At 40.7% G+C, this 72,089-nt stretch overlaps 1 protein-coding gene and 1 long non-coding RNA gene across 2 annotated transcripts; one reads left to right on the top strand and one right to left on the bottom strand.

The window, feature by feature from the left end:
• Positions 1-27,337: 27,337 nt before the first annotated feature.
• Positions 27,338-68,663, bottom strand: LOC134731521 (uncharacterized). The gene is made up of 2 exons (XR_010113845.1): positions 68,542-68,663; positions 27,338-31,291 (listed from the first exon to the last, which is right to left on the bottom strand). It is a non-coding gene; the product is annotated as an uncharacterized lncRNA (long non-coding RNA).
• Positions 57,924-60,049, top strand: LOC129492181 (bridging integrator 2-like). Its single transcript, XM_055297171.2, is given in 2 exon segments — positions 57,924-58,095; positions 58,098-60,049. Coding segments are annotated over 2 exon segments (1,707 nt in total). The 3' UTR covers positions 59,633-60,049.
• Positions 68,664-72,089: the final 3,426 nt, after the last annotated feature.

Below are 72,089 nucleotides of genomic sequence, written 5' to 3'. Positions count from 1 at the left end.
AGGAAGTAGAGCATAAAAGTTTGAAAAAATTTGCAGCCTGACAACGTGATAGAAAAGAAAAACGTCTCAGGTATTTCTTTATAGCAGTGTGAGAACAGATTAATACGCTGCTGCTCCAACTAACACACCCCTGGGGACAGGGTGGTAAGAAAAAAGTAGCAACATCTATATCAGGAAAGCAAAGACTTCCTCCAAAACCCTCAGCAGACCTCTGTTCACTTTTTATTGGCAAAATAGTGTCAGAAGGACACACCTCTGTAAAGTTAATTGGGAAAATTAGCATTCCAAGCTCCATAGCAAAGGAAGCAGATGTTGAAAGATTGCTGAATGTACCAATCTAGATAATATCCTTCAAATACATATTCCTGACCAATGAATTCCTGTGGTCAGCCAGACTTGGGTCTTAATTTTTCATCTCAGTGTCAGGGGACAGCAGTGTTCTGTGATCAACTCAAGGACCACATGAAATAGAACTGCCACTCCCAAAAAGACTAATCTTACCAAAGAAAGGGTATAGAAAAGCACTCTGGAGAGAAATCATTAGCATTACCACAATGATTACAAAGATCAATAAAATACACACACATATGCACACAAACACAGACACACACACACACCCAAGGTGCAAAAAGTTGACAATTCTTTAAAAATCACACCATTAATTGTGTTTCTCTTGTAGGGTAGAGGTACAGAGAACAGGATCATTTTCATTTCTTTATGCAGCTCCCAAAAATGGTTGAAAAGTTGCAGGTGATTTTTTTTCTTTTCTTTGGCTTTTTTTTTTCAGTATCTTTTAACTAACAAAGAAAATTTAAAATTATTGGTAGTAATGTGATAACAAACCAAATTTTGTTAAAGGAAGAGATAGGATTAATCCAGATCTTTCAAAAAATGATGATTCTACAAATTATCATCATGAGGCAATATTTATTAGGAAGGGTATCAAAGAGAACAAAAACTGGATAAAGAAAGAATCATGAATAATGAAAACTAATCTCTCCCATTTAATTTTCCCTACATCTGCCTGGATGAAATTACACCTACTAAATATTGACTTTGCTTCTAAGGCATGTGACATATTTTATTTGACATAGATCATTACATTTAACCTTCGGGTAAAGATGGAGCCAGCACATCTCACTCAGTGACACAGAAGAAAGTGATGCATAAAGAGGTGAAGTGAAGAATCTGGGCTCAATTTTCACATAGTAATTGCCTTATAGATCCCTCTGCCACCTACTGGGAGGCCTGGGCAACTGAGTTTGCTGTGGCTGCTTTGCAACCAGTTTATATTCCTACCAAAAGAGAAAGGGTTCTTCACCTAGGGCACTGTGAACCTGGATGAGGAAAAGATTCTCTTTTTTTCACAAACCCCTAATTTAAGTTTCTTTCCATCATAATGCAGGGCACAAGCCACAGTGCTTTTAGCAGCGCCTATGAATTTGTTACCAATTAAAAGCCCAAATATTTCCATATCACATCACATTGTTGTTGGTTCCTCACCATATCATTTACAAACATCTCTACTTCAAAATCACAGCAGCTATTAGACCTACTGTAATATCACCAGATTTCAATAAAATTGGTTTTCTTTGTAATCCTATATATTTCATTTGATGCATTCAAAAACATTCTTCTGACTTCCAAAGGAATCCACGGAACCAAAAAAGGAAACAAATATTAAAATCCTCTACATAGAGGTATCTCAAGCACTCGGGCATCTGTAGAAGCTTCTGAAGACCTTCCTAACACCTTCCTTAGGTCTTAGGGGGAAAAAAACACTTTTGTTTCAGGCCTGCCCTGGTGTATGACCACAAAACATCAGACCTATGGCTTGGGGTACAGGTTTGTCCTGTGTTATAAACATGATGAATCAAGTCTCAAATCTTCATTTGGTGCTTTTCTTCTTCCAGGGGGTCTCTCAAGAGAATGCTCTACTCTCACTGCTATCAGGGAGCATCACACATTGACTGGATCACACACAAAGCAACTGCCATTTCTCCAATGTAATCACAGACACTGCAGCAGTACAATAGCTCACAGTCAACATTCCAAGACACAATCAATAAAACTAGAAGCCATACGAAAAAGTTAAAACCTATCAGTATTTCCTCTTTACCTGTTGAAATACGCCCTTCCTAGAGAGAAAATCACAGGTATTTCCTTTTTTTCCCTGGAGATAAGGGCCCTGTCACCCAGGCTGGAGTGCAGTAGCACCATCATAGCTCACTGCAGCCTCGACCTCCTGGGCTCAGGCCATCCTCCCACCTCAGCCTTTCAAGTAGCTGAGACCACAGGCATGCACAATATGCCCAATTAATTTTTTTAAGTTTTTGTAGATGCAGGGTCTGGCTGTGTTACACAGGCTGATCTTGCATTCCTGGCCTCAAGCAATCCTCCCACCTTGGCCTCCCAAGGGTATTTCTTCTACTACACATATTAGCTGTCACTTTTGGTGTTTTCCTATGGGTTTTGAAGTCAAACAGAACTGGTTTTGAATACCAGCTCTTGTACTATCTAGTATGAATGACCTCAAGTAGATAACCTTCCTGAGCTTTGGATTTTTTCATCTGAACATACTTCAACGGTTTACACATTCATTCATTCATGCACGCATTAGCTGGTAAACACTTTTTCACCATGTGCTATAAGCTGTCTCTATGAAGGTCCTTAATAGATAATACAGAACAGAAGGAACTCAAATAAACCAATATCACACTGTGTGAACCTATGCGAACTCGCAAAACCTGAACCTTGAACTCTCAAGACAAAAATCCACAAATCATTCAGAAATAGCGGGCTCATTTCATTTTGTCTCAGAACTTGGTATATGACAAAACAGCACAGAGCAGATAGGGAGGAAGAGGATTAAAGATTCAGCAGATAGGCCAGGCACAGTGGCTCACGACTGTAATCCCAGCACTTTGGGAGGCTGAGGCGGGTGGATCACTTGAGGTCAGGAGTTCGAGACCAGCCTGACCAATATGATGAAACCCCATCTCTACTAAAAATACAAAAATAAGCCAGGCATGGTGGCTGGTGCCTGTAACCCCAGCTACTCGGGAGGCTGAGGCAGGAGAATCGCTTGAACCCACAAGGCGGAAGTTGCAGTGAGCCGAGATCACACGACTGCACTCCAGCCTGGGTGACAGAGAGAGACTCTGTCTAAAAAAAAAAAAAAAAAAATCAGCATATAGGCCTCAGAAGCAGGTTACCACAGCCACTGGAAGAGAGACCCAGCCAACACAGGGACATGGGCTGGGTACAATAAAAACAATGTCAATTGTTGAAACAAAGGACCACCAAGGAAGTCTAAGAGAAGAGTGGAGGAGGGCTCTCAGCACGTGGGTAAAAATAGCAGCTATAAATGTAAGGGAAAGAAAAGAGTGACATTACAACATTTGTCCAGGATAAAAGCAGAGCCTTCGTGACCTAGCTCAGAAGCTAAGGCAGGGTCCTGGCTCTTGGGAAAAGGCTTGGCAAGAACAAGGCAAGTTAAGAGGTACCAGAGCTGACAACCAGAGCAGGTAGGTGATGCACACAGGAGTAGACAGGATGAGGCACAGGGAGTGGAACTGGAGCCCAGTAGTTACTGGAGCATGAAACCTGGGCTTAGAGTCAGCCAGTATAACAGAAGCCCAGAGGTATATCCAAATCTCAGGTTTAGGAAAACGACTCCTGATAAGCAGAGAGTAAGGAACCCAAGACTACAATGTCCTGGCTCCATGACAACTGGCTTTGAACCTGGGCCAGGATGAGCTTGGTAGGTAAGAGGCTTCTGTGGTACCAGCTGTGAAGCACCAGAAATGGCAAAGCAGAGGAAGTGATGATGGGAAGGGGTTGAGCCAACCAGTGGTCCAACTTTAAAATGTGGTCAAGAAAAGATGCACATGAGGCTCCCTTATCATTTTCCTAGTCCACTTACTCCCGATCAAGGTCCTTCCTATCTTGGAAATATCTAAGCACCCAAAGGTCTACTGTGTCAGGATTTGCCAAGAAAACACATTAGCCTGATTACAGTGTGAAAGCTTTTAGAGAAGCTCTGTGCTAGCGACTAATAGATGTTGCCAAAGAATACCCTGTGAAAAATATTAACATATCAGAGATGAATCCATTTCAAAAAGCAGTTTCTCCTCAAAATTAGCACACAAAAATAATGAGAAGTAAAATAATTTATGTCTAGTGATATGGTTTGGCTGTGTGCCCACCCAAATCTCATCTTGAATTGTAGCACCCATAGTTCCCACATGTTGTGGGAGGGAACAGGTGAGAGATAATTGAATCATGGGGGCAGTTTCCCCCATATTGTTCTTGGGTAATGAATAAGTCTCATGAGATATGATGGTTTCATAAGGGGCTTCCTCTTTCATGTGGCTCTTTCTCTCTTCACCTTCCACCATGACTGTAAGGCCTCCCCACCCACGTGGAACTGTGAGTCCATTAAACCTCTTTCCTTTATAGTTACCCAGTCTTGGATATGTCTTTATTAGCAGCGTGAGAACAGGCTAATACATCTAGACTTAAACAATTTGGGTAAAACGTTTGCAAATCTGAATCACGAGTTTGTACTTTAAAAACTCAGCCTACCAGCTGGGTGCAGTGGCTCATGCCTGTAATCTCAGCACTTTGAGAGGCTGAGGCGGGCCAATCACCTGAGATCAGGAGTTCGAGACCAGCCTGGCCAACACGGTGAAATCCTGTCTCTACCAAAAATACAAAAAAGTTAGCCAAGTGTGGTGGTGCAATTAGCTAAGTGTGGTGGTGGGTGCCTGTAATCCCTGCTACTTGGGAGGCTGAGGCAGGAGAATCGCTTGAACCCAGGAGGTGGAAGTTGCAGTGAGCCAAGATCATGCCATTGCACTCCACCTGGGCAACAAGAGTGAAATTCCGTTTAAAAAAAAAAAAAAAAAAAAAAACTCAGCCTATAATCCTTCTCAAGGCCAACCAACATCCTCTGTTATGACAACCCAACTTTTACATCATGCCAAGCAATTTCTTACTATTTTTATTGTGATTTTTCTATATGACAGGCCAAAGTTGAAGATGTCTTTTAAAGTTGAAGTTGGGTGGCCTTCATTTCAAAGAAGGAAACATGTTGAAGTTACAAAAATATGCATTACTTTATCACAAGGAAATTACCAACTTTAAAATGGTATGTCACTGTACTACAAAAAGAGTGGAAGGTAGTATGCAGAAATGAACATATTTGTATAAGGTTTCTGAGATTATGGTAATTTAAAATTTTTTCAAAAAATTTTTTTCTAATTTTTCTTTAATGCTGTTATATCATCTTTCCAAGAATATATATATTCAAACACCCTCCTTTCCCTGACTTAGTGTGAATTAGAAAATTGACCTGATCTAGCCTATGATGAACTATACCACGTGATACCAACACCATAACTTAATTTCAAGTTACTTGGCCACCTTTGCTCTTCATTTTAGGCTCTTGTTACTTATTCACCACTAAGGAGTTTCTCAGACTTTGTTGTCTAAATGCTCCCCTAAAGTACTTTAAAATAAAAATTTAAAGTAAAAGTTCCTGGAAATTGTGTAACATCCCCCCCCCCCCCACACACACACACACACACTTGTTATGACACTAATAGTAGAAATCACTGCTATGAGGGATCCCTCTGGGACTGCTGAGGGTGCCTTCACCTGACCATCACATCTGAGAGTCTAACAGCAATACTATTATTTTCCTTTAAAGGAACAATTTACCTTATGTTCAGAGAAATATAAACTTCTGTTTGATTAATACAGCAATCCCCAGAGCTTTCTCGTTCTAGCATGAAGTTTAGACTGCTGGCCATAGGAATCTTGGTGATGTGAAACCTCCCTGACTGCACGTCCATTCATAGGCTCTCTGCAGGGGGAATCACATCACGCGCTGTTGGCTCATTCTGGCAGTCCAACCTGGCATTGTCTTTACACAATCCTGCATGCAATTTTGTATTTACAATAATCAGGAGCATTTCATCTTTCATTCCGTAGCAATAGTTTCAGGGGGTCTCCCTACACTGGCCAAACATGTAAGCTTAAATTCTAGAATCCCACATAAAAATGTCTATTTGTTCTTTCAAAAATGAAAATCTTTCAATGGAAAACTGATTTGGGGAGTATTTGTACTTGTAATTGGCAAATAGTAAAAATGACTACAGTAAAAGTTGCTTTCTAATTTGTAATATATAATCAAGGATATTAAGCAAGCATGTCTGTTATACGTTAAATTGTCTCTCCCAAAAAGATATGTTGAAGTCCTTACCCCTGGTACCTGTGAATTTGACCTTATTTGGAAACAGGTGTATTCAAGTTAAAAATGAGGTCATTAGTGTGAGCCCTAACCCAATAGTCCCTAACCCACTGCTGTCCTTATAAAAAGAGGAAATGCCATACGAAGAGAGACACACAGAAAGCTTGCCATGTGAGGACAGAAGCAGAGATTAAAGTGCTGTAGCTGCAAATCAATGAAGAGGAAGGATTATTTGCAAGCCACCAGAAGCCAGGAAGATGCAAGTAAGGCTTCACCTCCACGTTTCTGAGGGAGCAGGACACTGCTGGCATCTTGATTTCAGACTTCTACCTTCCAGAACTATGACACAATAAATTTCTGTTATTTTTGAGCCGCCCAGTTTGTGCTACTTTGTTTCAGCAGCCTTTGGAAACTAATATAATATTTCTACTTCTTCATGCCATTTTTCTCATCTGTGTGAGATTCTTGGTCCACTTTTCCTTGAAAGTATCTTGTTCATTCAACTATACTACAGTTGGAGTGCTAAAGAAAGAACCTCATATAATACATGCAATGAATGGGTTTAGTATTTAATATGTATAACAAATGGTCCCTGTTGCTAGGATTGCCAGATTAAAAACAGGATGCTTCATTAAATTTTAATTTCACATAAAGAATGAACAATTTTATAGTACAAGTATGCCCCAAATCATGCATAGGGCAGATTTATATTAAAAATTATTCATTGTTTATCTGAAATTCAAATTTAACTGGGTGTCCCACATTTTATTTGTTAAATCTGACAGCCCTACATACTACTTCATGGATGGAAAGCCTGCTTCTGGAACATTCACTTACTTGCCATTTGTTTCCAGTCCTTGAGCCAACAAGACAAGCTACCACATTTTCAATGCTACACAGCCTATTTTTCCTCTTCAGGTTCAAGTTCCTCCAGTTTAATTTGTGGACACTGTTAACAATTATAGATGGATGATGATTGCTACAGCGAGTTTGCTTTGGGTAAGCACCATGACATCCATATAGCTTTTATAAAATGCTACACAATCAATAAAAAGAAATTAGAACCAACAATTCTAAGTGTAAAGATGTAATCAGCTTGCAGGGGCATTTTTAATTCCTTATTTCAATATTGTGACCAGCATTAGAATATAAAATGAGCACGAAAGGAATTTTTAAGCTTTTAACCATCACTAAATTAATTATTTTTTATAAAAATATAATATATCCCTCCATGGATAATGCTGTTATTATGAGACTTTGTAATCTGCTACTTCAATCTGATCTCTTATTCTCTCCCCAGACCACTGCTCCTTCATCTGTAAAATGAGGGAGAGAGAAGACACAATTCAGGGCCCCTGTCAGGATTCTGGAGTTTGCCGCAGGCTTAGTCTGCCTTCTTCTCTGTCTATTCCCTTTTGTCTTCCCTCAGAGGTGACCCCACCTCCCAGCAAAGTTCCTCTTCCCTAGGGTGGGAGAAGGCCTTTTCAAGCATAACAGAAACCACAGAAGAAACTTATTAAATTTGACTGTGCACATCAAAAGACTCCATGAATAAAATTAGAAGGCAAATGACAAACTGGAAAAAAATATCTGCATTGTAAAATATAGAAAATTTTTAACATGCCAAAACAACTTGGACAAAGGACATAATTTACATATGTACACACACACACACACACACGCACACACACACACACGCGCACACACACACAGAAACAATAAACATGAAAATATGTTTCATCTATTGGTAATTAAAAAACATGAATTGAAGAAAGGACCATTTGCCTATCAAACTGACAAAATTCTTTTAAGAAAACATCTCAATGTTAGAAAAGTGTACTCTTATATACTGCTGCTGTGTAAGGTGATACAATCATTTTAGAAACCAATTTAGCAATTCATATCAAAGGTCTTAAAATATACAAATGTTTTGATTCATCAATTACACTTCCAGGAATTATGTTCGAAGATTTGGCTAAGACCTCATTCGCTATATCATTGGCAACAGAAATAATTTGGAAACAACCTGAATTCATGTTTGATTCAATGAAGTATAATACAACCATATGGTGGAATACTATGCAGCTATTAAAAACTATGTGACACAATGAGATATCATCTAACACCAGTCAGAATGGCTATTATTAAAAAGAAAACCTAACAGATGCTGATGAAGTTGTGGAGAAAAAGGAATGCTTATACACTGTTGGTGGCAGTGTAAATTAGTTCAGCCATTATGGAAGATAGTGTGGCAATTCCTCACAGAACCTAAAGACAGAAATACCATTCCACCCAGCAATCCCATTACTGGGTATATGCCCAAAGGAATATAAATCATTCTATTATAAAGATACATGCATGCATAGGTTCACTGCAGCACTATTACAATAGCAAAGACATGGAATCAACCTAAATGTCCACCAGTGACAGACTGGATAAAGAAAATGTGGTATATATACACCATGAAATACTATGCAGCCATAAAAAGTAATGAGATCATGTCTTTTGCAGGGACACAGATGGAGCTGGAGGCCATTATCCTTAGAAAACTAACACAGGAGCGGAAAACCAAATATTGCATATTCTCACTTATAAGTGAGAGCTAAATGATGAGAACACATGGACACACAGGGGGAACAACACACGGGGGGCCTTTCAGAGGGTGGAGGGTGAGAGAAGGGAAAGGATCAGGCAAAATAACTAATGGGTCCTAGGCTTAATACCTGCGTGATGACATAATCTGTACAAGAAACCCCCGTGACACAACTTTAACAGAAACCACAAACATGCACTTGTACCCTTTAACTTAAAAAAGTTTTTTAAAAAGCATGTGATAAAAGAGTACTTTATGACATGAAATATTTTCATAGTATATTAGAACATTTCAAAGCAGCTCACCAGCAGTATGATCCCATTGTTCTAAAAGAAAATATGTATTCATAACACATAATTCTAGATAAAAGAATAGAGGAATATACAAAATAATCATGATAAAAGTTAAGTATTGCTAGGCAGTGGAATTATGAGCTTTTTCCCCCTACTTTCCAAGTTTTCCACAAGAAGCTGTACTACTTTTTATGTTAAGAAAAATAAATAACAAATACTGTATTTCCTAATTCATTTATCTTGTCCTAAAACCTGCCCTCTGTTGGGCTGCGGTTGGTTAATCTAATAAACCATGCCTGTTAACATACTGGTTTTTAAAATAATGCTTTAACCTAGTGAACTACTTTCTAATGCTTCTTTGCAAAAAGCAGAAATCTCAGTTCGAACTAGATTAAGCCAAAAGAGGAATTATAAAAAGTAAGGTCACATAAGAATATTGAAGATCTTACAATAAATAATGTGACTGGGGTCACAGGGAATGAAAGTTTCCAAAAGAAGAGCAAGTTCCAGAAAAAGAGAAGCTTGTTAGGAAAAATATAATAGATACTCACCGCACCAGTTAAAGCACAGGTTTCATTAGCAGGGCACTGAATAGTTTGTCTGGTGAACTTCTAGTCTTAGACTGGTTCCCAAATAGACTCTGAGGTGGAAAGTTCAGTGTTTTCAGGAGCACTGTACTCTCCACCTCACCCGCAAGGAGGTGAATAAGCTGCTTCAGCTGCAAGGAGGTAAATAAGCTGCTTCAGCTGTAAGGAGGTAAATAAGCTGCTTCACCTGTAAGGAGGTAAATAAGCTGCTTCACCTGTAAGGAGTTCAATAAGGCAGGAGGGGGCAGAAGGAGAAGCTGATTGCAAAGCAGTTGCAGCTGAGACGCCAGCCCATCTACAGGAGGCTCTGGGTTGGGATGGCCCTGCAGAAGTTGCTCCAAATTGAAGCAAGCAGGTAGGTGTTTGTACAGCCACATTAGCCAAGAGGAGGCATAAGCTTGGGTGAGGCAGTTACCTGCAGCCGAGGTAAATCACAGTGAAGGACACAGCTGTGAGCCTGGGTATCCCATCCTTTTAGCAGTCACGGAAGTGCCAGCCCTGAAGAAGGAACTGGGTTGGGGCACCGCAGTGTGTCAATATAGTAGAGCAGAAGTGATCTCACTCCCACCTCCTTTCCAAAAGCATAGTAATGAGAAACTTAAAATATTTCAAAGGTATAGCAGTGCTCAAAAATAAAATAAGTTTATCTGTGACCCAGAAAAGAAAATCTAGAGGCAAGCAACAGCGGAAAACAAAGACCTACCTACTGGGCTTGGGGATCAAAAACAGGCAATGCGGCCGGGCGCGGTGGCTCACGCCTGTAATCCGTAATCCCAGCACTTTGGGAGGCCGAGGCGGGCGGATCACGAGGTCAGGAGATTGATGGCTGACACAGTGAAACCCCGTCTTTACTAAAATATAAAAAATTAGCCAGGCGTGGTGGCGGGCACCTGTGGTCCCAGCTACTCCGGAGGCTGAGGCAGGAGAATGGCGTGAACTCAGGAGGTGGAGGTTGCTGTGAGCCGAGATCGTGCCACTGCACTCCAGCCTGGGCGACAGAGCGAGACTCTGTCTAAAAAAAAAAAACCAGCAATGCTGGCTACAGCCATGGGGCTAGGGAGAAGTATACGTGGAGCCAGGAGATGGTGGCTCCTAGTACCGCCATGCCCATTGGTAAAATATCAATAGAAGACTTAGCCACTTGATGCGTTCAGGACAACTAAAGGCTCACATGTAATAGAAATGGGAGTTTGGGTCACCCACCAGGTAAAAAAATCACAACTTGCTGGCTGAGAGCAAAGGGAACATAGCATAAATGGTAGAAAAAAGGGGTAATGAATACCAACTATTCTTCCAGCCAGTTGCATAAATGAGGACTGTAGCAGCTATATGTTATATATTTTCTTCCTTACTTCTTAATCCATACATTTTTCCATCCACTTTTTCCCCATTTTATATAAGGTATGTTGATGTGATTAACTTTATAATATAGTCCTTGAGATATAGGATATCTAGCTGGGATTCTAACCAAATTAAAATAGATAGATCATCACTCAGAACCAATGATGAGAGTGCATCCTGAAGAAGGAGGATGATGAATGCAGCTCTGCAAGCTGGATCTAAAGCGGTTGGGGGAAAAGCCAACATCCCGCAGAGGTAGAGGCATTGACTGCTAGGATGCTAAGTTTGCCTGTGCTGGGGAGAAAATGTGTTTCCATTGGACCAAGTCAACTGTGAAACCTTAGGCAGGGACATGTTATTGTTGTGGAAAATATAAATATGGGTAGAAGTATGTAAATAAATGCTAACCACTTAACATTCCATCTGCCAGATAAATCACAATTTACAATGTGAAACTGTACAATATGGTCGCCACCATTTTAGGTTGGCATTTAAGTTCTTTCCAGTTCTTGCCATTACAAATTATGTAGTGACAACACTTTCCATGTTTTGTCATTTTTTAACAGATTTATAGAATTGAGATCCGAGGACTAGTTTCTAATCTTCTCAGCCTTCCTCTCTGCAGATGAGTTCCTTTTTTCTTTCTGGCAGAGCAGCCAATGAAAATCCCCAGGGTCAGGAAACCATCTGATAATGGAACTTCAGTGCCTCAGTCTCAACACTTGTTCATTGGAGACTTCCCCGACTCTCCATGCTAAAATCTTCATACTCAAAAGAGGGAAGGAGAGAAGGAAGGAGCTTCTGCCCACAGGGGCTATTACTCTTAATCACTCATTCAACAAACTTTTATGGGAAACTATTGAACATTGTGCTAACAGTGTCTCTTCTACCACAAAATAAAATATTAGCTTTCTCCTAGAAAGTATACAAGATTTCATGACATACCTTTTGTGTATTAACATCAGTCCTCACTCCATATTCCTTTCTTTTTTTTTTTTTTTGCCTCTTTTTTCACCTATTTCAAATTTCTTTAACCATACTGCACTGTGGCATACCTTAAAATCTTTCTAAGACAAAGAGGCGAAAAAGTAAATTAAGATTATACCTGTACACTGGGTGCAGTGGCTCATGCCTATAATCCCGGCTACCCAGCCTAGGCAACAGAGTGAGACCCTGTCTCTTTAAAAATAAAATAAGAGAGAATATTTGTAAACCTATGACTGTGTTAAAGTAATACCAAACTTAGAGTGATTTAAGCAACAAAGACATCTAATTATTTCAAGTCCAACGAAATCTGAAGGCAGGTAGCTCAAGAATTGGTCCAGCAACTTATGATGTCATCCAGGACCTAGGCTCTTTCCATCTTTTTGCTCTGATATGCTCAGCACATTGGGTTTTCATCCTTTGGCTGATTGTCATAGGAAGTAAGATCACTGCAACAACTCCAAATGCCATGTCCTCACACTAACAGGGCACAGAACAGGAAGAGAAAAAAATGTCTTCCTCATATAAATCTAACAGGGAGAAAGGTCTTCCCAAAAACACCCTGGAAGAATTCTTTTTACATCTCATTGGTCAAAACTGAGTCATATAAATACGATTCACTGTTGAGAAAAGAAGAATCTGTCATTTTCAGCTTCACTTAAGAGGTGTGTTTTCCAGAAGGGAAGAGGTAGTAGAAAATGTTTACTGAGTAGACAACCAAACATCTGTTATGGATACAGGATAGATGGACGGGGTTGGGGTGGGTAGATGGGTGAATACATACATACATACATACCTACATATAGATAAAGTCTTTTTCTAAAACTCTAAGACCCAAATTTCTACCTTCGAGATTTCTATCAACTATGTATCTCACGGCTCATAACATTCACAGGCATTCTGCCTCACCCACTCCCTTCTCTCTCACACACAGGAAGCTTCAAACTTCCTGCAATATATTTCCTAATATTTTTACTTCAACATTGTCATTGATGCAATACATAATTGTTCTTTGTTGGGTATGGTTGACACTCCCCAGACATATTTACAATATCTCATTCCTCGGTAATACACCCTTTGTTAAATAACTACCAAATTGTCTGGAAGTCTAATGAGTCACCATGAATAAGTTGCTATATGTAATTCAGTAAGAAAAAAAATCCAATGAGCACCTTCATATTTAAACAGAATTATAAAATACCTATTTATTAATATATAATACTCTACCATCTGCTAACCACTTTCATATTCATTCTCCTATTTAATCTCCACAATGACCCTGTTCAGTTAGCACCATTATTAGCATTTTACAGATGAAGAAATAACTACTTATTAAAATTAAGTGACCTTGGCCAGTCACAAATAACAAAGGACAGATCAAGACTTTAACCCATTTGTCCAGAGACATTATACCAATTACTTTTTGGTTCTACATTAAGTAGGAAAGAATCCAGTGATTTCTCATATTTTGCTATATGCCTGCATTTTTAAGAATTACAAGACTTTAGGCAGATCACTTAAAGTCTCTGTGGTCTTTAGTATTTTGTTCTGTAAAACTAGGGATGTAAACAGGTTAAAGGTACCTAGCCACTAGGATAGCAACCAGAAGACAAGGATCTTCAACAAATCTCTGAGCCTTACCCGAACAATGTTGGAACAATTAATACTGCCACGATTCCTTTTCTTCCAAACCCTACCCCCAACATGGTTTTACTCATTCATACACTCATTCAGAACATATTTATGAAGCACCTGCCATGGGCCAAGAATTTTCAGGGGAAAAGGTAAAGAAACAGGAATGGAGTTCTTCCCTTATGTCTAAGACTTCACTGCCAATAACTTCACCCCTGCCCAATTTCATGGAAAGATTAAAAGTAGTAGATTTCTGAGGATTCTTTGTGTCCTAAAAGGCCAGGAATCTATCTATGACTTCAGACATGATAAATCAAATTAAGAGAGTGATCGTAGGAAAGACAGACCTATAGAGAGAGAAATAATCAGGGAAAGGGAGAGACCAAAACCAAAAGTAACAGCTCACTCTGTTTTCCATTAACACTTCCTCAGATAACACAGAGCATTTTGAACAGGGTCCAGGTAGAGCCAGCACTTTCACAGACCCAAAAGTGGCCCCATCCTGTCAGCCACAAGTCCCCACTGGCCCATTGTGCCTTGCTCACTACATTAATTCCAGAATCTTATGATCGGGTCACAGCTTGGATTACGGGACCTGCCTAGGACCTTGGGGGCAGCCCTGCACCAAGGCTTTGAAATCCCAGATTTCCCAGTGGCAAAGATGGGTGGTGATGAATGTTTATGACTCCAAAGGACCACTGTGAAGATTAATGACTTGTGTTTTGCAAAGTGTTTTTAAATCCCCAGATGAGAGCTGCTCATACAGCTGGCTTCTGCATGATTAGCATTTGCTTGCTTTAAATTGGTTACTACAGCCATATTTCAAGACCCAAAAAAAGACCCAGATTAAAAGCAATGCCCAGGAGCCCACTGATGGCTTTTAGATTGTACTTCCCCAGAGGCTGATGAGCTGACAGAGATAGAACACTCCTATTCAGCACCACCTTTTGAGAGATACATTGCATCTTTACTTTCAGATGTGGGATCAAGAGCATAAAAGTCACATTTGAACTAACATCTGATGTCTCCCTTGATACCATGCTGCAGACTGCCACCACACTGTTAGGTTTTTGGAACATTTCCAGACTAATAGCAAAATGATTTCTTATGGGACCATCAGAGGTCCCATCAGAGGGGGAAAGACGGAGTAGAGATTTATCTTCCTATTTAGAAAAATAATTAGTAAATAAGTTTGAGTGATAATCACAGAAAATCCAAACTGGTTTAAAATATGTGGCTTCTAACGATCTATAAATTGATTAGAAACTGTATTTAGAATCGGATTATCCTTAAAAAAAAGAAAAAGAAAAAAACTGGAGCAAAGCCTAGTTTGGGAATTCTATATTGTTGTCTACTTCAAGACTGATTTTTTTGACTGGTTGGCAATTGGAGTGACTTACACTTTAAACGGCTAAAATAAATTACAGGTGGGATGCAGTGGTTCACACCTGTAAACCCAAAATTTGGGAGGCTGAGGCGAGAGGATCCCTTGAGTCTGGGAGTTTGAGACCAGCCTGGGCAACATAGTGAAACTCAACCTCTACAAAAAAATTTAAAAATTAGCCAGTCATGGTTGTGCATACCTGTAGTCCCAGCTACTCAGGAGATTGAGGAGCGGGGGATTAACTGAGCCCAGGAGGTCAAGGCTGCAGTGAGCAATGATCATGCCACTGCACTCCAGTCTGGCCAACAGAGCATGACCATGTCTCAAAAAAAAAAAAAAAAAAAGACTTTTTTTAATGTTTAAATAAAGCAAATAAAGAATAATTAAAATAAATTGACATTGATTCAATGAAAAGAAAATTACTATATTACTATATCGTTTTTCCCCGTGAAGCATTTTCCCTGCCCTTTCAAGTTTTTTTTAAGAATACCAAAAGTATCAAAATGAGCAAGAGGTTATAATTTAGAATTATATGACCCATGCACAACCCTAAAAGGTTTCCACAGTACCACTAGGACAGATTTGGAAGCCATCCTTGAAGTAGTTACAAGTGCACTGAAAATCTGTAATTGAAAAGTTCTAATGGTTCTAGAATCAGAGTTTTCACAAGTAAACCCTTGCCCTATAGATAAATTAGATTTTAAATGAATAGTAATAATACATGAAGTAGTCACATGAATATTATCAAACACTATTGACTATACACATCAAATGTAGAAGTAAATGAGGAAAAATGGTGACTTCATCAAAGCTTATTTTGAATTTCAATTTTCTTCATATTTGGTTAAGGTGTAAGTGGCCTGAGGAACAATAAGTTCTACAGCCTTAGGCTTCCAGGCCATTCTCAGGACTTCTCCTTGAGTCTGTATTGAGAAAGAAAAAGACAAACTCATGAAGGTCACCCTCTGGCAATGTCTCCCTATCTTCTTAAATCAATTTCACCTGACTAGAAGTAATATTGAATGGCTTGGTCTTAATAAGAAATTCAAAGAATATTATTCTTTTGATTAACTAAAAAGGAACAAGGGATTTTCTGCCATAGTAATATTCACTATGCAACATCTAGAAGCAGCCACATTCACCAAGACACAGAAGCCTGGAGGATGAGGGTCAAGGCTGCACCTGTTGCAATGTCTACTTGACTTCCTACTCCCATTTAGGGTGCTGGCCCATAAAATGGGTAGTTGCTATGGGACTGACAGATAGGAGCAGAGTAATCCAGGAAGTACACAGATAGTCTTAACTAAGAATGTGACTATTAGGAGCCTAGTGGTAGGGCTTGGATACCTAAAAATCAAGTTGCTACTAGGCTAGATGCCCTCGGAAATGGTCAAGTCAACTATAATAACAATTGGAGTGTCTACCATCTGACAGACTCTTTGCAAACACTATTAATACAACAACTCCACAAGATCAGAATGATTGTTCCCATCTTGCAAATTAGAAAACTGAAGGCCAAGAAATTAAGTCATTTACCAAGTACATGTAGTTAGTACAGTGCAGAAAAAGCATAATCCAAATAGGCCAGTCTGACATCCAAGTCCATGTACCAGACTTCCTCACAAACCCACTTACCTGAAGCGTAGAACTGCAAACATATCTTTATGCATCCATGCGAACTTTTTACACACTTGGATCTGTTTTATGTGTACAGTCTTTAGAAACAAAAACACAGAAATCATCTAAGATGGTGGTCATATTTTACATAGTACATATCAAGACATTATCTGAGAAATTATTTTGTGTCACTTTCTGGATGTAATATCCAATCTGTATGATATAATGTAGATTACACCACAATGGAATTTTTGATGGTGTTCATAGAACAACAAAAAGAAAATTTCAAATCATTCCAGAAAATAAAGGATAGATAAATAAATAACTATGAGACAGAGTCCCTACTTATAAGATACTTTGACACAGAGGGAGCGAGGCATAAAAAAATTAAATTAAAAAAATACTAAATAGCATATAAGTCAGCTAGCTTTCAACTGCACTTAACATAAGAGCCAATTAAATGTAGCAATTAACATAAGAGCCAATTAAACTAAGGTGTTGCATTTCCAATTCTAGCAACATGGATGACTAAGTACTATGGCTAACACTACCATTGTAAACAATAGACAATACTGAATAAAATATTATTAGTCTTCTAAATGACAAGCTGAGTATTCCAGTTAGTAATAAATATTTAGAGCGAAAACACTGGGTGGAAATGGTGCCCAGACAGGAAGAACACAGAAGCTGCCTTTCACCTTGAAGGATTCACTGAACTGTATGAAGCTGAGCCATGAGAGTTTCAAGGCCTCACAGGCTGATTTGGCTTGGCTTTGTGTCCCCAGGCAAATCTCAGTCGAATTGGAGGAGGGGTCTGGTGGGAAGTGATTGAATCATGGGGGTGGATTTCCCCTTTGCTGTTCTTGTGATAGTGAGTTCGTTCTCACAAGATCTGATGGTTTAAAAGTGTGTGACACTTTCCCCTTGTTCTCTGTCTCTCTCCTGCCACCATGTGAAGAAAGTCCTTGCTTCCCCTTCGCCTTCCACCATGATTGTAAGTTTTCTGAGGCCTGCCAGTCATGCTTTCTGTAAACCTGTGGAACTGCGAGTCAATTAAACCTCTTGTCTTCATAAATTACCCAGTCTCCAGTAATTCTTCATAGCAGTGTGAGAATGGACTAACACACAGGTCATAGGGTATAGAAGTCAAAACCATCCCAAGAGGTGAGGCACATAGAAGACGGTCCCACACAGAGCAGGAACTGCCTATCCCCAAAGAAACTACACCCTCAAAATTCATGTGGAGTAGAAAAACAAAACCAGATCTCCAAAAGGGAAATGTCAATTCTGGTGTTAAATATCAACCCTAAGAATTTTTGTATCTACCAGTTGGCCCTCATAGTAGCCCAAATTCCTACCTAAAAAATTCAACTTCACTCAGAATTTAAAATAGTCCCAGGCTGGTGATACCTGCAGTTACCTGATACAAGGGCAAATCCTCCGTGATGTAAGCTACCTTCAGCCTAAACTAAAAGGAATGATCACAGATAAGTTCAAAAAAATATGAGTTCATAATACAAACAAAAGAGACACAGAACACATGGGAACAACATATGCTAGAGGCAGAAATAGCAGTTGGCAGAATCAGATCTGTAAGACTTCAGCTATTAGAATACTCTGATACATCTTGCTATAAGTATAATACAACATAGTATAATATAACATAACGAATAAATGAAGGCATTGAAAATATGAGTAAAGAGCACCACACTATAAAAATCTCCAAGTAGATTTGAAAAAACTGTATCATCGTTGACAAAATAATTAGTGAACTAGAAGATGAATCTGAAAAAAATTATCCAGAATAGAAAACAGAGTCAAAGAGATGAAAAATATGAAATACAATTGAGTCATGGAAGAAAGAATGAAAGGGACTAAAAATAAACCTCTAATAGGAGGATTTCTTTAAGTGAGAGGAGAGAGAGTGGAGGCAATGTTTGAAGATATAATAGCTAAGAATTTTCCAGAACTGATAAAAAGATACCAATCCACAGACTTGAGAATTCCAACGAATTTCAAACAAGATATATAAAACACAGCTAAACAAATTATATTGAAACTGTAGAACAGAAAAGAAAAAGAAAAGCTTTTTTTAAAAACACCCTAATGAAAGGCAGAGGAATGGCAATTGGACTGTGAGCTGACTGCTCAACAGCAATAATGTGGACAAGAAGATAATGGATTGATAACCAAAGTGGCAAATGCATGCATAAATCTAAACAAATGCAGACTATAAACACAATAATAAAAAGGGCTTATGTGGTAAAGAAAAACAGCAATGATATCAAATAAGTTAAGGAGACAGAAAGCAGTGAAATGTTCTAACATCATTATATTGTCTAAAGGAAAGTAAAGATATTGTCTAATTTTAGACTTAGGTGACTTAAATATACATATTTATGTTACGGGTTGAATTGTGTCCACCAAAAAGATATGTTCAAGTCCTAACTCCCGATACCCATGAATGTGACCTTATTTGGAAATAGGGTCTTTGCAGATGTTGAGATGAGGTCATACTGAGTTACAGTGGGCCCTAATCCGGTGACTGGTATCTTTAAAAGAAGAGAGAAATTTGGACACATGGACAGGGAGAGAATGTCATTTGGTGATGAAGGCAGAGATTGGAGTGATATATCTACAAGTCAACTCTTTTTATTACAAATCTAGCAAAACCTTGATTCCAAAACTTGTCGAGGGCAGAAGGACAAAAGAAATTACAGCCCAGTATTTCTCAGGGACACAGATGCAAATATCCTGAGGAAAATATTGGTGAACAATAGAACAATGCATAAAAGAGAAAATATATTACAAACAAGTTGGTTTTACCCCAGGAATGAAAACTTAGTCTAATATTAGAAAATCAGAAAATATAGTTTACCACATTAAAAATTAATGGAAAGAATTATACAATTACCTCAACAGATGCAGAAAAAGTATTTGATAAATCTCATAACAGCAACTTTTAGCAAACTAGAACTTCTTAACCTAGTAGAGAATATCTATAAAAATTTGACCCCAGCAATCCCAGTACTTGGTATATACCCAAAGGAATATAAATCATTCTATTACAAAGATAATGCACACATATGTTCATTCCAGCACTATTTACACTAACAAAGACATGGAATCAACCCAAATGCCCAACAATGATAGACTGAATAAAGAAAATGTGGTACACATATACCATGGAATATTATGCAGCCATAAAAAGGAATGAGATCATGTCCTTTGCAAGGACATGGATAGAGGTGGAAGCCATTATCCTCAGCAAACTAATGCAGGAACAAAAAACCAAACACCACGTTTTCTCACTTGTAAGTTGGAGCTGAACGATGAGAACACATGGACACAGGGAGGGGAACAACACACACTGGGACCTGTGGGGGATGAGGTAAAGGGAGGGAGAGCATTAGGAAAAATAGTTAATGTATGCTGGGCTTAATACCTAGGTGATGGGTTGATGGGTGCAGCAAACCACCATGGCACATGTTTACCTATGTAACAAACCTGCACATCCTGCACATGTACCCAAGAACTTAAAAATAAAAAAAAAGAATATCTATAAAAACCTATAGCAAACTTTACACTTAATGATAAAACACTGAAAGTGGCCGAGCATAGTGGCTCATGCCTGTAATCCCAGCACTTTGGGAGGCTGAGGTGGGCAGATCACTTGAGGTCAGGAGTTTGAGACCAGCCTGGCCAACATGGTGAAACCCTGTCTCTACTAAAAATACAAAAATTAGCTAGGTGTGGTGGCATGTGGCTGTAGTCCCAGCTACTCAGGAGGCTGAGACATGAGAATCACTTGAACCCAGGAGGCAGAGGTTGCAGTGAATCAAGATTATGCCACTGCATTCCAGACTAGGTGACAGGGCAAGACTGTCTAAAAAAAAAAAAAAAAAGAACACCAAAAGCATTCATTTTAAGATTAGGAACAAGACAAGAGTGCCTGTTCTTCCACTCTTATTCAACATTGGTTGGGTATCCTAACCAGTGTAGTAATGCAAGAAAAAAAAATAAAGAATCAAAAGGAAGAAACAGTCATGTTTACAGATGATGTAATTGTCCATGTAAAAGATTAAATAATAACCTATAAGAGAGTTAATAAAAGAGTTAATAATAAGAGAGTTTAGCAAAGTTGAACAATACGAAATCAATGTATAAAAATCTATTGCATTTCCATTCACTATCAACAAAAAGGAAATATTTAATGAATACATACCATATATAATAGCACCAAAACATATAAAGTCCCTAATAATAAACCTATTAGAAGATGAGCAATACCTTTCTGATAAAATTATAAAACTTCATTTTTAAAAAAAGGCTAAATATCATATTGACAGACTAGAAAATTCAGTATCATAAAAATGTTAATTATCAGGCCAGGCATGGTGGTACGCTTGTAATCCCAGCACCTTGGGAGGCCAAGGCGGGTGGATCACGAGGTCAAGAGTTCAAGATCAGCCTGACCAACACGGTGAAACCCTGTCTCTACTAAGAATACAAAAATTAGCCAGGCGTGATGGCGCACACCTGTAATCCCAGCTACTAGGGAGGCTGAGGCAGGAGAATCACTTGAACCCAGGAGGCGGAGGTTGCAGTGAGCCGAGATTGCACTCCAGCCTGGGTGACAGAGTGAGACCCTGTCTCAAAAAAAATAAAAAAAAAAAGTTAATTCTCATCACACCAATCCGGGGTTTGAATGTAACGCTAATCAAATTCCCAAAAGATACTCTTTTTCAGATCTTGACAACATGATTCTAAAAAAAATATGGAAGAGCAACGGGCTAAGAATAGCCAAGAAAGCAATAAAGAAGAACAAGTTGGAGGTGAAGGGGCTTATCTTACCAGATATCAAAAATTATTACAAGGCTTTAAGATACTGGTATTGGTGAAGGGATAGGCAGTTCTCACACATATGGAAACCTGATATGATGGAGCTGGTATGATAGATCACTGAAGAGGACAGACACCAATAAATACTCCTAGGATAATTGGTTAACTGTATTAAAAAAAATAAAAGCTGCACACAGTAGTGTGCACCTGTAGTCACAGCTACTCAGGAGACTGAGGCAGGAAGATCACTTGAGTCCAGGAGTTCAAAGGCAGCCTGGGCAATGTAACAAGACCTCATCTCAAATAATAATCATAGTAATAATAATAAATTGGACCTCTTTCCTCACACCAATTCCAGGTGGATTATAGATTTAACTGTGAAAGGCAAAATTATAAAACTGTTAGAAGATAATGTGTACTCAAAGTAAGGATTTATTTAACAAGACAGAAAAAGCAGAAGCCATAAAAGAAAATAATAAATCTCAGTAACTTAAAATTAAGAAATTCTATTCAACAAAGGCACAATAAGATGAGTCAAAAATTAAGTCTTCACTGAAAGATCTTTGTAGGTCATATAATTATTAAAGAATTCACATCTAAAATATATAAAGAACTTCTAAAAATAAATAAGTAAAATTCATGGAATCCAGTAGAAAAAAAAATAGGAAACAACAGGCAAAAAAATTAAGTATTTCAGAGAAGGAAGCCAAATAGCTAATGAACATACAAAAATATAATCATATAAATACAAATTAAAATCTCAGTGAAATATTTCACAACAACATATTGTCAAAAATTTTAAAGTCAGACAGCAAGGATTCTCAAGGATGTAGAACAAGAGAACACTTATTTCCACGGAAAGAAGATAAATAAATATAAGCATTTTGGGAATCACTTCATCCTTAGCAGGGTTGAAAAGTACCTTCCTGCAGCCCAGCAATTCCATCTTTAGAGAAGGCTTCCTTGCTCTGAACCAGAGTTGACTGGGCCAGGGGGTGACAGGCTCCAGGGCTATCACTGCCCAGGCCCTGCCTAGTCACCCCAAGGGCCATAGGGAATCAGTATCTCCACACCCCGTAACCCATTTGCAGCACACCAATGTGCAAAGCACATCACTTGAGAAATGCTGCCCTAGAAAAACACTCTCACATGTTCACCATAGGAAATAAGAGACTGCCGGTCACAGTTGTGCAAGCCTGTCATCCCAGCACTTTGGGAGACCAAGATGGGAGGATCGCTTCAGCTCAGCAGTTTGAGATCAGTATAGGTAACGTGGCGAAACCCATCTCTACAAAAAATATAAAAATTAGCTGGGCACAGTGGTGTATGCCTGTAGTCCCAGCTGCCTGGAAGGCTGAGGTGGGAGGATCGCTTGAACCCGGCAAGTAGAGGCTGCAGTGAACCGAGATCACATGGATAACCAGACCCTGGAAAGAAGAGAGGGAGAGAGAGAGAAGGAAGGGAGGAAAAGAGAAAGAAAGAGAGAGAGAGGGAAGGAAAGGAAAGAAAGAAAGAGGCCGGGCGCGGTGGCTCACGCTTGTAATCCCAGCACTTTGGGAGGCCGAGGCGGGTGGATCACGAGGTCAGGAGATCGAGACCACGGTGAAACCCCGTCTCTACTAAAAATACAAAAAAAAAAAATTAGCCGGGCGTGGTGGCGGGCGCCTGTAGTCCCAGCTACTCGGAGAGGCTGAGGCAGGAGAATGGCGTGAACCCGGGAGGCGGAGCTTGCAGTGAGCCGAGATTGCGCCACCGCACTCCAGCCTGGGCGACAGAGCGAGACTCCATCTCAAAAAAAAAAAGAAAGAGAGAGAGAGAGAGAGGGAGGGAGGGAGGGAGGGGAGGAAGGAAGGAAGGAAGGAAGGAAGGAAGGAAGGAAGGAAGGAAGGAAGGAAGGAAGGAAGGAAGGAAAGAAGGAAGGAAAGAAGGAAGGAAAGAAAGAGAAAGATGGAGGGAGGGAATGAAAGAAAGAAGGAATGAAAGAAAGGAAGGAAGGAGGAGGGAAAGGAAGGAAGGGAGGGAGAGAAAGAGAAGAAAGAAAAAGAAAGAAAAGACAAAAGAAAGAAGGAAAGAGAAAGAAAGAAAAAAGAAGAAAAAGGAAGAAAGGAAAAAAGAAAGAAAGAAAGAAAGAAAGAAAGAAAGAAAGAAAGAAAGAAAGAACGAACAGTGGTTCGTACCTGTAATCCCAGCACTTCGGGAGGCCGAAGCAAAAGAATCACTTGACCCAGGAGGTTGAGAGCAGCCTGGACAACATAGCAAGACTCTGTCTCTATTTTTTTTAATTTGGAAAATAAAAATACTAAAATTTTAAAAATAAAAAAAAATAGTCATGAGTCGTGGTGCTCTCCTGTAGCTACTCAGGAGGCTGAGGTGGGAGGATGAGCTTGAACTCAAGAGTTTGAGGCTGCAGTGAGCTATGATCATGCCACTGGACCTTAGTCTGGGCAACAGAACAAGATCCTGACTCCAAAAAAAAAAGAGAGAGAGAAAGACAGGGAGAAATACAGAAAGAATAGAAAACTCTAGAAACAATCAAAATATCCATTAACAGAATAGCCATGTAGCAGAATACAGCAGTAAAAGGAAATAAATTGCAATAACAACATGAATGGATCTGAGGAACATAATGTCCAGCATAAAGAAGTTAAAAAAATATGCAGTATGATACCATGTGTACAATATTGAAGACCAGGCAAAATTAAGTAATATACTTTTAAGAATACAAATATATGTGGGGAAAAAAAACATTTACAAACAAACGAACTGAAAACACATACACAAAGCCAGAGAATGATGTACACAAATTTTACAGGGATGGAAATTTTGTTAGAGGAAGCACGAGCTTCCATCTCCTTATTACCTTCAATACCCATTATTGCCTTTGGGAGTCTGCAAGGGTAATGGTAATATTATTTTCTTATGCTAGGCTTTGTGTGAATGCATGTTCATATATTGTTATTCTCTGTATTTTATAGATTTAATGCTATTTAATGCTTAAAACAAATTATTAATAAAACTCCACAAAGTATTTATACAACTCTACAAAAAAGCCCAGGGTTAGGCCGGATCCAGAGTTGGTTCTTCAGTGGCACAATGACATCATCCAGGATGAAGATCTTCTCCACTCTTCTGCTCACTTTGCAATCCTCAATTTATCAACAGTCTTTCCTTCTGCTCACAAACTGACCACAGAACTTCCAAATGTTACAAAAACCCAGGAATATACCCAGCAAAGAAGGAGGGTCTCCATCCATGCATTTATTAGTGAGACAACCCTTTTACAGAAGACGTCCCCTCAGTGCCATTGACCAGGATTTGGGGCACGTGTCCATTCCTAAACGAATCCTGGGTAAAGAATACTGGATCATCATGACTGGCTTAGAACACTGATTCTCAAAGTTTGGTCCTTGGGCCATCAGCATCAGCATTCCCTCAAAACTTGATAGAAATGCCCTACCCAAGACCTATGGAATCAGATATTCTGGAGGTGCAGCTCAGCAGCCTGTGTTTTAATACATTCCCCAAGTGAATCTCATCCATGCTAGAGTTTGAGAACACTGGCTTAGGCTTAGACTAATTCAAACTTAAACTCTGAAGCTAGAGATATGATCACATTCCTGAGGACACAGGATGGAAAGTGAACGCCTAATCAAACTGTGTCCGGAATTGGTGGGTTCTTGGTCTCACTGACTTCAAGAAGTCAGTGACCCTGGCGGTGAGTGTTACAGTTCTTAAAGGCAGCGTGTATGGAGTTTGTTCCTTCTGATGTTCAGATGTGTTCGGAGTTTCTTCCTTGTAGTGGGTTCGTGGTCTCGCTGGCTCAGGAGTGAAGCTGCAGACCTTCGCGGTGAGTGTTAAAGCTCTTAAGGCGGCGCGTCTGGAGTTGTTCGTTCCTCCTGGTGGGCTTGTGGTCTCGCTGGCTTCAGGAGTGAAGCTGCAGACCTTCGTGGTGAGTGTTACAGCTCATAAAGGCAGTGTGGACCCAAAGAGCGAGCAGTAGCAAGATTTATTGCAAAGAGCGAAAGAACAAAGCTTCCACAATGTGGAAGGGGACCCGAGCGGGTTGCCACTGCTGGCTTGGGCAGCCTGCTTTTATTCTCTTATCTGGCCCCACCCACATCCTGCTGATTGGTAGAGCCAAGTGGTCTGTTTTGACAGGGCGCTGATTGGTGCATTTACAATCCCTGAACTAGACATAAAGGTTCTCCACCTCCCCACCAGATTAGCTAGATACAGAGTATGGACACAAAGGTTCTCCAAGGCCCCACCAGAGTAGCTAGATACAGAGTGTTGATTGGTGCATTCACAAACCCTGAGCTAGACACAGGGTGCTGACTGGTGTGTTTACAAACCTTGAGCTAGATACAGAGTGCCGATTGGTGTATTTACAATCCCAGAGCTAGACATAAAGGTTCTCCACGTCCCCACCAGACTCAGGAGCCCAGCTGGCTTCGCCCAGTAGATCCTGCACCAGGGCTGCAGATGGAGCTGCCTGCCAGTCCCACGCCGCGCCGTGCACCCGCACTCCTCAGCCCTTGGGTGGTCGATGGGACTGGGCGCCGTGGAGCAGGGGGTGGCACTCGTTGAGGAGGCCGGCCACACAGGAGCCCACGGAGGGGATGGGAGGCTCAGGCGTGGTGGGCTGCAGGTCGCGAGCCCTGCCCCATGAGAAGGCAGCTAAGGCCTGGCGAGAAATCGAGCGCAGTGCTGGTGGGCTGGCACTGCTGGGGGACCCAGTACACCCTCCGCAGCCGCTGGCCCGGGTGCTAAGCCCCTCATTGCCCAGGGCCGGCAGGGCCGGCTGGCTGCTCCGAGTGCAGGGCCCACCAAGCCCACACCCACTCGGAACTCCAACTGGCCCGCAAGCGCCCCACGCAGCCCCAGTTCCCACTCACACCTCTCCCTCCACACCTCCCTGCAAGCTGAGGGAGCAGGCTCCCGCCTTGGCCAGCCCAGAAAGGGGCTCCCACAGTGCAGCGGTGGGCTGAAGGGCTCATCAAGTGCCGCCAAAGTGGGAGCCCAGGCAGAGGAGGTGCCGAGAGCGAGCCAGGGCTGTGAGGACTGCCAGCACGCTGTCACCTCTCAAAACGTGGTGCTGTCACAGGAAAGAAAGACGTTTGCCACAGAGTCTCCCTGAAGAATCCTTCAGGACATCAGAAAAGGGTTAGAGGCCTCAAGCAAAGTGAAATGTGACTTGGCTCAGCAGGATGAGAGAAGTTCATTGGAATGGGAAAGAAGGGCATTTCAAAAAGTAGAAAGAAAATGAGAAAGAAAGTCGCTATAGTTCCTTTAGCCCAGAGCCACTTAACTAATTGGGATTCATTTGTTGCAGACAAAGTAAAAATTCATTTCCCAAATGTCAATCTAATAATATAACAGCCCCCAACACCTTCTTTTTCAATTATAAATATGCCTAAAGGGGAATTGTAATGTTAAAGTACCGCAGTGTGAACAAAGCGACTAATTCCCCTGTGGTTATTTTCCATATTTAGATTAACTTAGGGAGACTCTGTATTACCCACGTCAGAATTTCTCTGTATACCTAAATTATCATCACTATTTTCCTCAAACATGTTCTAACAACAATATCTGGGGTCATATTTTTAGGTACTCTGAGGGTTTCCTAATGTGAATAAGAAATGAATATCAAAAGGTGGCAAATAAATAAGTTAAGGACAAATAACAGACCAGAGGGAATATCTGCAACATGTAGAATAGAAAAGAAGTTAATATTCATAATATATACAAAGATCCTACAAATAAGAAAGAAAAAGAAACAAAATTCAATTAAAAATGAGAAAGGATGTAAACAGGTCATCCATTTATTCATTCACTCAACTACTCATTTTTTAAAATTCCATATCATTTGCATCCTGGCTCCACCCTTCCTAGTTGTGTGACCTGGGACAGTTTGTTTAAATTCTCTATGGCTCAGTTTTCCCACCAGCCATAAGCAGATAATAATAACCTACTCCATAGGGTCTTTGTAAGTATCAAAACAGTAAATATATGCAAAGCACAAGAAGCCTCAGAAATGCTAGCTATCAAGTTATTATCTTATATATTATAAGACAAGCACTCTTCTAGGCACGGCAATTCTCAAAAGAAGAAAAATAAATAGAAAATAGCAAACGATGCTTACTATCAACAATATTCACAGGTTTGTGGGGATTTAGCATTCTCATGCTTCATCAGTGTAAACTCAGAGCAAAGACTGTGGAACAAGTGAATAGCATCAACTTTAAATGCACATACAACGTGATGCCAGAATGCTACCCATAGGACTTTACTTGAAGATACTCAAAAAAGCATGAAAATGTTTATCACCACATTTTTATAACAGAAAAGAATACTGGAAATATCCTAAATGTCCATATATGGGGACTGGTAAAAGAAATATGGCACATTTAAATTATCGGAAATCTATTTTTAAAATAAGATAGATGTATATATACTGATATGAAGACATCTTCAAGATATATTAAGTTTTTCATATGAGTGTAACATGATCCTTTTGTGAACATCTTAAAGGGTTTACACATATATTGCATATGCATGAACATTTCTTGGGAAAGAAAATGTCACTGTGGGAAAAAGAACTAAAGATCAGGGATGGTGGGGAGTTATTTCCATTTTTCCTTTTTATACTACTGGAATTTTTCTATAGCTATTCTTTGTAATGTGGTGAGATTATGAGTTGTTTTTTTCTTCTTTACTTTTTCAGGGTTTTTTAAACCTAATACTTAAAAAAAGCACAGGTGCTAATAATTTTTAAGGGTCAGAATTCTCACAATTTTTAAGGGTCAGAAATTCAAGAGTGGCTTATTAGGATGGCAGGATGCTTCTAGCTCAGGATCTTTCATGAGGCTGCAGTCTCAGCTGAAGGCTTGGTTGGGGCCAGAAGACTTGATTGCAAGGTCACCCATGTGTCCATCAGCCAGAGGCCTCAGTTCTTCACCAAGTGGGCCTTTTCATAGGTCTGCTCACAATATGGCAGCTGGCTTTCCCCAGAGCAAGTGTTCTAAGAGAAAGAGCAAGAGAACAACTAGGAAGCCACAGTGGCTTTTATGAAATGGCCTCTGAAGTTATATTCCATCACTTCTGCTTTATTCTATTCATTAGAAGTAAATAGCATCCATGAGTTTGCAGACATTTCAAAACCACAGATGACAGAAGAGGAATATTTATGAGTTAAATACAGAAAGAAAGAGAAGTAGGACTTGATGTATTGAAGTAGATTTATGAAAAGAACACTAACCTTGAATCAGGAGAGCTGGGGTTTATTTCACCACATACAGCAAGTACTTAATAGATGTTTGGGGCCAGGCACAGTGGCTCACGCCTGTAATGCCAGCACTTTGGGACGCAGAGGCAGTCAGGTCACTTGAGGTGAGGAGTTCGAGACCAGCCTGGCCAACATGGTGAAACCCTGTCTCCACTAAAAGTACAAAAATCTGTTGGCTGTGGTGGTGCATGACTTGCATGACTGTAGTTCCAGCTACTTAGGAGGCTGAGGCAGGAGAATCGCTTGAACTCGGGAGGCAGAGGTTGCAGTGAGCTGAGATCGTGCCACTGCACCCCAGCCTGGGCAACAGACTGAGACTCTGCCTCAAAAATAAATAAATAAATAAGTGTTTAGTAAATGTTCTTTAAATGAATGAAGGTGGAAATTACAGCTTTTCTGAGACTGTTTTCAAGTCTTCGGCTATGTGCATAAGAGCAGTTACCACATTACAAAGGCTCTCCAGAGGGTTGGGTGGGATAATGGGTATCAGAGGTCTTTGTAAATTTAACATTTGTAGCCAAATTTTGCAAGGACACAAATTTGGCCCGAGAAAGGAGGAAGAGGCTCTGGCATACTGGAGTCCTTGCCCATGCCAAGGGTCTTTTCTGCCTGGCAGGGTCCCAGGACCTGGGGCAGCGCTCTGATTCCAGCTCCACATCTGAACTCTATCTCAGCCCAGCCCAGACTCCTTGCAATGTCTTACTTCCAGTTGTTGCTAAAAATCTGATGCATTTTATTTTATGACAGCACCAAACTTACTGGTCTTCCCTATCTTGATAAATAGCAACTCGATTTTTCCCATCACTCAGGCCAAAACTTGGAGTCACTGCCAACATCTCTCTCCATATCACTCCTCACATCCAATTGATCAGTAAATCCTTCTAACTATATCCAGCATCCAGCTTATCACACTTCTATCACTACCACGCTATCCAAGCAGTCCCCCCACCCTACCCCCAACCAAACATGTCACCTGGTACACCAACATGATTTCTCTCCAAAGAGAAATCTCTTTTCAACAAGCCATTTGCCTGGATCTAACATCCAAGTCTGGATACAATTTCTGACCCTGCCACCAGTTATCATTCTGCAACATTTTCCACAGATTATATAATCTAATATTATATGATGAGTAGGCATGATGCAGGCCTGGTGGCACCACACTGCAGCCATGTCATAACGACCAGTCTATGAGCATATTTGTCTCCTGCATCACAAGACCCAGGCCTGACTAGGGTCTACCATGGCAAGCAACACCTGGAACTACTAAGCTGTATGTGACAGGAAGGGGAGACCCCGTCAAACGCTGAAGTTTATAAAACAGAAAAAGTGAGTATACATGATCCTCTATGATATAACACCATTGAATTAACCTATCCTGAAACTGCCAGACTTCTTGTATCAGATAATTAAACCCTTATTGCTTAAACCACTTATTAGTTTTTCTGTTGCAGCCAAAAACATCCTTCATCCTTATCAATACATCTGCTATTGGTAAGTGTTCATTAAATGAACAGCTAAAACTAGAAAGGATTATGGCAATTTTTTAAAAAATCAAATACAATTGGTAAGTTAAAATGCAATAATAAAACTATTCCAGAAACACAATAGAGAAATAGGGTACATGATGCTACTAAAAATCTCAGATTAGATAGTCATTAATATTAAATCTAAAGTTCCTGACTCCAGAGGAAAAAAAGAAGAATACTAACATTTTAGGAGAGAAAAACCTTTTCCTGATACTAATCCTACGCGAAATCTACCATGAGAAGATAAGGGATACAGAATAACATAATAGAGGTAATGTTTCTGTGGCAAAGATTGTTCATGCTCACCAAATATCCATGTATTCCATATCCCAGACCCCATGAATCCCAGTGGGATCATGTCACTAATTCTTAACAATGGAATGTGAGCTAAAGTAATGTATCATTTGTGATCCAGGAAGGATGCACTTCTCCACACCTTCTGTATCTCCTGTCCATACAGCTGGAAACAAAATGCTCTCAAGATGACAGTTTCCAAATAAAAGCAACTTGGATCCCTGAGTTGTCACTTGATGGAAAGCCAAGCAGGAGACCAACCCAATCTACATCAGATTGTAATATTAAAAAGAAAGAAATCTTGTTGTGTTAAGCCACTGAGATTTTCGGGTTTATCTGTTCCACTGAATAGCTCAGCTTAGCCTGGCTACTACAGTATCCATCAATAACTTTACACTCTACTTAAGATTTTGGAATCAAGAATGCCATTTGGAAGAGACAGATGGTTGAGGTTTAATTCTTCTAAGTTGAACACATCTTTCCTTTTCATAACAATCCTCAGTTCCTCTTCCAAACACAACGCAGAAATGCACACCATGATTTGGTATCTTCTTGAGTCCAGTAATTATCCTATCGCTCTAAGAGCTGTCCTTTCTCAGGGAACTCTTGTTCACATCCGTTCTGTTTCATCCTTTCAAGGCAGCATTTAAAAAGCTGAAAACAGAGAAAGAAGACAAGGAAAAGTTTAAAACACCAACTTAGTGATGGTAAGAAAAAGAACATCACTGAAAGGTTATATATATATTGGGAGAGTCCTCTTTTTACAGCACTAAAAATCATATCAATTGTATCATTTCAAATGCTCTGGAATTCAGTAATCCATTACTATAAAGAGTGTGCCAAACCAAAAATATCTGAGATCTCCAAATGAGCACTTTCTTGACTAGAAAAATCCCGGGCACCTACATCATCTCAAATGTATAAAAATAAACTATGAAAGAGTAAAATGCTGGGGGAGGAAGGCAAATACTTGTATCATTTCGGGTGCCAATCTGTAGATTTGTCTCCCTCTGTCTGAGTATAATGCATGGACTGATCTGAGTTTCCCTGAGCTGCTCCAGCACTCAACCTGGGGATGTTTCACACTGAGTCATCCTTCCTATTAGGCTTTTTAGGGAGGGAATGACTGGGATTCCCAATGTAATCTGAGCACCCTTTACTGCCACTTATACCCAAGATGCTATATCCCAAAATGATAACTAATTTCCTGTGTGGACCCTGAATCTCTCCCCCTACCCTAAGTTTTTATCATTAAGTTCCTGCTTTTGACTTTATAGGATCTATTTTTTGGTCCCTATTTCAAGCTATTGTTCCTAAAATTATTCTTACTAGTCCTGCCCCCACTCCAAAATACCCTGGTCCCTAAAGTTGGTGCCTATGACCAAGTACGTTTAATAATACTGAGTATTTGTCATATATCAATAATATATACATGATGTCTTATCACTTAAGGTGGGGGTCACCAACCCCCAGGCCACAGACCAGTACCAGTCTATGGCCTGTTAGGAATTGGGCTGCTCAGCAGGAGGTGAGTGGCAGGTGAGTGAGCAAAGCTTCATCTGTATTTACAGCTGTTCACCATGGCTCCCATTACTGCCTGAGCTCCGCCTCCTGTCAGATCAGCAGCAGCATTAGATTCTCATAGGAGCACAAGCCTTATTGTGAACTGCGCATGTGAGGGATCTAGGTTGCACACTCCTTATGAGAATCTAATACCTGATGATCTGTCACTGTCTCCCATCACCACCAGATGGGACCATCTAGTTACAGGAAACAAGCTCAGGGCTCCTACTGATCCTACATTATGGTGAGTGGTATAATTACATTATTTTATATTACAATGTAATAATAATAGAAATAAAGTGCACAATAAATGTAATGCATTTGAATCATCCCAAAACCATCTCCCTGCACCCCACCTCCCCAGTCCATGGAAAAATTGTCTTCCACAAAACTGGTCTCTGGTGCAAAAAAGGTTAGGGACCACTGATTTAAGGAATCAAAGAAAAATGATTTCTAAAAGTTAAAAAACTGTTTTTAAAAGAATGAAGCCACAAAGTATAAAGTCAGTTCGTTTTAAAGGATATTCTAGACATAATGGTCAGGCCATAAGCTAACTGGTTTTCCTACAGAATCTTTAAATTGTCACAACCACACATTAAGGTAGGTACTATCATATTAGCCCTATTCTGTAAAAGAGGAAACCAAAAACTAAAGAAGTTAGGTAACTTGTCCAGAGTTTCCAGGCTAGGAAGTGGCAGAGTCACTGCTGTCTGACACTATTTAATTTAAGGAATCAAATGTTCCAAGTTATAATGGGTTTCAATAAATTATTGTATTGTCCAGAGGCAAGCCAATGAAAGTGCTTAATGGGTTGACAGAGCACAGGATGTTCCTGTACTATCTAGAGTCTCCCAGGATTGGGGGTAGAATGGCACCTGCTCAAGAGAGACGTGTGTGTGTGTGTGTGTGTGTGTGTGTGTGTGTGTGTGTGTGTATGATGGCGGAAGCGGAGAAGCAGGTCCAGCCAGGAAGGCGTTACCCATGTCAGTCCATAAACGAGCAGCTAGAATACAAAAGCAGAACCTAAAGGTAATTTTTCCATCAGTAAATCAAGAAGGACAGATCCACACTTCAGAACTTTTGTCATCAGCCAAAAGTTTAGGGAAGCTAATCTAAGAGCTGAGGACGTGCACAAAGGAATCCTACTTACGTGATGCCTGGACTGCTAGGACTGGGGTTGGGAGAAGAGGGTCAGAAGGGCTTTTTAAAGGAGTTTCCTCAGCTGCTGACCATTCTCAGTGCTGGACAGATCCACCCTCCCTTCCCATATTCCCATACTCTCCCTCCAGAATCAGAGTTAAATCCATCTGATCTTTGGAAGGTTCTTTACTATTTTAAAACTACACTGTGGTGTCTTCAGAATAAGGGGGAAAGTGGAGGTTCCAGTTTTTTGCACAGGTAGGAAAAGAGGGGAAGATCTAAACTAAAATACTCTATTTGGTCCAAGATAAATATACTCACACACTCATTTACTTAAGCAATATGTGATGTTATAAACTAGATTGAACATCAATTCTCAAATCATGCATTGAAAAAGAGCACCCTCATCAGGCCACAACTAATTTACTGAGTTATAATAAGTGTGCTAAACTATCATTTGGCTTCCAAAACGAGAAAGTGATGCAATAATAAGCGAAAATTGCAGAGGCATATGCCAACTGTCTCAAAATTGTCCCCCAAAGTCATCTTACCCAATTAATAAAGGCAATTGCTAGACAATGTTAGGTGTATTCATAGGGAAAAGAACATTAAGGTCAAAATGTTTTTGTTGAAGCTCTACCGCTAACTGTGTGACCTTCACAAGTTGATGAACCTCTGTTAGCCTCTATTTACTCATCTCTAAAATGGGCATAACCTTATTAAGTCTGCCTCACTAGGATCAAATAAGATACATTTCAAAGTCCTATGAAGTAAAATACAAAGCACTTAATAAAACAATTATAAATTCAGGTATTATCGGTATTATTTTTACTGAATATGATATAGCATAAAGAATCACCTCAATTTGTTCACATCACAAAAATAACACTTGACAAAAAAGGACATTTGTTATTTCTGTGTTATAGGTATCCACATTCCTTAAAAAGTGAATAAAGTAATTACAAAAAAAGCACTGGCTGTGCAGAGGATCTTATAAAGATGTGCAGTTCAGACTCATGTCTTAAATGATTTACTTTTTAACTCCTTGTCATGGCTCTGAATCATTTAAATTGGAAGAGAGTATCAACAAAGATTCATTTAAGTACCACAGGTAGGGCACTGTGCTAGGCTTTCAAAGAAATACACTAATTTTGTATGGAGATCTTAGATCCTTGGAGAAACCTCAAGAAGTCATCTACTATACAGAGTAAGTTTCCCTTACAGCTCCTGTCTTAGAGAAAGATCTCAAAGGATAAAATATGTTAATTACGGTGACCCCTAGAAAGTGTAGTTAAAGGTAGAACCTTCATGTCTGTATTGTTAGAAAGTTTTAAATAATAAATACATGGTGTTTTGACATTTAACGAATCAAACAAAAATGACTTGTAATGCTAATACATGTATTTTAAAGAATGAAGCCAGAAAGTATAAAGTCAAAGGCTTAGGTTCCAAGAACATTCTGGAGATAATCATGTGCAGCCTGAAGCAAGTCTTCAGACTCCTGCACTTGCATTTCACCTCTAAGAAATTTGCAAAACTAGTTACCTTGCCATTATGACTTTAGTGCTCTTCTGCATAGTTTTAAGTGAAACATCTAAATTTTTATTATAATTAGTTTAAAAGGATAATTTTTGGCATGCTGTAAGTATTGGTGTCTTAACATGTATACAATTGAATCTAAATATAGCAATTTGAGACTCATTATCACTCATTAAAAAACAAGCTCTTGGCCAGGTGCAGTGGCTCACGCCTGTAATCCCAGCACTTTGGGAGGCCGAGGAGGGCAGAGATCACTTGAGGCTAGGAGTTCGAGACCAGCCTGGCCAACATGGTGAAACCCAATCTCTACCAAAAATACAAAAATTAGGCCAGGCACAGTGGCTTACGCCTGTAATCCCAGCACTTTGGGAGGCTGACGCAGGTGGATCATAAGGTCAAGTGTTCGAGACCAGCCTGATCAACATGGTGAAACCCTGTTTCTACTAAAAATACAAAACTAAGCCAGGCGTGGTGGTGTGTGCTTGTAATCCCAGCTACTCAGGAGGCCGAGGCAGGAGAATAGCTTGAACCTGGGAGGTGGAGGTTGCAGTGAGCCAAGATCGCACCACTACACTCCAGTCTGGGAGACAGAGCGAGACTCCATATCAAAAAAAAAAAAAAAATTAGCTGGGAGTGGTGGCACATGCCTGTAATCCCAGCTACTCAAGAGGATGAGGCAGGAGAATCACTTCCACCCAGGAAGCAGAGGTTGCAGTGAGCCAAGATCATGCCACTGCACTCCAGCCTGGGCAACAGAGCAAGACTCCCTCTCGGGGAAAAAAAAAAAAAAAAAAAAAAACTCTTCTTTAAAAGATGCAAATTATTCATTTTTCTCCTTTAACTCTGAACCAGTTAGGGTTCAGTACAAGAAACAGAAACCACTCAAGGCATTTTAAGCAAAAAGAGATTTAATATAGAGAACTGGGTTTTTATAAAATCACAGAGCGAGCTCTAACTAGGATTCCAAAAGTCCAGCATAGGCAAATCCACAGAGACAGAAAGTAGGTAAGTGGTTGCCTAGGGATGGGGGCAGAGGATGGGAGATAGGGGTTATGAGTGTGATGGGGGAGATGAGGAGTGACTGCTAAAAGAGTACATAGTTTATTGGAACACAGCCTGTTCATTCGTTTATGTATTGCCTATGGCCGCATTCACACTGCAATGGGAGAGCTGAGTAATTACAACAGAGGCTGTATGACCCTCAAAGCCTAAAGTATGTACTATTTTGTCCTTTAAGAAAAAGTTTGCTGGCCAGGTGTGGTGGTTTACGCCTGTAATCCCAACAATCTGGGAGGCAGAGGCAGGCGGATCATCTGAGGTCAGGAGTTCGAGACCAGCCTGGCCAACATGGTGAAACCCTGTCTCTACTAAAAATACAAAAAAATTAGCCAGGTGTGGTGGCAGGCACCTGTAATCCCAGCTACTTGGGAGGCTGAGACAGGAGAAACGCTTAAACCTGACAGGCAGAGGTTGCAGTGAGCCAAGATCACGCCATTGCACTCTAGCCTGGGTGATGAAAGCGAGACTCCTCCTCAAAAAAATAAAAATAAAAAAGTTTGCCAACCCCAGCTTTTATTCAAAGAGCAGCATTGAACTGTCAGGAATAAATACGTAACCTTTCACCTTCTCTTCCTTGAAATAAAGCTAAAGGAGCACCCAGGACACAGAATGAGATGCTGGGAAAGCAAATCCTCATCAAGCTGTTTCTCATTAAGAACTGTAAAAATTCAGAATGGTCCACCTTGTAGATTGGTATTTCCTAGTGTGCTTCTTGCTTGAAGTATTCTAATCTATGATAGATAAACAATAGTTTTATTTTCAAATGGTAATATTTACATTATGCCAGAAATCACATCCTTTGCAACTATTTAAACTTATGATGATGAATTTTAGATGTCAACTCTAAAATGTATGTGGAATACATAGCTATTTTTGTGTTTGTTTTTTCCAAAATGCTTGAAGAGAGCATGCAAGCAAAAATGTTGAAAGATCACTGGCTGAAAGAAGAAAGTTCATCTCTGATTTTGGCAGGAGTTTCAGGTGAATGTATAACTTCCCTCCACCCCAACTAGAATTGCTCTAATGATTAGCTTTTTTTGTAATTTATTAAGGTACCTGGTGTCTTTGTTCATTTGCTGTATCACCTTATAGAAGTTTGCAGAAGTAAAGCTCTACATATAAGCTATTTGGGTATGGACACACAAGTGAAAAGGAAACTAACATCTACTGAGCATCTGCCACTTGCCAGACCCTCTACATAAATTCTCTTATTAATTCCTCACAATTTTACTTTGAGGTACATGTTATTATTATGTTAATCTCATGTTATAGCCTAAAAAAGATACTAAGTGATTTCAGGTAATATACTCAAAACCATATAACTAGTAAACAACAAAACTAGCATAGAAACCCAAGACTCACACTAAAGCCCATGTACCTTCCATTCTCTGCTCTGCCTAATTCAACTTTCTGATTTCTCAGTTCTACATAGACATGTATCTGAGTCCATGACAAGCAAGTACTCTGGAACCTCTGATGGTACTACTTAGTCCCTAATAGTCCCTGACACTTAGCTCCCCTATATTTTTTTTTTACATTTAGAAAAATAAATGCTTTTAGACAGAGTCTCACTGTCACCCGGGCTGAAGTGCCGTGGCATGATCACAGCTCACTGCAGCCTCGACCTCCCAGGCTTAAGCAATCCCCTCATCTCAGTCTCCTGAGTTGCTGGGATTACAGACACATAGCATCACACCTGGCTAATTTTTGTGTGTTTAGTGGAGATGGGGTTTCACCATGTTGCCCAGGCTGATCTCAAACTCCTGGGCTCAAGCAATCTGTCCACCTCAGCCTCCCAAAGGGCTGGGATTACAAGTGTGAGCCACTGCACCAAGCCTAAAAAATTTTTTTGATAGAGACAGAGTCTTCCCAGGCTGGTCTCAAACTTTAAGGCTCAAACAATCCTCCCATCTTGGCCTCCCAAAGTGCTAGGCTTACAGGCAGAGCCACTGCACCTGGCAAGTTCCCCTATAATCATTGTTTGGAAAAATATTCAAACCACCTAACTACCAGTAGGTCACTGGCACCAGCCACTCCAAACAAAACCCAGTCTAAAGATGGGGACAGGGACACCTGTGTTTACCAGTTGACTATCAACTGGTAAATTCAGAATGGTCCACCTTGTAGATTGGTATTTCCCAGTATGCTTCTTGCTTTAAATATTCTAATCTATGATAGATAGACAATAGTTTATCTATCATAGTATCTTCCAAAAAGTTGAAAAGGATGAACTTGCCCAACCATCTCATTGTTTTCAGATAAGGATGCTAAGGACTCAGAGATTAATACCCTACCAAATGTCACACCATCAGTGGCTGGCTAGGCCAAAATAGAATCTCTTGTATTTTGATGATTAATTGATAAGTTGGTGAATTAGTGACACACTCTGCCTTCTTTCTTTTAGAATCTAAAAGAAATACAGGTGGCTTCTTAAACACAATCTACAGTGCTGGAACATGGGCAATTGAAAGTTCAGAATAGATCCATGAATACCTGTTAAATGGTTCCAGTCCTGATCTCTGTCCCACTTTTCTTCACTTCGTACCTCATCATCCACTGTTTGCATTCTACCAGTGGAGAACAGTGCATGTAAAGCTATACTCAAATCACCTGGGAGATTCTCCTTGTTAAATTTCAGTCTGTTTCAGTAGGTGTGGAATGAAAGCCAAGATTCCACATGTTTTTAACAAGCTCCCAAGTGATGCCAATGTTGCTGACCACACTTTGTTTTTTGTTTTTTGTTTTGGGGGTTTTGTTGAGACAGGGTCTTCCTCTGTTGCCTAGGCTGGAGTGCAATGGCATGATCATGGCTCATTACAGCCTCGACCTCCCGGACTCAATCAATCCTCCTGCCTCGGCCTCCTAAGTAGCTGGGACTACAGGTGTGTACCACCATGCCTAGCTAATTTTTGTATTTTTTTTTTTTTTGTAGAGACAGGGTTTCGCCATATTGCCCAGGCTGATCTTGAACTCCCAGCACACTTTGAGTAGGAAGGACTTACATAACACTGTAAGAGTAGTGTCACATACAAGAACTTTTCTAATTTTAACAGGAGAAAGAAAAGATTAAATGGTGCTAAGGAATACCCAAATTAAGACAATCTCTAAAATCTGTATTTCTGAGCACCAAACTCTAACGAGTAAGCAAGTAGCTTCATTTGTTGTGTTGGGAAACAGAACTATCACTACTCCTTAAAAAAATTAAAAACATTTAAAACTTATATAAACACACCTACCCTGGATTACACTATCTTTTATACTTTAATAAAAGTAATAATGCTGATTAGAATACCTATTTAAAACACATGCTGCATTTTTCTCCTGGCTAAGAATTCATAAAATTCTATTTCTGTTTTACTTGGTTCATTACTCCTCACACTACTTTCTGAAAACAATTCTACCACCAAGTGGACAATACAAAAATTAGCTTATATGATGTTCAACTTTCTCCATTTCTATTCTCCAACTTCACAGGTTAGCAAAGCGTTCTTGATTTGGCCTAGTTAACAGAGCCCCAGCAAGACTCACTATTTGAAGACTGATAGCCTCAAAAGATAAGCCAGATTAAAAAATCATTTTCCAGTACCATTTAAACCATGGTATCTAACACTGCTGATAAAGATGTGTAAAAGTAGATAAACATTTCCTCCATGGACACCAATGACTAGAATACAACACTGAAGCAGTTTTCTGACATATGAACTCAAGGAATGTGTTAATTCACAGCCACAGGCCTTGGATAATGAAAGCAACATGATGTTCACTGCTTTTATCTTAGGTTTTTAAAATTCTATACCTAATTCAAAAACAGAAACAAGCAACATTACAGAGAATAACACAGTGAGAACACCAGTGTCCTTCCACTATGGAGAGTGTGTTTGCCCCACCCCTTGACTCTAGCTCAGTCACATAATTTATTTTGGCTAATAGGATGTTAGCAGACATGACATCAGCACACACTTGGAAAGAGCTTGCTGATTGAGCTTATTTGGTCTTGCATCTCTGTTATCACCATGAGAACATGCCCTGCATAGTCTTCTGGAGGACGACAGGCACATGGAACAAAACTATGCTGCCCCAGTAGCCCCAGCCAACAGCCAACTGACCGCCACATATGTAGCCAAACCCAGGCAAGATCAGATGAGCTGCTTAATTGACCCTCCACTGAACTCAGGCACTTGAGCAATAAACTTATTTTTTATGCGCTAAGGCTTTCTGACTGTTTGTTATGCAGTATCACTGTGGCAACAGATAGCTGATACAAGGTTAGATATAATGTTTCATTGGTGAAATGAGTGATGTTCTTAATGTGTAGTTAGCTTAATAAATTGTGCAGTCACTTCTGCCTTTTGCTGTAAGAAACAGCCAAGACTTGCAGCTTAACATCTTTAGAGTTGACTCTAGAAATAGAAGCGCATTCAATGCTATGATTCCCCCTACCTACATCAAAACAAAGAATTTGATTGCCTCACCCAACTGTAAGGCTAGCTGATCCTGCTGCTTTCACAATATTTTTGCATTGGCCTTAGATTGAATCTTTCATGCAAGCATCTTGCTCAGAAACCTAAAAGGAGAGAGAATGAGGACTTCACTGTGCTTATATGAACTGGCTATGTAATTGTTTTTGTGCTTGCGGAACAATAGATACTTGTACCTGAGGCAAAATTTGATTCAAAGCTTGCTTTTATCAAAAAATAGCTCTAGGTAGCAAGGTTGTAGCAAAGGAGATACAGCTTCCACCCACCTCGAATGATCAGAGGCACCAACATTTACTGAGAGAATCTGTCTGTTGACAATAGCCAAACTGGCTTAGGTCAGTTTGCAAAACAGAATAATTTCACATCTGGCACAACAGGAATTATATCTTATTAATAAGATATAATTATTTATATAATTATAAATTATATAATTTATATTAATTTAATAATTTAAATATATATAAATTATATATATTTAAATTATATATAAATTATTATAATTTAATCCTCCCGAGGCAGGAGGATTGATTGAGTCCAGGAGGTCGAGGCTGTAATGAGCCATGATCATGCCATTGCACTCCAGCCTAGGCAACCGCCTCAGCCTCCCAAAGTGCTGGGATTACAGGTGTGAGCCACCGCACCTGGGCTTTGTTGATTTTCTTTACTGTTTTTCTATTCTCTATTTCATTATTGCCACTCTAACTTTTTTCTTTCTGTTTATGTTTGGTTTCATTTGTTCTTTTTCTTTTTTTGGAAACAGAGTCTCACTCTGTCGCCCAAGCTGGAGTGCAGTGGCATGATCTCGGCTCTGTGCAACCTCCGCCTCCCTCCTGGGTTCAAGCAATTCTCCTGCCTCAGCCTCCCAAGGAGCTGAGATTACAGGCACGCACCACCACACCTGGCTAATTTTTGTATTTTTAGTTGAGAAGGGGTTTTACCATGTTGGCCAGGCTGGTCTGGAACTCCTGACCTCAAGTAATCCACCAACCTCAGCCTCCAAAAGCGCTGGGATTACAAGTGTGAGCCACCGCACCCAGCCTTGTTCTTCTTTTTCTACTTTAAGATGGAAGATGAGATTGTAGATTTGATTCTTAAAAAAAAAACAGCCTTACTGAGCTAACTTACATACCATACAATTCACCCATTTAGAGTACACAACTCAATGATTTTTAGTTCAAAGATTTAATTCACAGATATGTGCAACCATCGCCAATTTTAGAACAGTTTCATCACCTCAAAAAAGGTGATATGTCTTTTAGTTATAACCCTCCCTTTGGGCTGCTATCTCTCCTGCAGCCAAAAGCAATCACTATTCTGCCTTCTGTCTTCATATATTTCCCTATTCTGGACTTTCTTATAAATAGAATCATGTAATATGTAGACTTTTGTGACTGGCTTCTTTCACTTAGCATATTTTCAAGGTTTACCCAAGTTGTAGCATTTATCTGTACTTTCTTTTTATGATTTAATAATGTTCCATTATAGTATGCACCACATTTTATTTATCCATTTGTCAGCTGATAGACATTTGGGTTGTTTCTATCTTTCAGCTACTATGAATAACGCTGCTATAAAAATTCACATAAAAGAACACACAATCTTAAAATTTATATGGAACCACCAAGGACCCTGAATAGCCAAAGCACTCCTAAGCAAAAAGAACAAAGCTGGAGGCATCATACTACCTGACTTCAAGATATGCTACAAAGCTATAATCATCAAAATGGCATGGTACTGGCATAAAAACAGACACATAGACCAATGGAATAGAATAGAGAGCCCAGAAATAAATCCAAATATTTACAGCCAACTGATTTTCAACAAAAGCAGCAAGAACATACACTGGGGAAAGAATAGTCTCTTTAACAAATAGTGCTGAGAAAACTGGATATCCAGATGCAGAGGAACAAAACCAAACCCCTATCTCTCACTATATACAAAAAGCAACTCAAAATGGATTAAAGACTTTAATGTAAGATCAAAACTAAGAAACTACCAGAAGATAACAGGGAAAATGCTTCAGGACCTTCACCTGGGCAAAGATTTTATGGATAAGACCTCAAAAGTACAGACAACAAAAGCAAAAATAGATAAGTGAAATCCTGTCAAACTAAAAAGCTTCTGCACAGCAAAGGAAACCATCAACAGAATAAATAGACCACCTGCAGAATGAGAGAAAATATTTGCAAACTATTCATCCAACCAAGGATTAATATGCAGAATACACAAGGAATTCAAACAACTCAACATAGTAATAATAATAATCTGATTTTTAAAGGATCTGAACATTTCTCAAAAGAAGACATACAAATGGTCAAGAAGTATATGAAAAAATGCTCAACATCACTGATCAGGGAAATGCAAATCAAAACCGCAATGAGATATCACCTCACCCTAGTTAGAATGGCAATTATCAAAAAGACAAAAAATAGCAAATGTCAGAAAGGATGTGGAGGAAAGGGAGTTCTTACACCCTGTTGGTGGGAACGTAAATTAGTATAGCCATGATTATGTTAGTAAATGAAATAAACCAGGCAAAAAAGATAAGTAACACATATTGTCACTCATATGGAATCTTAATTTTTTATTTTTTTTATTTTTCCTCATTTCCAGTGGGATTGGATGGAATCTTTAAAAAGTTCATATAGAAATAAGGAGTACAATAGTGATTACTCGAGGCTATAAATGTGGGAGGAAAGGGGAAGAAGGAGAGACTGGTTAACGGATACAAAAATATGGCAACATAGGAGGAATAAGTTTTAGTGTCCTATAACACTATAGGGTGACTATAGTTCACAACATTTTATTGTTTATTTTCAAATAGCTAGAAGAGAAGATTTTGAATGTTTCCAACACAAAGAAATAATAAATGTTTGAGGTGATGGATGTGCTAATTACCCTGATTTGATCATTGCACATACATTGTATACACGTATTGAAATCTCACACTGTACCCCATAAATATGTACAATTATTATGTGTCAACTAAAAATAATGTAAAAGATTTTATGTACAAGTTTTTATGTGGATATGTGTTTTCATTTCTCTTGGATGAAACTCCTGGGTCACATGGTAACTCTATGTTTAATCGTCTGAGGAACTGCCAGCAGCTGCACCATTTTACATTCCCAATAGCAGTGTATAAAGGTTCTGATTTCTCCACAACCTCAATGATACTTGTTATTACCTGGCTTTTTGATTCAAGCCATCCTACTGGGTTTAAAGTGATATCTCAGAAAGATTTTGATTTGCATTTCTCTGATAACTAATAATGCTGAGCATCTTCTCATGTGTTTTTTGGACATTTGTATATCTTCTTTGGAGAGATGACTATTTAGGTCTCATTTCTTAATTGAGTTACTTGTCTTTTATTACTGAGTTGTAAGAGTTCTTTATATATTCTAGGTACAAGTCCCTTATCAGATATATGATTTGCAAATATCTTCTCCCATTCTGTGGGCTGCCTTTCACTTCCTTGTTGGTATCCTTTGAAGCACAAAAGTTTTTAATTTTGATTAAGTCCAACTTATCTATCTTTCCTTTTGTTACTTATGCTTTTGGTATCATATCTAAGACTGCTTTGCCAAATCCAAGGTCATGAACATTTACCTACCGGCTGTGTTTTCTTCTAAGAGTCTTATAGTTGTAGCTATTACATTTAGGTCTTTCATCTATTTTGTGTTGGTTTTTTATACAGTGTAAACTTCATTCTTTTGTTTGTAACTATCCAGGTGTCCCAGCAACATTTGTTGGAGGGACTATTCTTTCCCCAGTGGATGGTCATGGCACCCTTGTCAAAAATCAGTGGACCATAAACGTAGGACCGATGTCTGTACTGTTGGTTCTACTCCATTAATCTACATGTCTATTCTTATGCCACTACCATGCTGTCTTGATAACCATTGCTTTGTAGTAGGTTTTGAAATTGGAAAGTGTGAGCTATTGTATTTTGTTCCTCCTTTTCATGATTGTTTTGGCTATTAATATCTCGACATATTTTAGAATCAGCTTGACAGTTTCTATAAAGAAGTCAACTGGGATTCTAATAGGAATTGTATCATATCTGTAGATTAATTGGGGGCATACTGTCATCTTAACAATGTTTCGTCTTCCAATCCATAAACATAGGATTTCTTCTATTTAGACCTTCTTTAATTCCTTTCAAACATATTTTCTAGTTTTCAGACTATAAGGTTTGTACTTCTTTTGTTAAATCTATTCCTATTCTTTTAATTATTTTTGATAACACCATAAATGGAATTTTTTTAATTTTATTTTTTGATTGCTCATTGCAAGTGTCTAAAACTATAATTAATCTTTGTATATTGACCTTTGTATGTTGATCTTGTATCCTGCAATCTTGCTGAAATAGTTTGCTAGTTCTAACAGATTTTTAGTGGATTCTTTAGGATTTTCTACTAAATCTAAAGAGTTATTGATTGACTGCTTAATTGACAGAATTTGAATCTAGAATTTATATTTCTATAAATTCCCTCTAAGTACTATTTTAGCTGCATCCTATATTTTGGCATGTTTTCATGGTCGTGTTTTCATTTTTATTCATTTCCAAGTGTGATTGAATTTCTCTTGTGATTTCTTCTTTGACTTCTCAGTTATTTAGGAGTATGTTGTTTAATTTTCACATATGTTGAATTTCCAGAAATTCCTTCTGCTACTGATTTCAAATGTCATTGAACTATGGTTGGATAACATATTTTGTAATAATTTCAATCTCTTTAAATTTACTCAGGCTTCTTTTGTAGCCTAATATATGGCCTACCTGGTAAGATATTCACTCTATGGGTACATGAGAATATTGTGCATTCTGCTGTTGGAGTGTCCTATGGTTATCTATTAGGCATCATTGCTTTATAGTGTTAAGTCTTCTGTTTCCTTGTTTACTTTTTTGCCTAGTTGTTCTCTCCCCTTCTGAAAGTGGAGTCCCAACTATTGTTTTTTAATTTTCTATTTTTTTAATTCAACTCTGAGTTTTTAGTTTGCATAATGTGGGACTCTGTTGTTAGGTGCATATATGTTTATAAATTTTTCTTCCTGATGGATTGACCTTTTAAGCATGACAAAATGTCTTTCTTTGTCTCTAGTGACATTTTTTGTCTTAAAATCTATTTGTCTCATATTGGTATAGCTACTCCATCTCTTTGGTTACTATTTGCATGGCATATCTTTTTCCAACCTTTACTTTCAATTTACTTGTGTCTTTGAATCTAAAGTGAGTCTTTTGTAGATGGCATACAGTTGGATCTCTTTTTATTCATGCTGCCAATCTCTGCTTTTAAACAGACAGCATAACCCATTTATATTTAATTTAATTACTGATAAGGTATGATATATGTCTGCCATTTTGCTATCTGTTTTCTACCTGTCTTTTTTGTTCCTCAAGTCCCCCAATATTGCCTTCTTTTATGTTAAATAGATATTTTCTCATGTACCATTTTAATTCCCTTGTCAATTATTTTATTATATATTTTTGAGTTATGTTCTTATTGGCTGCCCTGGGAGTTACCATTAACATCTCAGTTTACAACAATCTAGTTCTGATTAACACCAACTTAATTTCAATTTTATATATATATATATAAAATTTTGTTTTTGAGATGGAGTCTCGCTTTGTCACCCAGGCTGGAGTGCAGTGGTGCAATCTCGGCTCACTACAACCTCTGCCTTCCAGGCTCAAGCAATTCTCCTGCCTCAACCTCCCAAGTAGCTGGGACCACAGGCAAGCAGCATCACACCCAGCTAATTTTTGTATTTTTAGTAGAAGCGGGTTTCACCATGTTGGCCAGGCTGGTCTCAAACTCCTGACCTCAAATGATCCACAGACCTTGGCCTCCCAAAGTGCTGGAATTACAGGCATGAGCCACCCATGCCCAATGGTATATTTTTTTAAATGCTCTAAATAGTTTAACTCCTCTATGCTATTATTATTATGTGCTCATCAATACAGATTTATAGTTATTGCCCCATGCAATTGTCTTCTAAGTCAGATATGAGAAAAAAGATAAATAATAAACAACAAATACATTTATATGCCTTTAATATTTACCTACATGATTACTTTACTGGTGTTATTTCTTCATATAGATTTGAGTTACTGTGTAGAGTTCTTTCAATTCAACCTAAAGGACTCTTTCTTAGTTCCAGCTGCTATAACAAAAATACCATAGCCTAGGTAGCTTAAACAACAAACTGTGTATTTCTTACAGTTCTGGGAGCTGGGAAGTCCAAGACCAAAGCACCAGCAGATCCAGTGTGTGGCAAGGGGCTCTTCCTGGTTTGTAGACCACCATCTACTCATTGTATCCCAACACAGTGGAGAGGGAAGAAGTAAATTATCTTATGTCTCTTCTTATAAGAGCATTTTAATCTCAGCATGAGGGCACCAACCTCATGACCTGCTCACCTCCCAAAGGCCTATCTCCAAGTACCATAATATTGGGGAATAGGTTTTCAACATATGAATTTTGTGGGGACACAGATATTCAATCCATAGCATTTTACTCCAGGCCCCTCAAAATTAATGTCCTTCTCATATGCCAAATACATTCATTCTATTTCAACAGCCCCCAAAATCATAACTCATTCCAGCATCAACTCTAAAGTCTAAGGTCCAATGTCTCACTTAAATATTTAAATCAGGCCAGGTGTAGTGGCTTATGCCTGTAATCTCAGCACTTTGGGAGACTGAGGCAGGAGGATCCCTTGAGCCCAGGAGTTTGAGACCAGCCTGGGCAACATGGCAAAACCCCATCTCTACAAAAAATACAAAAATTAGCTATGCATAGTGACACATGCCTATAGTCCCAGCTATTCAGGAGGCAGAGACAGGAGGATCAATTGAGCCCAGGAAGTCAAGGCTGCAGTAAGCTGTGATCATGCAACTGCACTCCAGCCTGGGTGACAGAGTGAGACTGTCTCCAAAAAAAAAAAAAAAAAAAAAAAAATTTAAATCAGATATGGGTGAGACAAGTGACAAGTCTTCCTGATGCAAAATTCCTTTCCAGCTATGAACCTGTAAAACTAAAAGACTTATGCACTTCCAAAATACAATGGTAGGATAGGCATAGGACAGACATTCCCATGCCAAAAGGGAAAAATAGGATATAAGAAAGAGTAATGGATCCCAAGTTCAAAACTTAGTAAAGCACACTCATTTTTTCTTGAAAACTGGACATTTAAAATAATATGTTGGCCAGGCACAGTGGCTCATGCCTGTAATCCCAGCACTTTGGGAGGCCAAGGGGGGCAGATCACCTGAGGTCAGGAGTTCAAGACCAGCCTGGCCAACATGGGGAAACCCCATCTCTACAAAAATATAAAAACTAGCTGGGCATAATGGTGGGTGCCTGTGATCCCAGCTACTCAGGAGGCTGAGGCAGAAGAATCACTTGAACCCAGGAGATGGAGGTTGCAGTGAGCCAAGATTGTGCCATTGCACTCCAGCCTGGGCAACAGAGCAAGACTATATCTCAAAAAAAAAAACCACATTAAAAATAAAAATAATAATAATACAATGTTACAACTCTTACAGTCAGATCCCTCCCTCCTCATCTTCAGGATTTGTTGTTGTTTGTTTTAGTGACTATTCTGAACTAATTCTGTAAAGTCTGTATTCATTGCCATGCTCCTGTCTCTACTGGGTTAACTTTTGACAAATTAATGATTAAACAGAGATTTCCTTACATCTGGAACCAATACATCTCCCAGAGTTTTCTGAGTGACTTTGTGTGGGTACTGGTGCATGCCTTTAAAACTAGAAAATCTTACAACTCCACCTTAGCCTTCACTTCCTGCTTGTACAGAATCTCAAGATAAACCAGAGTTGAGAGCTTAGCTTAGAGTTTTCTCAGTTCTTTTCTAAGCATGCTTACAGCCCTTTCATGTAAATGACCTTCCAGATACCACGAATATATTAAAGCTTTGCAAAGCCCCTATGCATATTTCATTCTCCAGTTAGTCCTTTTAAGCTTTTTGTTAGTCTATTTTGCCCCAACTATTGTCCATCACCTCAGGCACCTTTGTAGGCAAAGTTAAAATACTTGCCTACAATTGTTTTTTACAATGCCCCCCAGGACAGAAAGGAATTTAACACTGAGTGAGTTCTGAGTCAGCCTTATAGGTGGGGTCTTCTAGGGAAACATCAGACAAGCTGGATGACAATTCTTGGAGAACAAGGCTTAGGCTTTGAAAGAGTTATAGACCCACTCTGGTGGCTGCCCCAAAAAATATGGATTGTTACTTTTTAAGGCTATTGCATAGCTGGAAAGTAGAAGGTGGGACTAGGGTTAGTTCAACCATTGTGGAAGACAGTGTGGCGATTCCTCAAGGATCTAGAACTGGAAATACCATTTGATCCAGCAATCCCATTACTGGGTTTGTACCCAAAGGATTATAAATCATGCTGCTATAAAGACACATGCACATGTATGTTTATTGTGGCATTATTCACAATAGCAAAGATTTGGAACCAACCCAAATGGATTAAGAAAACATGGCACATATACACCATGGAATACTATGCAGCCATAAAAAAGGATGAGTTCATGTCCTTTGTAGGGACATGGATGAAGCTGGAAACCATCATTCTGAGCAAACTATTGCAAGGACAGAAAAACAAACACCACATGTTCTCACTCATAGGTGAGAATTGAACAATGAGAACACTTGGACACAGGGTAAGGAACATCACACACCGGAGCCTGTTGTGGGGTGGGGGGAGGAGGGAGGGATAGCATTAGGAGATATACCTAATGTAAATGATGAGTTAATGGGTGCAGCACACCAACATAGCACATGTATACATATGTAACAAATCTGCACATTGTGCACATGTACCCTAGAACTTAAAGTATAATAAAAAAAAAAATGCCACAGACTTCACTGTTCTTACTGAGATGCAGCCATTTTTCTTAAATAAATGATCCCTGGTTTGCTACAAGCTGTTGGTTAATTTCTGGAGTTCTGAAAATGTTAATTCTGAATAATTTTGCCAGTTTTTTCATTTCTCTTATGGAAGGGAAAATTTTGAGAGGTCCTTACTCAGCCATTTTTGTTGACGTTCTCCCACAATGTTTTTTAAGATAAAAATAATCCAAATCATGGCTAAATACAAAAGCGCTAGTAGCTAGATATCAGCATTATGGAAATGGAGGGCTACAGGTTGCGAAATAATGAAGACATAACAAAGAGCCCATGTCTTCTGTGAAATTGCCCCATAAGGCCCATTCAGAATATCCATGAATTTCCAATACCTCTTCATCCTCTTTTAATTAAACCTACTCTTCCTTAAAAACCAGCACTCCAAGATAAATGAGAATAAGCTAATTCAGTCTTATTGATTCCCTGTTTTGTTTAATTACTAGAGTTCTGATTTGTTTAATTGCTAGGGATTGCTTTCTACTATTTTTATTGCAAATGTGCCTTGACTTAGCTACAATATTGCTGCAGAGAAATGTGCTCTACATTCCAATCAACTTTACAAACTTTTGAAACCAAATAAATTTGATAACAAAGAATCGGCTGTATGCAATTAATGACAGAAACCAACAATGTAAAAAGTAGGTGATATAGGCTTGTAGATTACCAGAGACCTCAGAAGGAAGTAAGACTTAAGCTAGATGTTGAAAGATGGAGAAAGAATTAGGAGAACATGGGAAAGATTGTATAACCACAAGCTTCCAGTCTGTAACTGGCACAATATAATCTCAGGTAAGTGAGTAAACTAAATTGGCTATGGTAGCGGTTAATGTGGGGAGAAGAAGGTTAAAGTAAGGAAAACACTGGAGTTGGAGAATACAATAGAAAACCTTAAACAACATGTAAAGAATTTGGGTTTTTTCTTTTGTTTGTTTATTTGTTTTTGAGATAGGGTCTCATTATGTTACCCGGGCTGATCTTGAACTCCTGGGCTCAAGTGATCCTCCCACCTCAGCTTCCCAAAGTGCTGGGATTATAGGCATGAGCCACCACACCCAGCCATGTAAAGAATTTTTGACTCAACTTGTAGAACAATGGTTTACAATTGCTTTCTCTCCTCCAATACACTTGAGAGATGGAATCATTTCCAGTAATAGCAGTGGCTCACTATTCAAAAGGTCCTCAAATATGGGGAAGAGATAGTAAGAATGTTATTGAAATAACAGGGGGAGAGATTTCAAAAAGCCCCACTCAGGGTTCTGATATGCCTCCCTTCACCACCCTACCCCTCCACACCTCCCTGGGAATGAAAAGCCACAGGAGACCTTAGAAGACAGTGCCCTTTTGAAAGTGTTATGATTGTATTTCATGGTTTAATAACCTAATTTCCTAAACATTAGGCAAACCTGTTTCAACATTTTCCAAAATGTAATTCATAGGATACTCATCTCGTAAGAGACCATCTATTAAAAATTAAACCAGACACGACGGCATGCACCTATAGTCCAAACTACTCAAAAAACTAAGGTGGGAGAATTGCTTGAACACTGGAGTTCAAGTGTGGGCAAGATAGTGAGATCTTGTCTCTAAAATAAAATAAAATAAAATAAATTCAGTCCACATAAGCTGGGAAAGCCCACATAGCATAGCCCCTTCTATCAGAATTCCACAAACTATATTAATGTGCCTAATAAAGGATCTAAGAACTCCCACAGTAAAGAAAACTGTTTAATTTTTTTAATCCACACACACATTTGATTACAAATCTTATTCTTACATAATACCTATTAACACTCTAGTATTGCACAGGAAAAGCTGAGAAACTCCAGCCTACATTGGCTTCTTTGTGGCCAGGGACATGTCACATGTGGTTCTGTGCTTGCCATAGATCTGCTTATGCAAGACAATATAACAGGAAGTGGTATTCCTTCCTCTCTCCAGAAACCCCACTCCCTACAGCACTCCCCTGGCCAGGCTTCATTTGCCTCTTTAAATCCTAGTGCAGAGATGAGCTAAGCCCGGTTCTCTCTCCCATCCTTCAGGTCCCCACTTGGCTTTATTCAGTACAGATGTGTGATCAAGGCTCCTGGGTTCCTCAGTGTTTTTTCGGGAATCTCACCTATACTTACCCAATGCATCTGAGCTAAGTAGCTAAGCTGGCCCAAAGAGAAACCAGCATGGAGAACATGACGGCACTTGTGGGTCTTCTTGTGTAATTAACTAAAGGACAGGGATGGGCTGTGGAAAGCTGCAGTGCAGGGGACAAAAGAACAGGCCTGTCTGAGCGTGAATGAGTTACAAAAGAGAGCAAGGCAGACAAGAATGAAGATGAGAAACGACCTTCTTCCCAGCTCTCATTTCCTTCCTCTGTAAAAGCTCTGAGTGTCCTTTTCAATTCTTCCCTAGCACAACTGTAGGCTGCTTTCTCCCTCAACGCTGTGCTCTGTGCTCCCTCTGCTGGCTCTCACATGCCAGCTACATTTAAAACAACCGCAGGATAAGCACAATACCCACATTTGAGTGGCCTTCAGCAATGTCTCCCACTTGTACGTGCTGTCTTAAATTTGGCTATACTTCTTAGCAAAAAATGAGAATTCATTTTGTATTATAATTCTTTGTATTATAAAAAAAAGTGGAGACAGGAAGGGAATGATTAAATAAATTATTGTACTTCATACTATGAAATGCAGCCACTTAATTTGTGTCCACAACTTGTGTGAGGTACTGAGGATAAAAAGATTTGGTAATATATGGTCCCTGCTCTCAGGAAATTTACAAGCCAGTGAGGGGAGACTGACATATAACACGCTTTTCAAAAGGAAGAATTTTAGAAAATTCCTGTAACATATGCCTTAAATGATGACTCAGACATGTCCTCTAAACGTATAAAGAGGCACCTCACATAGTCCAGGCTGGACTTTCTTAAATATTCATCTTGGGCTTAGCGCAGTGGCTCACGCCTATAATCCCAGCACTCGAGGCTGAGGCAGTTCGAGACCAGTCTGGGCAACATGGTGAAACCCCGTCTCTACCAAAAAAAAAATACACCAAAAATTAGCCAGGCATGGTGGTGCATGCCTGTAGTCCCAGCTACTCAGGAGGCTGAGGCAGGAGAATCGCTTGAACCAGGGATGCAGAGGTTGCAGTGAGCTGAGATCGTACCACTGCACTCCAGCCTGGGTGACATAGACCTCATCGAAAGAAAGAGAGACACAGAGAGAGAGAGAACTAATGGCTTTGTGTGAATGTTTTCACCATGAGTTAGGCAAAGAACAGAAGCTCATCATGTTGAGTTTCACAATTGGTAGCTGGTGCAGAAGGTTCAGATAGCAAATGACTGTTTTTGGATTTGGGATATATGGTATTTCTGAAGATCAAACGAAATGTTTGATACATCCACTCTGTAATCACAGGTTTGTAGTGTTCCTGACCAGCCCATCTCACACGCACCCTTCCCCACACACACACCCAACACTTTAAATAACTCTCTTTATAGATTTCTTATTATTTATATTAATATACCTTCCATAAAGTTTGGTAAATATAGACCCAGGTGTGGGTTGGGCGCCGTGGCTCATGCTTGTAATCCCAGCCCTCTGGGAGGCTGAGGGGGGAGGACTGCTTGAGCCCAGGAGTTCGAGGCCAGCCTGGGCAACATGATGAAATCCTATCTCTACAAAAAGAATACAAAAATTAGCCAGACATGGTGGTGCACGCCTGTAATCCCAGCACTTTGGGAGGCAGAGGCAGGCGCATTACTTGAGGTCAGGAGTTTGAGACAAGCCTGACCAACATGGCGAAACCCCATCTCTACTAAAAATACAAACAATTATCCTGGTGTGATGGAGCATGCCTGTAATCCCAGCTACTTGGGAGACTGAGGTGAGAGGATCACTTGAGCCAAGGAGGAGAAGTTGCAGTGAGCCGAGATCGCACCACTGCACTCCAGCCTGGGCGATAGAGTGAGACTTGGTCTCAAAAAAAAAAAAAAAAGGAAGAAATTTAAAAAATGTTTTTCATGTGCATCTTAATGGATAGATTTGGTTACATGAAAATATGAAACCATCATGATCATAACTGCGATCTGTTACGGCTACCCCCATTATGGACACCTACTAAGGGCCAGTCACTATATGCTTTCTGCTTTATACGCCTTAGCTCATTTTATGAATTAGGCACAGAGATGAGCCTAAGGAACAAACTGTAGTTCAGAGATGCAAAGTAAGGATTCAAATCCAGGTATGCTTGATGCCAAAGTCCCTTCAGTGTCTTCTTACTACACTACCTTGAATCATTACCCAGTTTCCACAAATATTGTTACCTGAGGTTTCCTCCACTGGTTGCTAAGCATAGTGGAAAAGACTAATATGACAGTCAGCAATAGTATCCTCTGTCATGTTCATGCTGAGCAAAGCTCTTTGAGCTCTATGGGAAGCCCCTGGCCTTAAGGAAATTAAAATACAATGGAGCAGGGACTATATGCGAATAATTAAATATAGCTAATAGATTTTCTACATGCCAACGTTAGCCAGTTTGAAAACATTATGGAGAGCAAATTCCATTAACAAGAACAGCCAAAATATCCCAGAATAAATGTAACAAAAATTTGTCAAGCCTTTATGAAAAAGCTCATAGGAAATCAGTAGAATAAACAGAAAGACAACTCATGTTTCTAGATGGGAAGACTCAATGACTGAATATTGTAAATATATTAATTATCTCCAAATTGTTAAATGTAAAGTCATTTAAGCTACAATTACTGAATCATTGTGATATTAGCACAGAAATCAACCCTAAAGTCCAATGAACAATATACATATATTGAACAATATACAATATATATAAAGTCATATATATATATAAAGTCATATATATATATATATATATATATATGTACATGGAACTTTAACCTATGGTAAAAGTGGCATTTCAAATTACTGTGGAAGCCAGGTGCAGTGGTTCATGCCTGTAATTTCAGCTACTTCAGGAGGCTGAGATGGAAGGATGGAGTCAGGAGTTCGAGGCTGCAGTGAGTGATAATAACCCCACTACACTCCAGCCTGGGCAATAGAGTGAGACCCCATCCCTCAAAAAAAAAAAAATGAGTCGGGAAAGGATATTCAATAAGTGTTATAAAATAGTTGGCTGTAGGATTCTGTGGCAAGATGGCCAAATAGGAACAGCTCCAGTCTGCAGCTCCCAGTGAGATCGACACAGAAGGCAGGTGATTTCTGCATTTCCAACTGAGGTACCTGGTTCATCTCATTGGGACTGGTTGGACAGTGGGTGCAGCCCACGGAGGGTGAGCCAAAGCACAATGGGGCATCGCCTCACCCAGGAAGTGCAAGGGATCAGGGAATTTTCTCCCCCACCTAAGGGAAGCCATGAGGGACTGAGGCTGAGGAACTCCGGCACAGATACTGTGCTTGTCCCACTGTTTTCACAACCCGCAAACCAGGAGATTCCCTCCGGTGCCCAATCCACGAGGGCCCTGGGTTTCAAGCACAAAACTGGGTGGCCATTTGGGCAGACACCGAACTAGCTACAGTTCTTTTTTTCCATACCTCAGTGTTACCTGGAATGCTAGAGAGACAGAAGCATTCACTCCACTGGAAAGGGGTGCTGAAGCCAGGGAGCCAAGTGGTCTGGCTTTGCAGGCCCCACCCCCATGGAGCCCAGCAAACTAAGATCCATTGGCTTGAAATTCTCGCTGCTAGCACAGCAGCAGTCTGAGATCAACCTGGGATGCTCAAGCTTGGTGAGGGGAGGGGTGCCTGCCATTGCTGAGGCTTGAGTAGGCGGTTTTACACTCACAGTGTAAACAAAGCTGCTGGGAAGTTCGAACTGGGTGGAGCCCACAGCAGCTCAGCAAGGCTGCTGTGGCCAGACAGGCAGATTTCCCTTCTCTGGGCAGGGCATCTCTGAAAAAAAGGCAGCAGCCCCAGTCAGGGACTTATAGATAAAACCCCCATCTCCCTGGGACAGAGCACCTGGGGAAAGGGGCAGCTGTGGGCAAAGCTTCAGCAGACTTAAATGTCCCTGCCTGATGGCTCTGAAAAGAGCAGCAAACCTCTCAGCAGAGCGTTCAAGCTCTGCTAAGGGTCAGACTGCCTCCTCAAGTATGTCCCTGACCCCTGTGTATCCTGACTGGGGGACACCTCCCAGTAGGGGCCAACAGACACCTCACACAGGAGAGCTCTGGCTGGCATCTGACAGGTGCCCCTCTGGAACAAAGCTTCCAGAGGAAAGATCATGCAGCAAAATTTGCTGTTCTGCAGCCTCCGCTGTTGATACCCAGGCAAACAGGGTCTGGAGTGGACCTCCAGCAAACTCCAGCAGACGGGCAGCAGGGGGGCCTGTTAGAAGGAAAACTAACAAACAGAAAGAAATAGCACATCCACTCAAAGACTCCATCCAAAGTGCACCAACATCAAAGACCAAAGGTAGACAAATCCACAAAGATGGGGAGAAACCAGTGCAAAAAGCCTGAAAATTCCAAAAACCAGAACACCTCTTCTCCTCCAAAGGATCACATCTCCTTGCCAGCAAGGGAACAAAACTGGACAGAGAATGAGTTTGACAAATTGACAGAAGTAGGTTTCTGAAGGTGGGTAATAACAAACTCCTCTGAGCTAAAGGAGCATGTTCTAACCCAATGCAAGGAAGCTAAGAACCCTGAAAAAAGGTTAGACGAATAGCTGACTAGAATAACCAGTGTAGAGAACACACATGGCCTGAGGGAGCTAATAAACACAGCACAAGAACTTCGTGAAGCATACACAAGTTTCAATAGCTGAATCAATCAAACAGAAGAAAGGATATCAGAGATTGAAGATCAACTTAATGAAATAGAGAAGACAAGATTAGAGAAAAAAGAATAAAAAGGAACGAACACAGCCTCCAAGAAATATGTGACTACGTGAAAAAGATCAAATCTACATTTGACTGGTGTACCTGAAAGTGACGAGAACGGAACAAAGTTGGAAAACACTCTTCGGGATATTATACAGGAGAACTTCCCCAACCTAGCAAGACAGGCCAACATTCAAATTCAGGAAATACAGAGAACACCACTAAAATACTCCTCGAGACGAGCAACCCCAAGACACATAATCGTCTGATTCACCAAGGTTGAAATGAAGGAAAAAACGGTAAGGGCAGCCAGAGAGAAAGGTAGAGTTACCCACACAGGGAAGCCCATCAGACTAATAGTGGATCTCTGCAGAAACCCTACAAGCCAGAAGAGAGTGGGGACCAATATTCAACATTCTTAAAGAAAAGAATTTTCAACTCAGAATTTCATATTCGCCAAACTAAGCTTCATAAGCGACGGAGAAATAAAATCCTTTACAGACAAGCAAATGCTGAGAGATTTTGTCACCACCAGGCCTGCCTTACAAGAGCTCCTGAAGGAAGCACTAAACATGGAAAGGAACAACCGGTACCCGCCACTGTAAAAATACATCAAATTGTAAACAACATCGACACTATGAAGAAACTGCATCAATTAATGGGCAAAACAACCAGCTAGCATCATAATGACAGGATCAAATCCACACATAACAGTATTAACCTTAAATGTAAACAGGCTAAATGCCCCAATTAAAAGACACAGACTGGCAAGTTGGATAAAGAGTCAAGACCCATCAGTGTGCTGTGTTCAGGAGACCCAGCTCACATGCAAAGACACACATAGGCTCAAAATAAAGGGATGGAGGAATATTTACCAAGCAAATGGAAAGCAAAAAAAAAAAAGCAGGGGTTGCAATCCCAGGCTCTGATAAAACAGACTTTAAACCAACAAAGATCAAAAGAGACAAAGAAGGGCATTACATAATGGTAAAGGGATCAATGCAGCAAGAAGAACTAACTATCCTAAATATATATGCACCCAATACAAGAGCACCCAGATTCATAAAGCAAGTTCTTAGAGACCTACAAAGAGACTTAGACTCCCACACAATAATAATAGTGGGAGACGTTAACATCCCACTGTCAATATTAGACAGATCAACAAGACAGAAAATTAACAAGGGTATTCAGGACTTGAACTCAGCTCTGGACCAAGTGGACCTAATAGACATCTACAGAACTCTCCACCCCAAATCAGCAGAATATGCATTCTTCTCAGCACTACATCACACTTATTCTAAAGTTGACCACATAATTGGAAGTAAAACACTCCTCAGCAAATGCAAAAGAACAGAAATCACAACAAACAGTCTCTCAGACCACAGTGCAATCAAAACAGAACTCAGGATTAAGAAACACTCAAAACTGCACAACTACATGGAAACTGAACAACCTACTCCTGAATGACTACTGGGTAAAAAGAAATGAAGGCAGAAATAAAGATGTTCTTTGAAACCAATGAGAATGAAGACACAATGTACCAGAATCTCTGGGACACATTTAAAGCAGTGTGTAGAGGAAAATTTATAGCACTAAATACCCACAAGAGAAAGCAAGAAAGATCTAAAATTGACACCCTAACATTATAATTAAAAGAACTAGGGAAGCAAGAAAACCACAGGGCATGGGGCCAGGGTGGCAGCCCCCAGGGAGCCGGCAGAATGGCAGAGGGCAAGGCGGGTGGCACGGCCGGCCTCTTCACCAAGCAGGTGCAGAAGAAGTTCAGCAGGGCCCAGGAGAATGTGCTGCAGAAATCGGGGAAAACTGTAGAAACCAAAGATGAACAATTTGAACAAAGTGCTAACAACTTCTACCAACAACAGGCAGAAGGCCACAACTATACAAGGACCTGAAGAACTTCCTTAGTGCAGTAAAAGTGATGCATGAAAGCTCAAAAAGAGTGTCAGAAACCCTGCAGGAGATCTACAGCAGCGAGTGGGATGGTCATGAGGAGCTGAAGGCCATTGCAGAGAATAATGATCTCCTTTGGGAAGACTACGAGGAGAAACTTGCTGACCAGGCTGTGAGGACCATAGAAGACTACATCACCCAGTTCAGCGAAATTAAGGACAGAATTGCCAAGTGGGGTTGGAAACTCGTGGATTATGACAGTGCCCGACATCACCTGCAGGCAGTGCAGAATGCCAAGAAGAAAGATGAGGCCAAGACTGCCAAGGCAGAGGAAGAGTTCAACAAAGCCCAGACTGTGTTTGAAGATCTGAACCAACATATGCAAATCAACAGACTACTAGAGGAGTTGCCTATTCTTTATGATAGTCATATTGGCTGCTATGTGACCATCTTCCAAAACATTTCCAACTTGACGGATGTCTTCTACAGGGAAATAAGCAAGCTGAACCACAATCTCTCCGAGGTGATGAGCAAACTGGAGAAGCAACATTCCAGTAAAGTCTTTGTGGTGAAGGGACTATCAAGCAGCAGCGGGCGCTCTTTAGTCATTTCTCCCCCAGTTCGAACATCTACAGTCTCCAGTCCTCTTACCTCACCTACTAGTCCCTCTACACTTTCCTAGAAGAGTAAGAGTCAATCTGTCTCAGCAACTGAAGATCTGGCACCTGAGGCAGCCCAGGGGGAAGACAATTCTGAGATCAAGGAGCTCTTAGAAGATGAGGAAATAGAGAAGGAAGAATCTGAAGCAAGCTCCTCTGAGGAAGAAGAGCCTCTACCAACCTGCAACGGCCCCTCTCAGGCCCAGCCCTCTCCTATCATTGAGAGTGCCAAGTCCCAGGAGGAAGTTTTCCCCAGCTCCCCTGCTCTATCACCAGGTGGAGCCCTAAGCCCTTCAGGACACCCTTCATCATCTGCCGCAGAAGTAGTCCTCCGAACCCGCACCGCAGGTGAAGGATCTGAACAACCAAAGAAGAGAGCCTCTATCCAGAGGACCTCAGCACCCCCTAGTAGGCCTCCTCCACCCAGAGCCACTGCAAGCCCCAGGCCTTCCTCAGGGAACACACCCTCCAGCCCTCCAGCCTCTGGAGGGGGTTCACCCACCAGCCCTAGGGCCTCCTTGGGGACTGGGACTCCAAGTCCTAGGACCTCCCTAGAGGTCTCTCCTAATCCAGAACCACCAGAGAAGCCAGTAAGAACTCCTGAGGCCAAAGAAAATGAAAACATCCACAATCAGAACCTCGAAGAACTCTGTACTTCCCCCACCTTAATGACATCTCAGATTGCTTCAGAGCCTGGAGAGGCAAAGATGGAAGACAAGGAAAAGGATAATAAGCTTGTCTCAGCTGACTCCTCGGACGGCCAAGACCAGCTGAAAGTCTCCACAGTACCAGACAAGAGCAACCTCACAGCACCTGAACCTCAGGAAGAGGTATCTACCAGTGAAAATGCACAACTCTGAAGAGAAACTGCCAGGACTCCCCAAGTCCCACACCTCCCCAGAGAAGCTCTTCAACCAGAGGGTATAGGTCAGAGGGATATCAGAGCCAGCATCCATCCCTGGGTTCTCAGTAAGAATGATGGTGCTGTCTAAAGACCTGGCATTAATGGAGGTGGAGGAGCAGCCTTATGGGAGGGATGGAGGGAGGCAGGCTGGGGAGAAGAGAACATTAGACTCAGGGAATATTTAATTCAGGTTTTAGCATTATTAGAATAAGACTTTATACATTAACTAAAGTGGAGCTATAATCACTATAAAAAGCAAAAGTATCTATAGACACAGACACTTGTCTACACAGAGACATAACCACACATACTCAGAGGACAGTGAACAAATCTGCCTTTGACTTATGACCCATTTTGCAAGACTTAAAGCCAGAAGAACACGTTTTCAGATTGTTAAATAAAGTCTGATTCTGACAAAAAAAAAAAAAAAAACAGAACTAGAAAAGCAACAGCAAACAAATTCAAAATCTAGCAGAAGACAAATAACTAAGATCAGAACAGAACTGAAGGAGATAGAGATAGGAAAAACCCTTCAAAAAATCAATGAATCCAGGACCTGGCTTTTTGAAAAGATCAACAAAATAGATAGACTGCTAGCCAGACTAACAAAGAAGAAAAGAGAGAAGAATCAAATAGATGCAATAAAAAATGATATAGGGGATATTACCACTGATCCCACAGACATACAAAGTACCATCAGAGAATACTATAAACACCTCTATGCAAATAAACTAGAAAATCTAGAAGAAATTGATAAATTCCTGGACACATACACCCTCCCAAGTCTAATCCAGGAAGAAATCAAACCCCTGAATAAACCAATAACAAGTTCTGAAATTGATGCAGTAATTAATACCCAACCAACCAAGAAAAGTCCATGAACAGATGGATTCACAGCCGAATTCTACCAGAGGTACAAAGAAGAGCTCATACCATTCCTTCTGAAACTATTCCAAACAATAAAAAAAGAGGGAATCCTCCCTAACTCATTTTATGAGGCTAGCATCATCCTGATACCAAAACCTGGCAGAGACACAACAAAAAAAGAAAATTTCAGGCCAATATCCCTGATGAACATCGATGCGAAAATCCTCAATAAAATACGGCAAACCGAATCCAGCAGCACATCAAAAATCTTATCCACCATGATCAAGTCGACTTCATCCCTGGGATGCCAGGCTGGTTCAACATATGCAAATCAATAAACATAATCCATCACATAAACAGAATCAATCACAAAAACCACAGAATATCTCAATAGATGCAGAAAAGGCCTTCAACAAAATTCAACACTCCTTCATGCTAAAAACCCTCAATAAACTGGGTATCAATGGAACGTATCTCAAAATAATAAGAGCTATTTATGACAAACCCACAGCCAATATGACTGAAAGGGCAAAAACTGGAAGCATTCCTTTTGAAAACGAGCACAAGGATGCCCACTCTCGCCACTCCTATTCAACACAGTATTGGAAGTTCTGGCCAAGGCAATCGGGCAAGAGAAAGAAATAAAGGGTATTCAAATAGGAAGAGAGGAAGTCAAATGGTCTCTGTTTGCAGATGACATGATTGTATATTTAGAAAACCCCATCGTCTCGGCCCAAAATCTCCTTAAGCAACTTCAGCAAAGTCTCAGGATACAAAATCAATGTGCAAAAATCACAAGCATTCCTATACACCAATAATAGACAGAGAGCCAAATCACGAGTGAACTCCCATTCATAGTTGCTACAAAGAGAATAAAATACCTAGGATGTGAAGGACCTCTTCAAGGAGAACTACAAATCACTGCTCAAGGAAATCAGAGAGGACACAAACAAATGGAAAAACATTCCATGCTCACAAATAGGAAGAATCAATATCGTGAAAATGGCCATACTGCCCAAAGTAATTTATAAATTCAATGCCATCCCCATCAAGCTACCACTGATTTTCTTCACAGAATTGGAAAAAACTACTTTAAACTTCATATGGAACCAAAAAAGACCCCACATAGCCAAGACAACCCTGGACAAGAAGAACAAAGCTGGAGGCATCACACTACCTGACTTCAAACTTTACTACAAGGCTACAGTAACCAAAACAGCATGGTACTGGTACCAAAACAGATATATAGACCAATGGAACAGAACACAGGCCTCAGAAATACCACCACACATCTACAACCATCTGGTCTTTGACAAACCTGACACAAACAAGCAATGGGGAAAAGATTCCCTGTTTAATAAATGCTGTTGGGAAAACTGGCTAGCCATATGCAGAAAACTGAAACTGGACCCCTTCCTTACACCTTATACGAAAATCAACTCAAGAGGATCAAAGACTTAAACATAAGACCTAGGACCATAAAAATCCTAGAATGGGCAATACCATTCAGGACATAGGCATGGGCAAAGCCTTCATGTCTCAAACACCAAAAGCAATGGCAACAAAAGCCAAAATTGACAAATGGGATCTAATTAAACTAAAGAGCTTCTGCACAGCAAAAGAAACTATCATCAGAGTGAACAGGCAACCTACAGAATGGGAGAAAAATTTCACAATCTATCCAACTGACCAAAGGCTAATATCCAGAATCTACAAAGAACTTAAACATATTTACAAGAAAAAAAACAACCTCATCAAAAAGTGGGCAAAGGATATGAACCGACACTTCTCAAAAGAAGACATTTATACAGCCAACAGACATATGAAAAAATGCTCATCATCACTGGTCAACAGAGAAATGGAAATCAAAACCACAATGAGATACCATCTCACGCCAGTTAGAATGGCGATCATTAAAAAGTCAGGAAACAACAGATGCTAGAGAGGGTGTGGAAAAATAGGAATGCTTTTACACTGTTGGTGGGAGTATAAACTAGTTCAACCATTGTGGAAGACAGTGTGGCGATTCCTCAAGGATCTAGAACTAGATATATCATTTGACCCAGCAATCCCATTACTGGGTATATATCCAAAGGATTATAAATCATTCTACTGTAAAGACACATGCACACGTATGTTTATTGCAGCACTATTCACAATAGCAAAGACTGGGAACCAACCCAAATGTCCATCAATATTAGACTGGATAAAGAAAATGTGGCACATATATACCATGGAATACTATGCAGCCATAAAAAAGGATGAGTTCATGTCCTTTGCAGGGACATGGATGAAGCTGGAAACCATCATTCTCAGCAAACTATCACGAGATCAGATAACCAAACACTGCATGTCCTCACTCGTAAGTGGGAGTTGAACAATGAGAACACATGGACACAGGGAGGGGAACATCACACACCAGCGCCTGTTGGGGGGTGGGGGGTTAGGGGAGGGATAGCATTAGAAGAAATACCTAATGTAGGTGATGGGTTGACGGGTGCAGCAAACCACCGTGGCACGTGTATACCTATGTTACAAAACTGCACGTTCTGCACATGTACCCCAGAACTTAAAGTATAATTTAAAAACAAAAAGTAGTTGGCTGTCCATTTGGGAAGATGCAAATTCCTACCTCATAAAGGGCACAAAAACAAATTCCAGGTGGATTAAAGATTTAAACATTAAAACAAACATATAAAAGTAATAGCAAAAAATAAGAAAACATTTACATTTGGGGATGGGGATAGAAAAAGAGGCCTTGCCTAGTATGACACTAAGGTCCAACAAAAATGTCTAAAAAAAAAAAATAGACACCAAAAAGAAAAAGAAAAATCAAATAATAAACCTCAGAAGAAACATCTGAGATATATATATGATAGTCAAAGAAAACATTGTTAATTTAAAAAACAGGCCGGGCACGGTGGCTCACGCCTGTAATCCTAGCAATTTAGGACGCCAAGGCGGGCGGATCACCTGAGGTCAAGAGTTCGAGACCAGCCTGGCAAACATGGTGAAACCCCGTCTCTACCAAAAATACAAAAATTAGCCAGGCATGGTGGCACACACCTGTACTCCCAGCTGCTTGGGTGGCTGAGGAGGAGAATCTCTGGAACCCAGGAGGTGGAGGTTGCAGTGTGCCGAGACCGCACCACTGCATTCCAGCCTGGGCAACAAGAGGGAGACTCCATCTCAAAAAAAAAAAAAGAAAGAAAGAAAAGAAAGAACAGGCTGGGCATGGTGACTCATGCCTGTAATCCCAGCATTCTGGGAGGGCAAGGCAGATGAATCTCTTGAGTCCAGGAGTTCAAGACCAGCCTGGGCCACATGGTGAAACCCAGTCTCTACAAAAAATACAAAAATTAGCCAAGCATGGTAGCTTGTGCCTTTATTCCCAGCTGCTCAGGAGACTGAGGTAGGAGGACAGCTTGATTCTGAGAAGTCAAGGCTGCAGTGAGCCAAGATTGCACCACTGCACTCCAGCTCATGTGACCAGTGAGACCCTGCCTAAAAATAAAAAGAACAAAATTAGCAGAGCATAGCGGCACGTGTTTATACTCCCAGCTACTCAGGAGGGGAAGGCAGGAAGATCACTTGAGACCAAGAGTTCGAGGCTGCAGTCAGCTATGATCCCACCACTGCACTCTAGCCTGGAACACAGAGTAAGACTCGGTCTAAAAAAAAAAAAAAAAAAAAAAAAAAAAAAAATCTCAGAAAAATGTACATAAAATGCACAAAAATGAAAAGACAAATATAAATTAGATTATTCCAGTGGTTCTTTTATGAGATGGTAAAAATAGACAGGCTTTTACTCTAGTTTTTTCTTTTTTTTTTTTGGAGACAAGGTCTCACTCTATTGCCTAGGCTGGAGTGCAGCGTTGTTATCATGACTCACTGCAGCCTTGACTTCTCAGGCTCAAACATTTTCTCCCAATTCAGCCTCCCAAGTAGCTGGGACCACAGGTGTGCACCACCATGTCCAGCTAATTTTTGTCATTTTTTGTAGAGATGGGGTTTTACCATGTTGCCCAGGCTGGTCTTGAACTCCTGGGCTAAGGTGGTTCTCCCACCTGAGCCTCCCAAACTGTTGGGATTACAGGCTTCAGCCACTGTGCCCAGCCTAAATTTTTACAGTGATCACATACTTAAAGAAAAAAATTATAAAAATGTTCCATTTTGAAGAACAATAAGTAAAAAAAAACAGTCCTTTATGAGAGAACTTCAATACTTAATAAGACGCATCTTGAATTAGTGAGTGCTTGAAAGTCTCCAGCTGACAAAAACACTTACAAACTCTCTAACCATCTAAGAAGTCAGATGACTAAAAAATTAGTGGCTCTTCCTTCTGGGAAGCTAACCTCTAAAAAGCAATGATAATTCAGGCAAAGTGGCTCACACAGGTAATCCCAGCACTTCGGGAGGCTGAGGGGGTCGGATCACTTAAGGTCAAGGGTTCGAGACCAGACTGATCAACATGGTGAAACTCTGTCTCTACTAAAAATACAAAATTAGCCAGGTGTGGTGGTGCACACTTGTAATCCCAGCTATTCAGGAGGCTGAGGCAGGAGAATCACTTTAACCCAGGAGGCAGAGGTTGCAGTGAGTCGAGATCGTGCTACTTCACTCACGCCTGGGCAAGACTGGGTAAGACTGGGTAAGACTCTGTCTCAAAAGACTGGGTAAGACTCTGTCTCAAAAATAAATAAATTAAAAAAAAAAGCAATGATAGTAGTATTCACCAGTCAAAGTACTGATGAGTCTAAAAGTATGTTGTGAAAGAAATTAACAACAGTGAAATGTCCCATTTCACCTTCCCAGGATCCTAGCTTCTCACCACTCTTTCTGCTGCATCCTCAAGATTTTATCAGACTATCAAGGGAAAGGTGGAAATGTCTGTGATATTTTATATTACCTGCCGTGGTTTTCATTCTCAGTTATTCTCTTTGGCACAAAAATAGAGAATGAGGCCGGACGCGGTGGCTCACGCTTGTAATCCCAGCACTTTGGGAGGCCGAGGCGGGTGGATCACGAGGTCAAGAGATCGAGACCACGGTGAAACCCCATCTCTACTAAAAATACAAAAAAAAAAAATTAGCCGGGCGTGGTGGCGGGCGCCTGTAGTCCCAGCTACTCGGAGAGGCTGAGGCAGGAGAATGGCGTGAACCCGGGAGGAGGAGCTTGCAGTGAGCCGACATTGCGCCACTGCACTCCAGCCTGGGCGACAGAGCGAGACTCCGTCTCAAAAAAAAAAAAAAAAAAAAAAATGGAGAATGAAAAAAATGGAGGAGGAGGAAGGAGAGATGGAGGAAGAAGAGGGTAAGACAGAAAAGCTTCTCATTCCAAAAAGTTTCAAAATAGATTTTGTGAACTCTCTGAAAACAGAGTATATGGGGACAAAAAGGTTTCAGACAACCAATGTCCATGGCATAAATTGGGAGAATGCCTAGGGTGGTCAGAGTTTCCCTACCTAGACTTGCTGGAATGTCCACATGTCAGAGAAAGACAGAATGAGAAGGAAGCACTCCAACTAGCTAGAGTCCTCTCTAGGAAGTGAGCGGTGACGGAGTGCGGTGATGAGAAAACTCCCAGTAAATTGGAGATCCAAGGGCTTGCTTCCCAAATGAAGTAAGGTCTAAAAGCTGCTCCCCACATGACAGCAGTGACACAGCACAACAGGAGAGTGCGACAGGAGGGCACGTTGTGACACAGCCTCTGGAGCCACCCGCAGCCTCAGAATGACATGTGGGAGCAGTGGGAATTTTTCTTCGCCTCCAAGAGGACCACAAAAGTGGCTGAAAGAGAACCAGAGCATCTAAAGGGACCTTGGGGTTCCAAGTAGAGTGTGTGACTGGTGATCAGAGACAGATAGAAAACAAACATTAGCTGCAGATGCCACCTTAGAGGGACGAAGGTCACTAATTGGAAGATCTTTCCCTCCACCAAGTTTCCCACACTCAGAGATGCCACCCCATGGGGAAAGAAGGAAAGGGTGAAATCCTGAGTTAAGTGAGGAAACCTGGCATTGACTAGAGTATGCCTTGGCTATCAGGCATAATACAGCATACAGGAAACATACAGGAAGGAAAGAAAGCACAAGGGACAGTATGCAATTGGAGGGGAGGATTAAAGGCTTAGAATGACTGCTGTGCTGAAAGCTCACCAGGGAGAAGGGGCTCAAAAAAGATGGATTTGTGGTGAGGTTTATTCGGCTTCTTTTTACTGTAAGCAAGACCCTGGGGTAAGCAAAAGCATTACCCCAGAGTTAACAAATTTCCTCTTCCCAGGTATAAGTAATGTGACCAGTGCTTTTAATCAGTCACCCTGCCTGTAACACAGACACACTTATCAAGCTGATAAGACCCACTGATTCGAGATTTCCTGTATATAGGAGGATACATGATTCAACAAGGCATTTTTCTCAGGAGCTACAGTGCAGACCAGTTTTGCTCCTTCCTTGTCAAATCCAATTTGAGTACCTGTGTTAAAGGAAACGGAATTGACTACCTGCCTTCACTCTCTGCCAGGCACCCAGAAGGATACTGAGTGTCATTCTTTAAGGTTACACCATTGGCTTCGGGCGCAGTGACACACCTGTAATCCCAGCACTTTGGGAGACCAAGGAGAGTGGATCACTTGAGGTCAAGAGTTCAAGACCAGTCTGGCCAACATGTTGAAACCCCGTCTCTATTGAAAATACAAAAATTAGGCGTGGTGGCACACACCTGTGGTCCCAGCTACTCAGGAGGCTGAGGTGGAAGGATCATTTCAACCCAGAAGGTGGAGGTTGCAGTGAGCCGTGATCATGCCACTGCACTCTAGCCCGGGAGACAGAGTGAGACCATGTCTCAAAAAAAAAAAAAAAAAGGTTATGCCATTGGGAGCAAGAAAGTAATATGTACTTATCACAAATTATTGCAATTGCATAACTACTGTATGCTAATATTTTTGCATAATTACTTCATTTAAACTTGACAATTACCCCCATTTTATGAACTAGGAAACTGACTCTCAGAAAGATTAAGTTACATAAACGCAGGGAGTACATGGGTAATGCCCATATATGAATCTAAGTTTGTCTGACTTCAAAGGCAAACTCTTTCCACTCTGCCACAATACCTTGGTGATGAAAATATATAAGGTCACACTTTAAAAAAATTATTGTGAAGGCACCCAAGGTCTAAGACAACAGAAGTCATGCTACCACTCCTTCCACTCTGCCCTCCTACCTACTCTCTCATACACCTTTTCTCTGCCACACTCATCCCCCAAACCCACCTGCCTTCTTTCAAGCCTTTACAGAAGCTATTCCCTCTGCTTTCTTTCCTCCCCACTTAGAGAACGCCAACCCATCCTCTAAGTCAGGGACTCTGAAAGCTTTGCTAGCTCTCCATCCCATCTTCTGCAGCTTTGTTCATCTTTCCCTGATAGCACACGCATATCACTTGAGACTGGCGTTCCTCCGCATGTGCCTCTGTAACCACTACTAGAATATGAACTCCTCAACTTCAAGGTCGGAGCCGACCTACTTGCATACCCAGGAATCTAAGGCATTTAGCGCACAGCCGGAGTTCAATAAATGCCTGGATTAATGAATTTATTTTCTTTAAAATCAAGGTCTACATTTCACATGCTCTAGACTGTGAATGAATCATAAGGAGGTAAACACTATGAAGTACACTGGCGCTCGACAAATGATTTTAAGGAGAAAGGCTGCCACCCAAAGCAGGTTTCTCCAGAGACCCCGCCCATGTCCGGTGAAACGCGCCGCTCGGGCTGGAGACGGCCCCGCCTCTCTCCCTGCCAATCAGTCCCTCTTCGCGCCTGCGCACGCACCGCCCTCTCCGGAAGCCCCGCCCCGGTCACCGCCCCGAGGCTTTCCCGGACGGTTAGGTCCAGAAGAGCCTTTCCTTCACTGGCCCGCCTGCTATGACGATCATCTACAGCTTCATTGCTAATGGCCGAGCGGTCCTAGCGGAGCTGACACTGACTGGAGGTTCTTACCAGGTACCTCTGGATCCATGCCACCGGCCCCACGGGTTCCGCCCCTCGAGGGTGGTGCCCCCCGAGTCCGCCTCTAAGGACGCGGCGCTGCGAGGTGGTCCGGAACCGGCTCGGAGGACACTAGCTCCCGCCCCCACGAGAGACCCCGCCCCCGCAAGAGGCCCCGCCCCCGCGAGAGGCTGGCGTCCGGGCGGCAGCCGCACGTGCGCCACCTAGGGGTCAGAGCTGGCGCTGCACGTGCTGGGTTTGGTGGCTATTTGAACCCAGGTCCAACTTTGACAGACCCTAAAATTTGTCTTTCTCCTGCGGAGAAATGACCTGCAGTTCAGCACACATTTATTGAACATATCTCTGTCACAAAATCCCAGAGTAAAGAATATCAGGGATTCAGCAGTGAACATGAGCCTGGCGTTGCCCCTTTATATCCAAGGGCTATAGACAATTGTCCTAGAGTATAAAAAGTATTTCAACGGAGGTAGGTTGCGGTTGTTCCTGTAGCTTTCAAGATGGGTGCTTCGCTTATAAACTTGTAAGAGTCCTAGCCTGGCACAGGAGAGGGAAATGAGAACTCCATGCAGAGAAAAGAGCATGGTGTGTCTGCGGATTCCCACGAACCTCAGTGTGGCTGGAACACAAGACTGAGGGTGTAGAGGCTGGAGATAAGGCCAGGAAAGTGGGCAGAAGACAGCAAATGAAGGGTCCTATATACAGCTGTTTTCTCATCCCAGAGAACCTGGCGAGCAACTAAGATTTATAAACAGAGGAATAGCAAGATCTGATTTACCTTCTGGTAAGTTTGGTCTGGTTACAATATGGAAGGTAGATTGGGAGGGTGACATCCATTTAGAATGGATGGTCCTGCACTAAGACAATGATGGTGCAAATGGAAAGAAGGGGCAGATCCTAAGGAGACTTTCTTTTTTTTTTTTTTTTTTGCGAGACGGAGTTTCACCCTTGTTGCTCAGGTTGGAGTGCAATGATGCAATCTCGGCTCACCGCAAACTCTGCCTCCCGGGTTCAAGCAATTCTCCTGTCTCAGCCTCCCAAGTAGCTGGGATTACAGGCATGCGCCACCACACCCAGCTAATTTTGTATTTTCAGTAGAGACGGGGTTTCTCCATGTTGGTCAGGCTGGTCTCAAACTCCTGACCTCAGGTGATCTGCCTGCCTCGGCCTCCCAAAGTGCTGGGATTACAGGCACGAGCCACCGAACCCGGCCCCTAAGGAGACTTTCTGAACTTCATTCTCAGGAGTTGATAACTGGTTGAATATGTCGGATGCTGGACAAGGTAATGCATAGGATGAGTCTCAGAATTTTTTCATAGGTGGCATTGAACTACAAAGAGAACATAGAAAGTGGAGAAAAACGGTGGGAGGGAATGTAGAGGAGAATAATAGAGTTTGGGACATGTTGAATCTTGTTGCCTGTTGAAAATGGCCAAATCTGTATGTGTATTTATTTTTCCACCTATTTCCAAAGGGTTTTAAGTCAGAAAAATGTCTAGTGGGTAATGAATATATTGCTCTAGCATTCAGAGAGTCAAGACTGACCGTTAAAAGGAGTAGAAATGGGTAAGACTGCCCAGGAAATGTATAGAAAGTGAGAAAAGAGGAGGACCAAAAGGCAGAACATGATTTAAGAAGAAAGTAGAGAGATGGGTCACCAAATGTGAGCTGTGGTGTCCTACAAGCCAAAAGAAGAAATTTACAAGAATTTCTTATATCCCCAGTAAGTTGAGCATGTCACCAATAAGTTCGTGTCTAGTCCAGTCAACACCTTAAGCAAGAACTAAAAGGTATTCATTAGACTCTACAATGGGAAGATGATTGGTGATTGTACTGTAAGCAGTTGGGGAGAAGAGCAGAGGCAGAAGCCCAGTAGCTTTAGGCCAAGTGAGTGAGAGATAGGAAAGTAGGGAGAATGAGGTTAGACTGTTCCTTCAAAAATTTAGAAAGGGAATGAGATGCAGTGAAAGCTAGATGCAGCATGATCCAGGAAGGCACCTCATTTTTTTCTGATATAAGGAAAACTTTCACATGTATGTTAAGCTAATGGAAAGAAAAGGTCGAAGATATTAGAGACGAGGGGGCTATTGGTGGAGTAAGGCTTGAAGGGGCACAAAAGGATGGAATCCAATTTGGCAGTAGAGATGTGAGCCTCAGATTAGGGGAATACCCTCTTTCTCTTCAGGAAAGGAGAATGTGAATATAGACATATGATTCAGTCTAATCCTGGGACTCTCTTCTTTACCAATCCCTTACATGCTGTATTCCTTAAGGTTCTCGTTGTAGTCCTCTTTTAACTTGACACACTCATTCACATCCGTAGACACCTTTCCTCTGATTACAGCCAAACCCACTTCCAAAGTTATCTCTCTCCTGAGTTAGATTGCCTAATAGAACATGTCATGTCCAGAACTAAATTAATTGTCTTTCCTAACAGATTCCTCCGTGCATACAGTCATGCACTGCCTAATGATGATTTGGTCAATGACAGGCCATATATATGACAGTGGTCCTATAAGATTATAATACCACATTTTTACTGTACCTGTTCTATGTTTATGACATTTACATACACGAATACCATTATGTTCAAACTGCCTACAATATTCAGTGCGGTAACATACTGTCCACGTTTGTAGCCTAGGAGCAATAGGCAATACCATATAGCTTAGGTGTGTAGTAGGCTAGACCATCTAGGCTTGTGTAAGTGCACTCTATGATGTTTGCACACAAGCAAATCAGCTAATGACTCATTTCTCAGAACGTATCTCTGTTGTTAAGTGACACATGACTATTTCTGATCTTGCTTGGTAGCTCTACTGAGCTCTTCAAGCGGGAAACTGGGAGTCACCTCCAGTTGTTTCCCTTCTTCCCCTTCACATCTGTCCATTCATCACCCAGTTGTATCAGTTTTGTATCTCCTGAGTATATCTCAAATCTATCTCCTTGTTTCTGAACCATGTCTTCATCCCGGCTCCTCTCACCAGGCTTATTGAAAACGCCTCCTAACTAATCTCCCAGACTTCAGCCTTGTCCTACTAAAAAACAACTTCCACACTGCTGCTCCAGTGGTAGTTCCTAAAAGCAGATAGGATCATATCACTCCCCTGCTTAAAATAATTTGGTGGCTACTGATTACATTACCCACACTCCTTAGCCTGGCACGCAAGGCCCTCTCTGATTATCTCCTTCCCTTCCCCACATACCCATGTGCTCCAACTATCCTGAATTTCATGCTGTTCTCCAATCTCAGCATGGTCTCCCTTTGCATCTCCTGTTCCTTCTACCTGGAAATTAGTTTTCTCCATTCTGGGGCAGTATAACATCTATGCTTTGAGACTCTTCTCAGTTTTTCTCCTTGAAGCCTCCTCTATACACAGGTTAACTTACATTCCTCTACCAAACTACTTACCAGGCTGAATTAGAATCTTCTTTCACTTGTCTGTCTCTGCAATTGAACTCAAGGACAGGGACAGTCTTCATCTCTGTCTTTCCAGTGTACAATGCCTAATACATAATAGGCAGTAAGTTCTCAATAAATG

The sequence above is a fragment of the Symphalangus syndactylus genome, chromosome 10, assembly GCF_028878055.3.
Source record: "Symphalangus syndactylus isolate Jambi chromosome 10, NHGRI_mSymSyn1-v2.1_pri, whole genome shotgun sequence".
Classification (NCBI taxonomy): domain Eukaryota; kingdom Metazoa; phylum Chordata; class Mammalia; order Primates; family Hylobatidae; genus Symphalangus; species Symphalangus syndactylus.
This window is presented reverse-complemented; position numbering and strand designations above follow the sequence as displayed.